We start from the raw sequence: 72,089 nt of genomic DNA, 5'->3' as shown, positions 1-72,089 counted from the left end.
TTAGAGGTTATAAAGTATGAAATAACACAGGACTTGTGGTAACACCCTTTTTTTTAAACACGTAATCATGAAGATAATAATAAAAGCAGTTATGATTCCATGAGAATAGATACAGCCGATTTCTAGTAGTTTTATGAGCAAAATAGGTGTAGTTTTGAGAGAACTACCTGCATCCAGATATTAGCCAGTTATACCACTCCTTGTAATAGAATCTCCTATAAGATTTTATCGCGTCTCTCTCTTCCGATATATTGAAAAAACAAATACCGTCTGCGTGCTGACATCAAGCATTATTACATATACACGTATACTCCATTGGAGCACGTGGCGAGTGTTTAAAGTCGCTTGCACAGATCTGTGTAAATTTTTGTAGATGAAAGGTAGAGTTTGAGTGCATATGCCACTACTTTTGAGTCGTATCATGAAATTTTTTCCCAGCAGGATAACACCAGTTGTATGATGTCTTCAATTTTTGAGCTGTATTGCGATTTTAGGACCGATCTGTATGGTTAATTAGGACCGATCCTTACTTCAGTTTACCAATCAAAATACCAGGTGATCAAAAAGTCACTATAAATTTGAAAACTGAATAAATCACGGAATAATGTAGATAGAGAGGTACAAATTGAGACACATGGTTGGAATGACATGGGGTTTTATTAGAACCAAAAAAATACAAAAGTTCGAAAAATGTCTGGCAGATGGCGCTTCATCTGATCAGAATAGCAATAATTAGCATAACAAAGTAAGACAAAGCAAAGATGATGTTTGTTACAGGAAATGCTCAATATGTCCACCATCATTCCTCAACAATAACTGTAGTTGAGGAATAATGTTGTGAACATCAGTGTAAAGCATGTCTGGAGTTATGGTGAGGCACTGGTGTCGAATGTTGCCTTTCAGCATTCCTAGAGATGTCCGTCAATCACGATACACTTGCGACTTCAGGTAACTCCAAAGACAATAATCGCACGGACTGAGGTTTGGGGACCTGGGAGGCCAAGCATGACGAAAGTGGCGGCTGAGCACATGATCATCACCAAACGACATGCATCTGTCGGACATTTTGTGAACTTTTTTTTTTTTTTTTTTTTGTTCTAATAAAACCCCATGTCATTCCAAGCGTGTGTGTCAATTTTTACCTCTCTATCTACATTATTCCATGGTTTATTAAGTTTTCAAATTTATACTGACTTTTTGATCACCTGGTAAATAAAATGCACTAACCTAACGTTCCTCTCCTGCATCTGGGCTGTTCCACCTGTTGCAGGGTGCACTTGGGCTTTCTGTCCAGAAGGGCCAGGTTTTGAGTCCCAAAGAGGGCACAGCCATTTTTAATTTCCCGTCAGTTTCAGGGTGGGGGGTGGGGTGGGACGTCAGCACAGCCCTTGGACAAAGAAATTCCCACCAAAGTTCGAAATTCCCGCAAAAATTTGAAATTCCCACAAAAATTCAATATTCTCACCAATGGGGTATGTGGGGTAGGGAGAGGAGAAAGGGATGAGGAAAGGAACTCACGTGCCAGCTGAAGAAAACATATGACTTCATCTGAGGGTGGGTGGTTGGGGGGGGGGGGGAGGAATCAATTGATCAATTTAATTAATTTGCATATCAATTCGATATCAAAATGCGCCAGGAGCCTCCATCTCCCTACTACTTACAACATCCTGTGTACACATTTTGCACAGGGAGGGGGGGGGGGGGCACCTCTGGCACTGGTCCCAGTTTTGTGTCCCTTTCACCTTGGCACCCCGAGTGAAATGGCCGCTTGCTTCGCTTTGGCCTTAAACCAAACCTGGGCAAATCTTAATAAAACGAATACAATGAAGGAAAAAATCATCACACCAAGGAGGAGTTGTGTGACATAAACGAAAGTTGGTAGGCGTGATTCTACATCTGAAAGATAAATCTATACAAATTTCGCTCATGTTGCTTAAGAGTGGGTCTAGTAGCGCAACTATCAGAAAACAAATCAGGTTTGCTTTAAATACATGCTATGACGGTCGTGAGCTTTAGCTGCCTTTGATTTTGGACATGGTGAGTTGACGTTAGTCATAAATGCCTGTAAGGTGACAAAGACACCATTATCAGTACCTCACTGAGTTTGAACAAGGTTGTGTAACAGGACTACGAGGAGATGGAAGTTCATTCTACGATACTGCAGAAAGACTTGGTAGGAATGTAGCCACTGTACACGACTGCTGGCAGCGGTGGTCATGAGAATGTACGGTTGCAACAAGACTGGGCTTTAGACGGCCACGTGGTACTACCGAGAGGGAAGACCATTGTGTCTGGTGTACGCCTCTGGCACTTCATACTGTATCTCTAGCAACAATCTGGGTAGCAGTTGGCACCACAGTGGCACAACAAACTCTTACAAATTGGTTACTTCAAGGACAGCTCCATACCAGACACCCATTCCACTGACCCCAAACAGCCGCCATTTGTAGCTTCAGTAGTGTCAAGCCAGAGCTCATTAGAGGGCTGGGTGGAGGTTTGTTGTGTTTTCTGATATAAGCTGTTCCTGCTCCAGTGCCAGTGATGGCCTTGTGTTGGTTAGGAAGAGGCCAGCTTAGGGGCTGCAACCAACCTGTCTGCATGCTAGACACACTGGACCTACACCTGGAGCTAGTGTCTGGGATACGATTTTGTACGACAGCAGGAGCACACTTAGGGTTATCCCATGCAGCCTGACTGAAAATTTGTTTGTCAATCTTGTGATTCGACATGCTGCACTGCAATTTATGAATAGCATTCCGAGGGCTGTTTTCCAACAGAATGACCACTGTTGTAACCCAACATGCTCTACAGAGTGTCGGCATGTTGCCTTGGCCTGCTTGATCACCAGATCTCTCTCCAACTGAGCACATATGGGACATCATTGAACGACATCTCCAGTGTCATCCGTACGCAGCATTAAACGTCCCTGTATTGACCAAACAAGTCCAACCGGCATGGAACTCCATCCTACAAGCTTACATCTACCACCTGTACAACACAATACATGCGCGTTTGCATGTTTGCATTCAACATTCTGCTGGCTACACCGATTATTAATGTATCAGCATTTCACATTTGCAATGGCTTATCTTGCATTTACATTAACTTGTGACCTTGCAATGTTAATCACTTACAGATGTTACCTAAACAAATGCATCAGGGAAATTTCACTACCCTACATTACTTATTTTTTTTGTGTTGTGGTACTTTTTCCATCAGTGTGGCTATCAAACTCCTCTCTGTGATTGTTAACAGAAGGTCTGATAAGTCAGTGTTAATTCTTATACATGCTGTATTTTAAAGTCAGTCTAATTTTGCCCAACCGTGACTGCCACGATATTCAGAGTGATTTGTTTCTCAGTTGCAAGGATACACACAAGTTGAGTAGACTGGAATTTCAGCAAGGTATCCTCTCATCATATCTGCGTGTCCAAACAGAAACGAGCTGTTACCATAAATGTCATCATTTCAGTGAACAAATACACCAAAGTGAAATTTCTCTAATGTGTCTAGGTGCCTGTATGAAGAGGTAATATCAGTAGCTCAAGCTATGAACAGACCAGTGCTCCTGACACCACTGAGAATAATTGCAGATCATTGTCCTCCTGCACACCATTTGCCTATGTATGCCAGTACAGCCTTCTTTTTATCTCCATTCTTCAGGATGCTCTATCTCAAATCACTTGATGTCCTATTTGTGGAATAAAGGTATCTTTCTCCCACTGTTTTTATGCAGAATAAGTAAGGCTTCTTGTCACAATCTGGCCAAAACTTTGTAGTCTGAATTTGTTGGAACTCTTATTGATATCATTTTACTTCAACACTCAGGTGTTCTAGTTATTAATGTAGATGTTTCCAGTAGCCCATTCAGCCTAAAGTAACAAGCATCTCATTTCCACAACATGAAATTTGTATTCAATTTTACTACACTCACAAATAAATATTATTACTGGAATATTGTCTTAAATTAATTCTCCAAGTAAGCTTATTGTTTAGGGGAGCAAGGAAATTACTTAGATTGTTATAGCAAGGTAGTGTGTCATCACATTAAAAAAATGAATCTTGTCCATTACCCTGGACTAGGAACTATGGCTACACTAAGGATTTGGTTGTCTTAAATCAGACTGTGAAATGGGACTGACACTACCTCAAATCAGCTGTTCCTTGCAGAATTATTTTCTACTGTCCATAATAAACAATAATAAATAAACTGATCATGCCTGCCTAACAATAGGGCTTCCATCCATATAACTGGTCTTATTATAACAACTGCCTTATGAATTGAGTGACAACCATATACCGCAGGACTTCTCTCCTCACTTTGTTAAATACTGTTCCAACTGCTTTTTTGGCTTGAGGTGAATTGGTATAAGATATTGCAATTGAGGATTTAGAAGTTTTGGAGTCGTAAGGACTCATTGCCAACATTTGCCCTTTTTTGGACACAAGGCCGTTCCAGTATATTACATCCAGATTAAGCCACTTGCTGAGGATTTGATCTCGTAATTCTATGAAATTGCAGACACGCTGATGTCGGTGTTTTACCTGCTGTTCCAATATGTCCTATTGGTTTCAAGTCATGTGATTTTGCAGGCCAATTGAGTTGTAACAGGATGAAGTAGCCACATATTTGACTTCCGTGGGGATCCACAGCCTCTAAGTGTTTAATAAAAGGCAACATTTTCCTTAGTAGACTTTATTGTGTTTTATTAATATTGTGCTGTGAACTAATTTTGGCTGGGAGCCATTATCAATCATATTTGCTATGTCATGTACTACGTATTGTGCTTATCACATTCTTTGATGTCACGTTCATAAAACTAGAAGATGTACTCCATCGTAACATACTCTCATGACAGCAAATTTGCTTGATAATGGCTCAAAGCTGAAATTAGCTAATAACACAATTTTAATAAAACACAATACAGTGTACAATGGACAATGTTTTCGTTTATCAGTCATGTATTCTCCAAGCCAGATGAACTTCGCTGTTGTCATCTTTATGTGTCTGCGTGACTAATGGCCTATTGTGAGGTGACTGACTCCAAATGCTCATTGCATGCAGTTCCTAGCCCAATGTTTTGCTAACAGGCTGAAATGGATCTTCATTTACTGCCTGAAGCATTTCCTGTGGGTTTCAGATGTGATTTTGATCCAAAAGCCATGAAATGTGTATCTGGTCCCTCTCAGTTAGAATCTTTTTCCAGCCACGATTCTGACATTGTGTTCCATGGCTATATGTGTTACACAAGTGCTTGTAGACCTGTTGAACAGCCCGCTGCGGAATACCAGCAAATGCAGCAACTTCATGCACCATATGGCCATGGGCATGGCCAAATGTGATTGCCCCTTCCTGCCACTCTATCATGTCCTTACATCTACCCACTTTTACATACAATGTCTGCTTGTAACATAAATGTCTCACTGATTGCTACTGCTTTATGCACATATAAAAGCATGCATGCACAGGTGAGCACAATTTGATCACAGTGCCATATGTTGAGGCTTAAAGATTCATCTGGGCTTGCACTCGGGCAACTAATTTTTTGTCCAGTGACTTTATTACTTCCCCTTTATGACATTTATAAATCAGCACTACCTTTAGCCCATTGTGCTCTCAAAATTGATATTTGTGATTGGTGGCTGAAATTTGTATTTGGGTAAATCAAATATATTGATATTTGTTTATTCATTTCAGTCCCAATACTTCCTGTCATCATTCAGAAGCATTGTTTGAATCTGGTGGCCAAATTTTTTATTCTGATGCTTGTTTCATTGTCAGGAAAGGAATGTAATGTGCATCCAAATTTTTACTTGGTTTGTGTTTAATAGTGCCCAAAACCATTTTTGCTTTACTCATTGAATTTATTATTTCCCATGTATAGTGTTACAATAAAATTATTTTACTTTAAAATTGATTAAAAAGGTACAAAAATCAAAATAAGTAGGCACTCATTACACATTTTTGCTACAGTATGAAATATTTCTCTTGATTTTTTTCTGCTTTTCTTTTCTGTTACACACAGCTGTGGAAACCAGTAATCTAAGGAGAGTGCCAAGGAAGCACAATACTGAGAATATGGGAAAAATTAATATGTAGTTTGAGTAAAAAGCTGTTTTTCTGGTACTTCTTGATGTTTCATTGTATTACATAGTATAGAATAATTATTCGTGCCTGAAAGAATGTATGCTTCTGCTCCTGGTTAACGGTTCTTATATTTTTATTACATACATTTTTCTTCTTCTTTATCTATAGAATGCATGTAAAAAATACATATATTTTTAAAAAATAAATAAACAAAACATGCCAAAACTTATAAAACATGATCCACCAGCAAATAATTAACAAAACTAGCACTACTATATGGCACACTAGTTTGTCGTGAGATCTAGCTACTACAAGTTGTAAAACAGCCAACAAAACTTGCCCACATTGCTATAGTTCAAGAACAGATCTTCCCAGTCACATCTCCCCACACGTTATTCCACTTCCATGCCAGGATAAGCTTTGCCAGTGAAACACTCTTAAAAATTTAAATATGGTAGTCATTGATCTATGAGCTGTGTATGACAGTAAGGTGATTATCAGTCCCATTTGTTTCAGGGTAGTCAGGGTTTTTGTAGTTCTGTCCTTATTTTGTTCAAAGGTTGTTCTGAACACCATTGTCTCAGATTTAACAATTATGAAATCATTCATCCTGAATTATATCTAAAAACAAAGATGATGTGACTTACCAAATGAAAGTGCTGGCAGGTCGACAGACACACAAACAAACACAAACATACACACAAAATTCAAGCTTTCGCAACAAACTGTTGCCTCATCAGGAAAGAGGGAAGGAGAGGGAAAGACGAAAGGATGTGGGTTTTAAGGGAGAGGGTAAGGAATCATTCCAATCCCGGGAGCGGAAAGATATGTCTGCTTGTGTCTGTATATGTGTGGATGGATATGTGTGTGTGTGCGAGTGTATACCCGTCCTTTTTTCCCCCTAAGGTAAGTCTTTCCGCTCCCGGGATTGGAATGACTCCTTACCCTCTCCCTTAAAACCCACATCCTTTCGTCTTTCCTTCCCTCTTTCCTGATGAGGCAACAGTTTGTTGCGAAAGCTTGAATTTTGAGTGTATGTTTGTGTTTGTTTGTGTGTCTGTCGACCTGCCAGCACTTTCATTTGGTAAGTCACATCATCTTTGTTTTTAGATATATTTCTCCTACGTGGAATGTTTCCCTCTATTATAATCATTTCATCCTGAATTAGATATTTATTTTGCCTCTATTGGTATATTTTATTATTAATTTTCATTAAGTTGGTGAAACTGTTTGATAAAAAGATTCTACTCTTAACCTCAATATGCACTTATATTGTTGTGTACAAGGCACACTGTGTGTCAATGGCATGTGTGTTATATTATCAGACTGTGTTGTGTGCTATGTAGTGTTATGTTATATTGTGTTAGTTAGGTTTAGTTGTTTTTTTTCTCCATCAATAACCATACCTCCTGGTAAGAAAGAATTTTTAAAAAATCACAAGTGCTCCTTCAATGAACAATTACAAACAGAATTTCCTTGCACAGTGGCTATAGTTCTTCAGACTCAAAAGGAAAAGTGAGATGCAACACCATGTGCTCCTAGTTTCTCAATAAGCCACAGTGGATGTGTAGGTGAGCCACTCCACCTAAAACAGGGGAAACATAAAGGAGCAGTCTGTACCACAGTGTCTAGGGCAACATTAAAGTCATTCTTTAAATCAGAGAAACTTTGTGGTCAGAAGGAGAGGTTAATCACAATTGAGTCTTCACATCTCATTCTGCTCAGCAGAGTCATAGTTTCAGATATATGGACTGTACAGTCAAGCTTCGTCAAGCAACATTAGGGTATAAACTTGCATGTGCTTGTACAAAAATGGAAGGAAAGAAAATTGGAGTCTTTTAGAGTAATTATAGGCGAAGAACAAGTTTGTATTATAAAAGGATGGAGAAAGAAATCAGCTGTGCCCATTTCAAAGAAACCATCTGGCAACTGCCTGGACTGATTTAAGGAAATCATAGAAAACCTAAGCCTGGATGGCTGAAAGAGGGATTTGAACCATTTGCCTCCAAAATGTAAGTCCAATGTGCTAACCACTACACCATCATGCTTGGTTACAAAAACATATGACAAAATCATGAATGTGTTAGCTCCTCATACTTTAGATATATTGCAATGTGATTTGGCAAAGGTGAAATCTACATCACTCCTGACTGATGCATCTAACCACAAATTAGATAAAGGTTTTTCCTCTCATTATTACATATTTTGATCACAAAACTGGTTTAAACTTAGGAGAAACATCTACCACTGCGGGTGACCATTTAACAGACAGTCTCACAGAAAAATATCTTGAAGATAAAATTTTTGAACTGCATGCTGATGATACTAATTTCAATTTTGGAGGTGCTGAAAGAAAAGGTTGAATAATGATTTTACCAAACTACAAGTGCATCTGAGCCATGGACTGACAGGGATTGGATGCATAATATATTTGAGCAACTTCCTATATTTTCCCTGTAGATGAAGAAATGGTAGTTTACAAATAGTTCTTACCTCAAACCATGCACTGTGAAAGTTGAAACATCGAAGGACTTTTGTAGCTTTGTGGAAACAGATTTTGCAATGATAAACAAATAATAAAAAATAAAATAAACAAATAATAAAATAAATAAGGTGGTTAGCACTATTGGCTGCTGTTAAACAAGTCATCAGAATGTTTAAACCATTAAAATCATGCTTTCAATCTGAAAATAAATCCATTGTTCCTTCAAAACTTCTTTTACACCCCCTTTTCTGAAGTATGTTCACACTGTGTACTTTGTTCACATCCAGGATTCATCATTTCATGAAGCAGTGAAAAAAGTTGAAGTACACACATTCATTTCAATATAAACTTTTTGACAGAAAATAAGAATAAAATAGACTTTGAGATTGTGATGACCTTACACAATCTGACTTCAGTAATAAACTTCCCAACAAGAATTACATCCGAGTGCCAAACTATGATAGACAACATTTTTTTAGATGTAAATAGACATCAGAATTATATTGTCAGGCAGGTTATAAGTGGGCTTTCAGATCATGATGGAAAAATTCTCACTATTTATGACGTTAATCTGTTCAAAAAAGAATTTCCTTGATGGAAATTCATAAGAGTAATTAATGAAGAGGCGAAAGGAACTTTCAACCACAGGTTGCAGCAAATGGATTGGTCTCTAGTATATAGCCATGATGATGTTGATACTAAATTTAACTGTTTTATAAATGAATTCTGTGCTCTTTTTGAAGAAATATTTCCCAAGAAATGGGTCAGAAACAGTGCTTCCAATTCTGTAAGCAAGCCTTGGATTACAAAAGGTATAAAACAGTCATTTAAATCCAAAAGGGAAACTTATGCTGCAATAAGATTCTGTAAAGATGTAGAAAAATGGGAACACTATAGAATATACTGTAAAATTTTGAAGAAACTAATACGGAAATCAAAAGCCCTTTATTATGAGAAGAAAATAGATAATTCTAATAATAAAATAAAAACAATTTGGAGCATTGTAAAAAAAGAAACAGGAAGAGATTCAACAAGTAAAGAAGATGTAAATTATATCAGATATGAAGGTATTCTAGTAGATAACCCCAAAATGGTGGCTGAGATTTTTAATAAACACTTCCTATCAGTAACTCAACAGATTGGTTGCAAGCCCGATGTTGTTGAAGCTGTAACTCTTTGTCAAGCTGTATATTCAAACACAATTTCAGAAATGCGCCTTAATCCTGTCACTGTAGAAGAAATTCAAAAAATCATCATGTCTCTAAAAAGTACGAATTCTGCAGGGGTTGATAATATATCTAGTAATTTATTTAAATATTCTTGTGTGTGGATAAGGGACATTCTCTGTCATATTCTCAATGCTTCCCTTCAGAAAGGTGTTGTTCCCAGTAGACTTAAGTATGCCATTGTGAAGCCCCTGTACAAAAAGGGCAATAAAGCTGAACCAACTAACTATCGACCTATCTCTTTGCTGACAGCTTTCTCCAAAATTCTAGAAAAGCTAATACATGTAAGAATTACTGATCATCTCATGAAGAATGAAGTTCTCAGCGAGAGCCAATTTGGCTTTCAAAAGGGCCGTTCAACAGAAGAAGCAGTCTACGCACTTGCAAATGAAGTCCTAGAACCCCTTAATGAAAAAATTCTAGCACTTGGTGTCTTCTGTGATTTATCCAAAGCGTTTGACTGTGTTCATCACCAGATTCTCTTGCAAAAAGCAAAATTAGTAGGAATAAGTGGTGTTGCAGGCAATTGGCTACAGTCGTACCTCCAAGACAGAAAACAAAAAGTTGTGTTGAATAGCTTGGGTGGAGTATGTGACACTTCCTCAGATTCTGAATGGAGTTCCATTACATGTGGAGTGCCCCAGGGCTCAATTCTTGGGCCACTATTATTCCTGATTTTTATAAATGATCTACCATCATGTACAAGCCTGCCGTGTAAATTTACATTATTTGCTGATGATACCACAATTTTTTATGAGCAGTAGAACAGACAACAATCTTGAGGAACTCATTAATCACATACTCTCAGATATGGTTAATTGGTTCAAGGTGAATGGTCTCATAAAATTCCAGTAAGACCAGCTTTATTCAATTCTGTACAAAAACAGAAAAAGAGAGAGAGATAAGTGTGACATGTGGTAATCAACCAATAGTTACAATGGAAACAACAAAATTTCTTGGAGTGCACATTGACAAGAAAATGAACTGGTCTTCACATATTATTGATCTCTGTTAGAGGCTTAGCTCTGCTACCTATGCTTTACGGGTTGTCACTACATGTGTTGAACCTAACACTGCAAAAGTGGCATACTATGGCTATTTTCATTCTCTCATTGAGTACGGAATTATTTTTTGGGGCAACCAGCCATTAGCAAGGAAAGTGTTCATTGCACAGAAGCAAGCTTTAAGAATTATATGTGGATTGCGCCCAAGAGACTCTTGTAGAAATAGTTTTCGTAATCTTAAAATATACACAACTACACGCCAATATATTTTTTCTCTCATGTGTTTTGTTTGTAAAAATATAGATATATTTCAACCAAACAGTAATTATCATGAGAATAACACATGGAGGAAGAATGACATACACAGTGAACTCAGAAATTTGAGCTTGACACAAAAGGGTGTCCACTACACTGGAGCAAAACTCTTCAATGCTCTTCCTCCCGAAATAAAGACAAAGATTCATAACAAGAGTGAGTTTAAGAAAGCACTAAAAATATTCCTGCTAGAAAAAGCTTTTTACAGTCTAGATGAATTTTTAACTAAATAAATTGTAATATTTTAATATTATATAATACAAGTGCACATAATGCCACTAAGAATTTTATTTAACCTGAGCTCTGTATCTGTGTGTGCTCCGTATCTGTTTTCTGTAGTGTTTTAATGATTCTAAGAAAATATGTATTTTCTTTTTCTGTATTGCTGCCCAAAGAATTTACTGTATAAATTTTTATATAATTATTTACTCAAATTTCTGTGTATGCTATAAGATTATCAGATTGTTATTTGTAAAACACTGACTCGTTCCACATCCTTGTGTATCCAACACAGTTGGACCTATGGAACACGAAATAAATCAAATCATATCATCAAATCACTCTGTTGGCAGTGATTGAATGTATTACTAAGTTGAAAATTACCTTGGAGTCCAAAACTGAAGACTAATTTCTTACCTCAAGATTTAAAACCATTCTTGAAAAGTTTCAAACAGAGGAAGATCTGTTTCCACCAGATGTAAAAAGGTTTCATGGTATTTCACTAGTTTCCTTTGGCATTTTTTATTTATTTTTTAATTTACATTTCTCTTTGCAGTTAGTTATCAAATGATGATTTTTGTGAACATCATATTGTTTATAAAGATACTGTAGATATCATGTTTCTGTAAAATACATAGCATATTTACCTAAAGCTCTATCCTGCCTAAAAAAAAGTGGATTGAAGTGGTTTTCAGAACTTGAAGTCCTACAATTGGCATACATCAAATCAAATACCTTTATGGGATAATGCTGGAGGAACTTCTTTTCTAGTTATGAAAACTGTGCCATGTGTTCAGTTTGCAGAAAATGAAATGTATGTGTATGTCTGTGCCAAACAGTTTGCAACCATTGGGAAAAGCAGTGAATGAACTGCTAAAGATCCTTTACCAACTCAAAGATGGGTTGAAATGATTTAAATATAGTTCACAAGTTCTGGTAGAAAGTCAGTAATTTAAGAGTAAAAGAGACCATTCACTGAATAGCAAAATCATTGAGCCTTTGACAACAGCTCATTACTTTGAATTATTACATTCATTTAAGTTTTCTTTTCTGCAATGGCTAGAGGCAGTGACCAGGTAGGATGTATGTATCAGTAGTGCTTGTGTGGATGTAAGAGTGTTTTCTATTTCTGAACAAGGACTTTTTTGTCCAAAAACTAAAATATTTGGCAGTCTTCTCATCTGCACCTGACTGCGACTCAGCGTCTTCTCTATGTGATGAGTAGCAGTTTATCGTTTCCATGGTACTGTTGTTATTCCATCATGAACTATCCACTGTTTTATTATGTACACACAGGTACATGAAATGCTCGCACCTATCATGACAATTGCAATTGTTATGTTTTGCATGATTCACTCAGTCATTCATTCTTTCAACAAGTTATGTACATCCCAGGACGAAAAAGAACTTGTGGGGTATGGGACAAGTGGAGTTTTACATCAACAACATAAAACAACTTTAGTAACAATTAACTGCCGATAAATTGCAACAGATTTTTGTACACGCTTACAATAAAACTATAAAGAAAGTTGCTACTTTCAAACTATCTGCTGCTTCCTCAGTTACATTAAATATCTGCTGCTTATCCCTTTCTGCTAACTTAATATTACACTACCACACTGATATCTGGCACAAAATTATAGTTAAATATATGCTGTAAGAACAGAGAGAAGCCTGTCTACAAGGAACATTACTACTTGTCATGTAACTAATAGCAACTGGACACTGATCACATTTCATTTCACAAAATTCATTAGAATTGGTAGCTATTCAGAGCAAAGTTTTTTAAGCTTGTAAGTGTCAGGCATATGAGGATAAGTCATTCTCTGAATGTTCTTATAATTAATTAATGATGTAATTTAAACACAGTGCTTTGGAAAATCCCCTACTGTTAATGTGGTTATTTACTTAATGGTGTGGCACAGCAGCAATGGGTAATAAGACCACATTCATTTTACTACTTAAATGTCTTCTCTCTAATAGAATTTTGTGATCCTAAGAGTAATCTCTGACAGTTGATAGGATAATATTCTGGAAAAGTTTAGAACTACAACTCTCTATGCAAGTAATCAAAACAAATCCTTCTCAGTCATTTTATGTTATCCACATCCATGGCAAGATATAAAATCAATTTCCCAAAGGAACCCCAATCTCATACAAAAGCACAAGTTTGCAACAACAAAATATTTCTCTCTCTCTCTCTCTCTCTCTCTCTCTCTCTCTCTCTCTCTCTCTCTCTCCCCTCCAAATTACATTAAAACATAGTGCTTATTGGCTAATGGCAAATCCTACACCCATAAACATTGCATACTTAATGGTTCCATCCATCAGTCCATAAGGTTCTAAGGAAGCCATCATGAAGGTATGGTATTGTGGAATCAGTAATGTTAAAAACAAATTATCACTATGTTGCTATATATCATTTGTACTTAGCCAGTCTAAATGTAATTACTATTTTGAAACAAGCTAGTGCATCCCCATTTACATTAAATAACTGCTCCTTATCTTCTACAGTTAACTTATAGACTGATTTTTAATTACAGTAAAATCCATTGCACCCAGCTTATTACACACAGTTGTGTTCGTGCTGGCATTCAACTTTTCTTCCAGAATGTGTGGCACAATTGGTAATGCTGAAGGTGCTAGGTATTTATTGTTTACATTCAGTAGACACCAGTGATCTAATGAAGCTCGTTTCCTGCACTTACTTTCATTTCTCAATGTCATATTTAGTTATTTTAGCCATCAGTAGAAAGATTGGTTTTTTGTAGCTTTTCACACTAGTCTATCCATGGCAAGTGTCTTCTGTTAGTATAACTATGACAACATACATTCATTTTAACCTACTAATAGTATTCAAGTCTTGGTCTCTCTCTCCAAATTTTATCTCCTATCCTACCTTCCTTTTAGATTAACTATTCCTTCATGCCTCTGCATTCATAATCTGAATTATCCACCAAATCTTTGGTGTTCCTCCATGATATAACATTTCAAACACTTATATTATCTTGTTGTCTGTATTGTGTACCATGTCTCACTTTCACATGATCCTAATACTTACAGTTATGGTTGATGTTCCCATGTCTCTCTTTATCAAAAACCTTTTCTTACTGTTACCTTTATTTTTAGTCTGGCAATTAGCAGTTATTTTGCTGTCCAAACAGCAAAGCTCATCTACTAGTTTCAGTACCAGTATCTAATTTCTTACTCATTACCTGACTCTCAAATACACTATTTCTGGTACCCTTCTTTCACTTTCATTGATAGTCATTTTTAACACAATTCAAAACATTATCCATTCCAATAACAGATCTTCCAAATGCTTTGGAATTTTAGACATAATTTCAGTCTCATCAGCAGAACTTAAAGTTTTACTTTCTTCTTCCCAAACTTTAACACATTTTTTAAAATTTTTCCTGAGTTGCTTTTACTGCTTTTTCAGTGCACAGATAGATTAATATGAGAGATCACCTAAAACCCTTCCTCACTTTTTACCTTTCATGTCATCTGAATCTCATGACTGCTGCCTGGTTTATGTACATTGTCTTTGACAACGTCAGAATGTAAAAGAATATATTTCAGTCAGCATTATGAAAAGATTTGTATAAAACTTAAAATGCTATAAATGTGGGTTTTGTCTTTCTTCTACCCATCTTTTAAAGTCTGCCTCTCCCACTCTGCCCTTTGCCTTTTAACAGTCATTTCATTCTTCTATAGATAACTTCTACTAGAATTTTGCAACTATGGTCAACTGAACAGACAGTTCACTAATATTCATTCCTGTCAGCACATGATTTCATTTGTGTTTGTATTATTACATTTATCCCGAAGTCTGGGGTATTTTGCCTTTCTTATGTATCCAGCATAACAGGTGGAACAGTTTTACATCCTTGATTCTCCCAAGGGTCTTCATAGTTGAACAGAATGTTGTAATGTTGCCTTACTGCACTTATCCTTGAATGTTCTGTTAAATTCTTATTGGAGTATTGCATCATCCAGTTCACTTACAGCCGGCCACTGTGGCCGAGCGGCTCTAGGCGCTTCAGACCAGAACCGCGCTGCTGCTACGGTCACAGGTTCAAATCCTTCCTCGGGCATGGATTTGTGTGATGTCCTTACGTTAGTTAGGTTTAAGTAGTTCTAAATCTAGAGGACTGATGACTTCAGATGTTAAGTCCCATAGTCTTTAGAGCCATTTGAACCATTTAGTTCATCTACACCCATTTCCTCTTTCCTTGACATAAAACTGTATCTGAGGTTCTTTTCTTTATACAGCCCTTCCATTCATTCATTTCTACTTTCACCCTTCTATTCTTTGCTTAGTAATGGACCTTAATAGTTCAACAGAATATTCTTCTTGGAATATAACATCATCCACCTCATCTACATCCACTTCTTCTTTCGTTTACTCAAAGTTGTCTTCTAATTTCTTTTCTTTATACAGCCCTTCCATTCATTCCTTCCTACTTTCAGCCTTATATTCTTTGCTTAATATGGTTTGCCATCAGAGCTGCTCTCTTTCATCCAAAGATTTCTTTAAAGTTTTCCTTCTCTGCCTTTGTCATTTCATCTTTCAGAGTTGCCCATTCATCTTTTATTGTATTTCTTTCTCCAATTTCAATCAGCAATTACCTAATATACCATTTGAAACTATCAAAAATCTCTGGTTGATTCAACTTATCCAAGTATCATCTCCTTAATTTCCTAGATTTCTGCAATTTCATCATCTTTAATCTGCATTGCACAATTAATAAATTGTGATCAAAGTCAACATCCAATCCTGGGAATATTTTGTAGTTTAAAAAATGGTTTCTAAATCTCTGTTTTACCCATTACACAATTTATCTGAAACCCTCTTGTGTCTCCAGTTCCCTCACACCTATATAATATGAATTGTGCTCTGTGTAAATCATACCAGACAGCTTTCATTTTCATTGCTTACTCACAGCCATTTCTCCTACAACTTTTCCTTTCCTTCCTTTCCTCACTGTCAAAATGTAGCCCCCATCCAAATTAAATTTTCTTCTCCCTTTCCACATTAAATAATTTTTTGTCTCTCAGCACAATTATTTTCTTTCTCCATTATCTGCAGAAATGGTAAGCATCTGTGCTACTACTAATGTGGTGAATTGTGGCCTTACCCCAACCTGTGCTGTTGCTACTGTAATATGATAATCAATTCACAGTACTGTTCAGAATAGTTCACTTGCATTACTCCCATTTGATACTGTGGCTATACCAGTGTACCAACCTGAACAGCGGTCCTAGTGTTTCTGCCACTATACTTCACTAACTTCCACCATATCTAACCCCATGGCTATCCACCCCCTTTTCAAATTCTCTAACCTACCAATGTGATGAAGGGATCTAACATCCCACACTCTAATCCATGGCATGCCAGATTTGTCCTTCCTATCAAAAGTAGACATTATATGAGAAAATTAAAATTTTGTAGTGGCAGAATGGCTTGCCAGTACTTTCCTTCATGAGGCAACATTCCAGTACTGCCAATAAACAGTCTCCCCATGTCCTCAGAACAGGTGGGTCCATCCCAAGCTGGGGACCAAGTTACCTGCACCTCCTTTCCAAGCCTAGACACCTTTTTTCTCCATGAGGAGAGGAGGGAAATAACCATTCCAAAAAGCAGGATCCCTCCAAAGGTAACTACCAGCAGTACTGTGATTTCGCCTCCTCAATGTAAGGGTTGGATAGTGGACAGTCATTCCCTTTCTTTGTAATTTTACATTTGTTTTTTCTTCTTACCTGATACAGAAATATTGATTTTCCGTAGTTTTCCTGAATAACTTTAGTAAGGTGCCAGGATAGTTCTTATGATTCTTGCTAACAAGATACAGCTGACACCTTCACCCTTGTCTATATTTTCCATGTTATTGGCAGAAAGTAAATCATTTTTAACAATAAAGCTCACACACTCAAGTGTTTACATAAATTCTTTAATGGCTAGACCAGTTTCAACTAATAACTCATTTCCAACATCTCGTAGATGCGTCTTGGCCAATGGGTATGTCAGATAAATGTTCTGATGCAGTCAACAACCAAGAATTATCTATGGACGATTGACAATGACTTATTAATCAAAACTGGTTTAGCCAATAAAACCTCCCCTATATGTATCTTCTTTCCTTGCACTGTACTAAGATTATTCTTATTCTTTTATCAATGTTCTTTTGATGCTGGTATTTTATACGTCTGAAGGGATGGATGATCACAGTTTGGCCACATAAAACAACAATCATTTCATAGTGATATGTCTTATTACACTCTTTTATCTTCTTCCAAAAACTTTACTTTTGCACAGGAAAGAGTAAAATACGTAACTATAAAAATATTTGACTGTCCCCCCTTGTGAATTGTGGGTGTTGACAGATAATGAAAGTTTCAAAGATAAACCGAAATTGTATCTTCTTCACAGCTACCACTCTACAGATACATTTGTGAATGGGTAGTATGTAGTTGGATTACATTTATCAAATTTTGTTGTAGATTAAAGATTTAAAAAAAATCTAGTTATGTAAATAGCCAGCATGTAGCCATGTTTTCATAGAGAAAACTTATCTTATTTGTAAACATACTGACAATTTCCACATAATATTAAATTGTCACAAATATAATCCACGAACATGGAAAAAACTATACTCAAGACAATGTCAAAAATTTGGTCAAGTTAAAATACTAGACATACAAATCACTTATTTGTATCTCTAGAGCATACAAACTTTGTGCCTATTTTGTGAAAGGAAACTGGAGATCATACACTGAAGCAATTATTTTTAGCTAGAGTTCACACCTTGCCATTCTCTAAAAAGAGTGCAAGAATTTGGAAGTTGTACTCCATTGATTGTATTACTTTAGATCTCAAACTTTTAACTGAGAATCCACTGTAATGCCATACATAAATGCTATAAATGTAGATTAGGAAAACTTTCTGGATTTAAAGCAGTTATATTTAAAGCAGCATTTAATGGTCATGCTCATGCCTAGTGAAATAGCTTTCAAGATTTTTTATACGACATTGAACTAAGCTGATACTGATACATAGCTTGTGATGTTAGAAAAAGCATGGTTAAGGAATCATGGTAGAGAAATTTCATGTTAATTTCTTCACCTTCAGGGAACAATCTGCTTGGACGTTTGCATAGCACTTGTTTGTCTAATTATCCACAGAAACAGACAGCCACTAAATTTACTTTCATCTTTGCAAGTGTTTAGTATGCCCAATGTATCAGATGTGAAATTGTGTAGCATCAGGGTCTCAAATACCTTATTCTGTAGTGAAAACGAGAAAAAGGTAGAAGCACAATGGCACTATTGAGTATGACATTTCCATCCAGCTGAATGGGAAGAGAAGATTAGGGTATAACGTCTCATCAGTATTGGTGTCATTAGAAATGGAACACAAGTTCAGAATGTTTCAGGAACGGGAAAAGGAAATGGTCGTACTCTTTCAAATAAACCATCCCACCATTTGACTAAATCTCTTTAGGGAAATGATGAACAACCCAAATCTGAATGGCTAGATGTGGATTTGAACCATCTTCATCCTGAATGCGAGCCCAGAGTGCTACCATTCCATTACTTTCCTCAGTCCATATGGCTCACAAACAACTATCAACAGTGGCTTCATGCGCCCTCACTCCAAAATGAGGTTTGAACTTTAGCTCACACAAGTGCAAAACTTTTTCATTTGATGTTAGAATCTGCCACTACTTCTAGCATTGTCAACCAAATTCTGACAATTGAGATACCTTCACAACAAGAAACCTAATAGGCTGCCCCCATGACGAGCAGAAGACAAGCAGACACTAGACACGGAGGCAGCATACAAATAACTATTTGTGAACCAGTAGCGAGTCCATGATCTTGGTCCGGGAGGAGAGGGGGTCCACACACAACTACGTCTGTACCGACTACAATAGCGAGAAAACTTTGGAAACTGTTAAGTCTGAAAGTTATGTTGCAATTTTCATTTTTTTTACAGATGATTATTAAAAGCAGGTGTAGCTCTGGGGTGACAATGGCCGTAATTCTCTCATAATTGTCTGTATTTAAAGTCAAAGTTAAATCTAATCTTTTAAATGGAGGTTTAGCATCATTGAACTTCTATTTTCGAATAATGCAAGGAACAGGACAGCGCAAACAATGTAAAATTTAAACAAGGCTGGGGAAAATTTTTAAAACGAAATGATGCGTCAAAATAAATGATTGTGATTATGCTGGGAAGCGAAATTTAATTTTGACTTTCGATCTTCTCAACAGAAAATCACCAGAACTTTACTCAAGACCAATAATAATCTTTTAGATAAGGTTCGAATAATAATAGACCAATATCTCTTGCTAACTAATAATACAAAGATATTTCCCTTGCGTCTCAGATTACGAGATGTGAATTGAGCGCAGTCTAGCGACAATGCTACACACTATCGTAGTGGATAAATAATTGCTGCTTCGGTACGGTTAGGTGATGTATCCGTGAGTGCCAGTGAGTTATTACAAATGAATATTTTTTAACGTTCATTTTTAATGTGTTACGTACAGATCTTTTCACTTTGTATTATTTTGAATAGGTTGCTACGCTAATATACTCAATATCTACGATCAACAACTTTTATCAGAAGGTATGACTCCTATGTTTGAGAATAAGTTTTCGAGGCTGTTACCTCTCGTAGTCTGGGAGAGAAGCAACGGCTGGTACCAATATGTCAAAATTCTGAAGAACATGTCCATATGGGATTTCAAAGTAGGCAAGATATTTATCTCCAGCCTCTTCCACGGAGTGAATTGTGTCGGAAACTCCTCCATTTTGAGAGAGTCTCCAGAGAAGGTAAGCAATGAAAGTGCCTACGTAAAGCGAAAAGATGTCTATAGTGTTAACGTTAGACACTAAACGACGGAAAATTTTGCAGGTACTCGATGTGTTAAAGCTTTATGTTGCTCTTAAACTTGGAAGTGGTATGGTTATTACTTGCTCGCTAGCGTCCGACTTCAAAAGCCGGATTATGTCGATGTACGAATCATTCTACACTGTAGTGGATAAAGAAGATATGGTGATGGAACCATGCCCTCAGCTTTCTTACCGAGGCCTTCCCTGTAATTCCGGTAGCGTGAAACAAACTGGGATGATCAAAACTGAATACATTGATAAAGTATAACTTGTTTAAAATTGCTTTACATGGTTTGTACTTCTAATGAGGAGCATATGCACTCAATTTGCAGGTTTACCAGGGGTGCCCAGACAGCAAGAACATAGGTACAAAGACGAGGACTCGCCTTCTACTAGTAGTGCTGGAACAGCCTTGGTACGTCGCCCAGTGGCTTACCGTATCATTCAAGGCGCCGCGCAGATGTGTGATAAATTCCTAGACTACGTGCCACTTATCGGAAATGATACGTTTCCCTGGATGTCTACAGCAGAGAGACAGTAAGATTCTGTGTAAAATATTTGCAGAAGGGCAGTTATTTGAATTTCATAGCTGCCAGTAGCGTTTAGTAATTGTAAAGCAGCTAGGTCCGAATATGAAACAATAAATTAATAAACGGTACCAAATATGTCGAATATCTGAAGATAACAAAAATATTTCGAACGACAGTAACTTAATGTCTTAATAAAAAGCAAGTTTTGAGACTAAAAGTTTGTACTTACTAATGTCTAAATTCTTTAATACCATTGTTTTCCTTTCGAACAGAACGAACCGGAAAAAAAACTAGCAGGTACCATAATGGTTTTTTTTCCTATGAATACTGTCTGTTTTATGCTGAAATAATTTCCGCGAAAATACAATAATTCATTGTGAAGAACGTTTGCTACTTAGATACCAACAAACGTATGGTTCCTTGTATGAACATGTGAGGCTGAATAAGATGACAAACTAGAATATTACTAGTTACTCGTTAAATTTTTATTACGCACCACATGTCATAATTCAGTGATGGTTTCCAAACCATTCGGTTATCAAAGGAAAGAATAGGGTTAGCCAACATAAACATAGACTTAACTGGTGTCTGTCATCATTCAGTCAAAGCAGTTTGTGTGACATGGATTGATGTTGAAAAGGTATTTCGCAGATGCAGAATGCTACACGTAAAGTACAAATGGGACATTCCAGCCAGATTTCTACAGCAATAATTACATGGAATATTTTAATACTAATGATCAGCTAGTCCGTTAATGACAGTTGCAGACTTGTACTCAGCAGTATGCAGACTTACACCATAGTATATAGCCAGTACCTAAAGGATGTGACACTAAGTGGTTCATTAAATCATGTGTACAAGCGCGTGGTTTAATGCTTAACCGGAGTACTGTGTCACTGATACTTCATATCTTATAAAGCATTACATGACGCCAAAAAAAGATAATTGTGCATCGAGTAAAACTTCGACAAAATATATTTTCTCATCTGGGCATGTCGCTACTAACACTTGCTTAAGGTGATAGGGCATGGTATATGTTGATGGTTAAGGTAATCCTTTGATACCAGGTTGAGTTCATCTGTGCGTTATCTGCTAATGGTATGCAATGTTCAGTGCTTTCCTGACATTAGTAACAGAAATTGTGGCAGTTGCGAATTAAATAAGATAATTATTTGAATGCTATTGCTGATCAAAGATTAGCATATCTTCTGCGGGCTTAAATTTTGTTCATTTTCATCAAAACAACAAATTTCAAAATCATTTTTAAGGCAATTACTCATATAAGAATACAGCAGCATGGCTACTGAAGTCAATAAGCTACATATTAAAAAAAAAAAAAAAAAAAAAGGAAAATGCATACTCGTAAAAGAAACATCTCCAATGGATCGTTCCTATGCCTTTCCAAATCGGATAGAGTGCAACAGGATAAATTTCCCTTTGAACATGTTTACATGCAATCTGCCTTACAACATATTTCCTATGGTACTGGTCAAACCCGATGCTCGTATCCCACCGTCATCTATATCCAAAATACTTATAAAATTTATCCAGAAATTATTCTTAAATAGCACTGTATCTAACCAAACTTTATAACTGTAACTATTTTACAGTAATAGATTAGTCTGTTGAAGAAATCTGTTTCTTATAAGACGATCACACGTCAATCGGATTTTTTTTTAATTTTTCATATTATTGTACGTACGTAAAATTCGGACCTCAAATATCACTCCTACAGAAGTTTTATGCAGCACTCAGAAATTCTCGAGAAAATAGACTTTGAAGTTCTGCGAACGCCTTTAATATCCCAAAGCAAGGCCGATATTTCCGCAGATAGCTTGACTGGTAGCGTGCTTGCCGGTAATTTGGGTCCCGGGTTCGATCCCTAGCTGTGGTAAATTTTTAAACAAGAGTAAAATTCACAAAGATGAAATCGGATAAATTTGAAAAAATTTATTCATTTATCTTTAACAATCCTTTTAAGGCCGGTAATTAAGAATTTATACATACATTGAAAATTGGATTTTTGTGGACGATATGTAATTAGAAATAAGATGTGCATTTTTCGTAAACAGACGTTTACATTTGAGTTAATTAACACGTACTGATAAAATTTATATTTTATGTGGCGCATGTTCGAAGTGAACAAAAAAAAAAAAAACGAAAAAATTACCGTAACAGTTACCCAGCGTTTACCAGTATAGAGCGCTCCCGATTATTAGCTGTGTTTATGCGTTTTGCGTTTCACGGAAATTCTCGTAGAACACGCATCTTCCTTTAAAAATCTGCATCGGTCAGGAATCGAACACAAGGTGCCTACTTGGTAGGTACGCACTCCACCACAGAGCCACGTCGCCTGTCGAAAGATAGACTGTACTTCAGGATATTAAAGACGCTCCGAAAAAACTTCGAAGTCGATTTTCACGAGAATATTTGACAGTTCAGTCTAATTTCTATGAGTTATTTGAGTTCTGAATTACAACACATTCGATTTCAATACTTCATGGTTGTTCAGAGGATTATGGTTGGTTGCCTTTGGCATTCCTGCTGAAAGTTTCTGCACTTACTGTATAAGGCGTAAGCACGTCCTATTCTTGCTTGCATAGCATTGCATGTATAGCATTTCGCGTCTCATATTAACTTCAGAATTAATGTAGCACGTAAACTAATCAGGAAAAGAACCACGTTTTATTTTATATATATTTTATTTCTAGCGATTTCAGTTTACAGGTATCACTAATCTGGAAAAGCTTGGAAATGAATGCGCCTGTAGTACTATTGACCCCCCCCCCTCCCCCCATGTCAGTGTCGTGCAACTATTGTAGTGAAATGGAAGACTTCACTGGCACTCCGAAGTATCGATGAATGCTTTAACTAAACCTACAGAGGGAATTCTTGAACTTCTACAATGCTTAAACGCTCCACTAAGAACGTTTCTTACGGAAATCTTTGTAGAAAAAGAATTATACCTAAATGATTACCACTCAAAAATTATGGGTGCGCATATTGTTACCATATATTCGGTTGTGGAAAGGACGTTCTTGCACGAACTAAAATATTCTTGCCTGAATTTCATTGCTTACGCGTATGTAACAGCATTGTCCATAAGCTCATACACTCCTGTGAGGCAATATATACAGCTAATAAGGGCCCTTTCACACGGGAGGCACTGCATCCAGCTGCAGAGTGCTGAAGCGACTCGCGTTATATTGGACCTTATGCGTCCCTCCACACGGGAGATTCAGAGCTTCGATCGACTTCAGCTCACTGTGCCGCAGTGTAGCTTGTTAAGCGAATCGCTTTCTACTGTACACAGAGCCTTATGAGAGCTTTCACGCGGGATACAATCAGTCGCTCGTCGCCCTCCGCGCGCTGCTACGGTACACATTGTTGACTCGGCCAGATGCTAAGTACCCGTAAGAAGAACAGTTTTACATAAATGTATTAATGAAACCACCATGTTTTTAGGAAGTAATATACAGAAGTAGTGGAAGAATCTGCTGTTATCACGCGTGAGGGATATTAACCCGGCAGTGCACGCACCTGGAAACGGGACGCACAAACGTCAAACACGTAGCTGTTCTTTCAGACCGTTACAGATTACATCGATTTTTAATTACCATCAGACGACTCTTATTGTTATCTTTTATTATGTGCCGACAAGATGGCTTCTTTTAACCAATTTTCAGACATTGTATTAATGTGAAGATTTCTCCGTGGTCTGACAGACCAGCTGAGTTTACTGCCGGGTTAAAAGATCTAGAGGAATGCAACTGACAAAACTAAATAGGTATATTTATTCTGACCTGCCATTTTTATCACCTATTATACGGTACTCGTATATTATCACATTCAATATAACTGAACGCATTCAAATTCCTTTCTCTTTTGAATGCAGTCACATTGCACGATTCATTTCACAACATGTTCTAACTTACGTGAAGAAAGTGACACGATTATAAATGACCAAGCTGAATGCGATAGCGTCGAATTGCGAGTTAGTATTAGTGAGGGAGGGCAGATCCCTTCAAAAACGAGAATATAGAAGCAACGTTCAAAATTAGACATAAATGTTTTACACCGAAGCATTGAACGTAGAGAAGAGAAAGGACAGCATTATCTGAGGAAGATAAACTTCGGCAAAAGACTTGATAGCTATTCCAGAACACAGCAAGCTTCAGGCAAAACGTGAAATAATGGAAGTACAAAATTGTTGAGGCTTTCGGGGCCACTTGTTGACAAACTGCCTATTGGCTTCTGTCTCGGGTTCTTCGGCCGACGTTCATCTAATGATTTTTCTGACGTTTCGCCAGCACGAGTGGCTGGCATTGTCAAAGCTTCACCCTCCATTGCCGGTGGTGAACTGGAGCCGAGCTCGCGGGCGCAGACTATATGTACCTGGCGCGCCAACGTCCGAGGGCTTCTCCGCGGTCATTTCCGGTGCGGTTCTCCTCTTGCTACCTGCGACGGTCGTTCGCTGCAGTACGGGAAGCCAGGATCCGTTGACCTTAAGGCTTTCCTCTTTCTTGTTCAAACTGTTCGCGTGTTTTTGTATTTCTACAGCTTCTCTGAACAAGCGCGTGTGATAGTGGTTCTCTACAGCCAGAACTTCCGTGTCGGCGAATTTTATTACGTGGTCGGTCTCATTCAGTGCGTGTTCTGCCACGGCCGATTTCTCCACCTGCCCCAACCTGCAATGTCGCTTATGCTCCTTGATCCTGGTGTTAATGGATCGTCCAGTCATCCCGACATAAACTTTTCCGCATGTGCATGGTATGCGGTATATTCCCGACATTGAAAGTGGGTCTCTTTTCTCCTTCGCCGATCTAAGACACTCTTTGATCTTCCTTGTCGGTTTGAAAACCGTCTTTACGCCATGTTTGCGCAATATACGGCCGATTCTGTCCGTCACTCTGGGAATGTATGGCAGAAAGGCCGTACCCGACATTTCTTTTTTTGGTTCCTTACTTCGCCGAGTGTTTGGCTCAGTTACACTTCTAATATAATTTGTGGAGTACCCATTGCTCCTCACGACAGTTTCCAGGTGTTGCATTTCTCGTTTGAGGTGTTGCGGCTCACATATTCGTTCTGCTCTCGTACGAGAGCAGAACGAATATGTGAGCCGCAACACCTCAAACGAGAAATGCAACACCTGGAAACTGTCGTGAGGAGCAATGGGTACTCCACAAATTATATTAGAAGTGTAACTGAGCCAAACACTCGGCGAAGTAAGGAACCAAAAAAAGAAATGTCGGGTACGGCCTTTCTGCCATACATTCCCAGAGTGACGGACAGAATCGGCCGTATATTGCGCAAACATGGCGTAAAGACGGTTTTCAAACCGACAAGGAAGATCAAAGAGTGTCTTAGATCGGCGAAGGAGAAAAGAGACCCACTTTCAATGTCGGGAATATACCGCATACCATGCACATGCGGAAAAGTTTATGTCGGGATGACTGGACGATCCATTAACACCAGGATCAAGGAGCATAAGCGACATTGCAGGTTGGGGCAGGTGGAGAAATCGGCCGTGGCAGAACACGCACTGAATGAGACCGACCACGTAATAAAATTCGCCGACACGGAAGTTCTGGCTGTAGAGAACCACTATCACACGCGCTTGTTCAGAGAAGCTGTAGAAATACAAAAACACGCGAACAGTTTGAACAAGAAAGAGGAAAGCCTTAAGGTCAACGGATCCTGGCTTCCCGTACTGCAGCGAACGACCGTCGCAGGTAGCAAGAGGAGAACCGCACCGGAAATGACCGCGGAGAAGCCCTCGGACGTTGGCGCGCCAGGTACATATAGTCTGCGCCCGCGAGCTCGGCTCCAGTTCACCACCGGCAATGGAGGGTGAAGCTTTGACAATGCCAGCCACTCGTGCTGGCGAAACGTCAGAAAAATCATTAGATGAACGTCGGCCGAAGAACCCGAGACAGAAGCCAATAGGCAGTTTGTCAATAATGGAAGTGATCGCTAAATATGTTACAGACTTCTACGGCTATGCATCAGCCAAGTTATGCAAACTTCGCAGCACACATGGCACACCAATGTGATGTTCACCCAGTTGCTTTTAACCCCCCCCCCCCTCCACCACCACCCTAGCAGTTTTCCACATACGCCTTTGTCCGCATCCCGTGGTCGTGCGGTAGCGTTCTCGCTTCCCACGCCCGGGTTCCCGGGTTCGATTCCCGGCGGGGTCAGGGAGTTTCTCTGCCTCGTGATGACTGGGTGTTGTGTGACGTTCTTAGGTTAGTTAGGTTTAAGTAGTTCTAAGTTCTAGGGGACTGATGACCATAGACGTTAAGTCCCATAGTGCTCAGAGCCATTTGAACCACATACGCCTTTCAAATAAATGAAATAACCCCCCACCCCCGCAATCCGTCCGTCCTCTGCCCTGCCGTCGTAAATAACACAATCATCGAAAAACAATCTGACAATCCGTCAGTTCTGAGCCTTTTAAATAACTTCTCCCTTTGTTAATATATACTTCAGTAGTCATACATTTCGGAAAAACTTCCATGACATTAGATTCTATTTTGTTGAGATATTTGTACCCATGACTGATAACTTGTTAAAATTATGTTAAATGTCCCCCCCCCTTCTCTCTCTCTCTCTCTCTCTCTCTCTCTCTCTCTCTCTCTCTCTCTCTCAACAATGAAGTTTTGCATCCACACCGGAGCAACAACCACCTTCTCATCCACTATTATATGCTTTCTCGAGTTTGTGTTAACCAACCGCAAGAATGGTTCCAATGCAGCACACAGTCCATTGAATGATTAAAACTGAAAAACTTCCCAGGATCTGCTCTAAGTGTCCTGTGAAGTCAATGAAAAGTTCCCACGCTCAATCAAGAATTAGTATTGGATGACACCAGTGCTTTCTCTTCTGAACTTTACGTTTCTTCATAACAACAATAACAAGAAGTTACTACTACATCTACGTGATTACTCTGCTATTCACAATAAAGTGCCTGGCAGAGGGATCAATGAACCACCTTCAAGATATCTCTCTCTCTCTACAGTTCCACTTTCGAACGGCACGCGGAAAAAACGAGCACTAAATTTTTTCTGCGCGAGCCCTGATTTCTTTTATCTTGATGATCATTTCTCCCTATGTAGGTGGGTGCCAACAGAATATTTTCGCAATCGGAGGAGAAAACTGGTGATTGAAATTTCATGGGAAAATCCCGTTGCAACGAAAAACGCCTTTGTTTTAATGATTGCCACTCCAATTCAAGTATCATGTCTGTGACACTGTCTCTGCTATTTTGTGATAATACAAAACGAACTGCCTTCTTTGTACTGTTTCGATGTCATCCGTCAGTCCCACCTGATACGGATCCCACACCGCACAGCAATACTCCAGAATAGGGCGGACAAGCGTAGTGTAAGCAGCCTCTTTGGTAGACCTGTGCACCTTCTAAGTGATCTGCGAATGAATCGTAGTCTTTGGTTTGTTCTACCCTCAATATTATCTATGTGATCGTTCCAATTTAGGTTATTTATAATTGAAGTCCCTAAGCATTTAGTTGAATTTACAGCCTTCGGATTTGTGTTTCTTATCGCGTGATCGAAATTTAGCTGATTTCTTTTAGTACTCATGTGAATAACTTCACATTTTTCCTTATTCAGGGTCAATTGTCACTTTTCGCACCATACACATATCGTATCTAAATCATTTTGCAAGTCGTTTTGATCATCTGATGATTTTACAAGACTGTAAATGACAGCATCATCTGCAAACAATGTAAGACGGCAACTCAGATTGTCTCCTATGTCGTTTATATAGATCAGAAACATTAGATGGCGTATAAACACTTCCTTGGGGAACGCCGGATATTATTTCTGTTCACTCGATGACTTTCCGTCTATTACTACGAACTGTGACCTTCCTGACAGGATATCACGAATCCAGTCTTACAACTGAGGCGATACTCCGTAGGCACGCAGTTTGGTTAGAAGACGCTTGTGAGGAACGGTGACGAAAGCCTTCTGGAAATCTAAAAATATGGAATCAATTTGACATCCCCTGTCGATAGCACTTATTACTTCATGAGTACAAAGAGCTAGTTGTGTTTCACAAGAATGATATTTTCTGAAACCGTGCTGACTATGTGTCAATAAGTCGTTTTCTTAGAGGTACTTCATAATATTCGAATACAGTATATGTTCCAAACCCTACTGCAAATCGACGTTATGGATATAGGCCTGTAATTCAGCGGATTACTCCTACTTCCCTTTTTGGGTATTGGTGTGACTTGAGCAATTTTCCAGTCTTTAGGTACGGATCTTTCTGTGAGCGAGTGGTTGTATATAATTGCTAAATATGAAGTTATTTTATCAGCATACTCTGAGAGGAACCTGACTGGTATACGGTCTGGACCGGAGGCCTTGCCTTTATTAAGTGATTTAAGCTGCTTCGTTATTCCGAAGATATCTACTTCTGTGTTTCTCATCTTGGCAGTTGTTCTTGATTGCAATTCAAGAATATTTACTTCGTCATCTTTGTTGACGGAGTTTCGGAAAACCGTGTTTAATAACTCTGCTTTAGTGGCAGTCATCAGTGACTTCACCGTTGTTATCGTGAAGTGAAGGTATTGATTTGCTTGCCACCGGTGTGCTATATGTATGACCAGAATCTCTTTGGGTTTTCTGCCAGATTTCGAGACAGAATTTCGTTGTGGAAATTATTAAAAGCATCTCGCATTGAAGTACGCGCCATATTTCGAACATCTGTAAAACTTTGCCAATCTTGGGGATTTTGCGTTCTTTTAAATTTGGCATGCTTTTTTCGTTGCTTCTGCAACAACGATCTGACCCGTTTTGTATATCATGGGGGATCAGTACCATCACTTATTAATTTATTTGGTATATATCTTTCAATTGCTGTCGATACTATCTTTTTGAAAACATTCCACAACTTTTCTACACTTACATGATCAGATCGGAAGAAGTGAAGACTGTCTCTTAAAAAGGCGCTAAGAGCATTTTTATCAGTTTTTTTAAATAGATATACTTTGCGTTCCTTTTTGATGGTTACAGGTGTTACGGTATTCAGCCTAGTAGCAACTGTCTTGTGGTCGCTAATCCCTGTATTCGTCACGATACTCACTATTTGTCCAGCATTATTTGTTGCTAGGAGGCGAAGTATGCTTTCGCAACCAATTACGCTTCGAGTGGGCTCATGAACTAATTGTTCAAAATAATTTTCTGAGAAAGCATTCAGTACAATTTCTGATGACGTTTTTTTGCCTCCCGCCGGATTTAAAGTATAATTTTTCCAGCATATCGAGGGTATATTAAAGTCACCACCGACTATAATTGTATGAGCGGAGTACTTATTTGAAATGAGACTCAAGTTTTCTTTGAACTGTTCAGCAACTATATCTTCTGAGTCGGGTGGTCGGTAAAACTATCCAATTAATAGTTTAGTCCGATTGTCAGGTATAACCTCTACCCATACTATTTCACAAGAACTATCTACTTCAATTTCGCTACAAGGCAAACTACCTCTGACAGCAATAAATACTCCACAACCAACTGTATTTAATCTATCCTTTCTGAACGCTGTTAGATCGTTTGAAAAAATTTCGGCTGAACTTATTTCCGGCTTTAGCCAGCTCTCTGTACCTACAACTGTTTTACCTGCCCACTTTTAGACGGACGTCCCTTCTGTGGTTCCCTGAGACCCTCTAACCTATAAAACCGCCCAGTCCCTTCCACACAGCCCCCGCTACCCGTGTAGCCGCCTCCTGTGTGTAGTGGACTCCTGACCTATTAAGCGGAACCCGGAAACCCACCACCCGATGGCCCAAGTCAAGGAATCTGCAGCCTACACGGTCACAGAACCGCCTGAGCCTCTGATCTGCTACAAGAAACATGTTGTTGTTGACTGGTTGTGGAAACAACACGCTAATAGCCAGCAGTTCCTTTGAGGTTTCACGTGACGGCTGCAGTGGACGGGAGTTCCGCTCTGAACACCGAGGACAAGCTGCAGTGGACGGGACTTACTGTCTGTGCGCCGAAATCTGTGGAAAAGCGGCTCACTACATCCAGATGCCCGGCCACCCGTGTGAAAGAGCCGTAAAAACCAAGCCATTCATTCAATACCGCTCATACCAGACTCCGTCTGGAAACATCCCCCAGGCTGTGGCTAAGCCATGTCTCTGCAATATCCTTTATTCCAGGAGTGCTAGTTCTGCAAGGTTCGCAGAAGAGCTTCTGTGAAGTCTGGAAGGTAGGAGATGAGGTACTGGCAGAATTCAAGCAGTGAGGACGGGTCGCGAGCCATGCTTGGTTAGCTCAGTTGGTAGAGCACTTGCCCGCGAACGACAGAGGTCCCGAGTTCGAGTCTCGGTCCGGCACGCAGTTTTAATCTGTCAGGAAGTTTCAGTTTAGGAGATGTTGAACACTCACAGAGTGAGTCAGAAGGCTTTGAAGGCTGCAGTATTAGTGATCCTGAACAAAAAGAACTTCGTATAGATATATGTCAGATTCTGGATGGTTTCCGAAATACTGTGAAACACATTAAATATCACTTTTGTACGTTTTTATCGAATAATTCGGAAAGTACACCCTACAACGAAAACAGGACGCGGTACAAAATTAACTAAAGCAAATTGCCTACAAAAGAAGGTCTATTGATTTTTTTTTGTCCAGGACTAATAGGTTACGCAAATAAAACACGAGAAAATAGAAAATCTCGCGCGACGCGCATCCGCTATAGCTTAGATAGATTTTGTAGATCAATTTGAGGTTGTGTCTCGACTTCATAAACCACAAGTGTCGTCTCAACTTCACTACTGTGGTACGTTTGCAAACAATGACAAGGTTTGAGTAATACGTAATTTTTTTTTTTTTTAATTCAGTAGTACTGTCACCCCACAGTGCCTGTACCTTTCTTTCCTCCTGACTCACCCTGTACATACATAAATTTTTGTAATGTGTGGAGAGGCTAATAAACGCTGCCACAGAGGTGTTCGTTTGTTTGAAGAATTGGTTTCCTGCAACTCTCAATGCAATTAGTTTGCAAATCTTCCAGTACCTCCTTAAGTATTTCACACTGCATAATGTTATTGTAATAACCTACAGCCTTTAAGTTCATTTCAGCCTTGGTGTTAGCATGTATCTGCAGCCTTAAAAAAAAGTAGTAGTCGTACAGGTGGTATTATTATACGATATTGTAAATTATGTATTACCAAAAACTGAATTACAGGAGGAGGATATTGTCTATTACTTCCATGTGAGAGTCGTGAAAAATCATTCCAAAATATAGGTTCCGTAAGCCCGCATCTCGTGGTCGTGCGGTAGCGTTCTCGCTTCCCACGCCCGGGTTCCCGGGTTCGATTCCCGGCGGGGTCAGGGATTTTCTCTGCCTCGTGATGGCTGGGTGTTGTGTGTTGTCCTTAGGTTAGTTAGGTTTAAGTAGTTCTAAGTTCTAGGGGACTGATGACCATAGATGTTAAGTCCCATAGTGCTCAGAGCCATTTATAGGTTCAGTAAGTCAAACACTAAGAGATTTGAAATTTAAGCATGTGTTTGATTCCAGTCTAATTTCGGAAGTTCTTCTACGGTGAGAATTTTTAACATACATTTCATGTCTTCTGTCCACATTCCATAGTTTCTGTGGTTGGGAGAATATGGATAACATCGCCGCTTACACACTCACGCATGCACGCACGGCTTCCCAACCAACTCTTAGACCAAAAACGTTTATGTTCTCCGCTTTACAGCAAATACTGAACACAAAATCGAAAACATGAACAGAATGCGAACCAAAAATGCAGGCTCTTCAGAATCAAGGAAAGTAAGGAAAAGCCGGCCGGTGTGGCCGTGCGGTTCTAGGCGCTACAGTCTGGAACCGCGTGACCGCTACGGTCGTAGGATCGAATCCTGCCTCGGGAATGGATGTGTGTGATGTCCTTAGGTTAGTTAGGTTTAAGTAGTTCTAATTTCTAGGGGACTGATGACCACAGATGTTAAGTCCCATAGTGCTCAGAGCCATTTGAACCGAAGTAAGAAAAATACAAACGTACAGCATTTATTTCGGTTGCCACTGCTACGAATGTTCCATTTTTCACTTTGACTGTTAAGCAGTAATTGTCATTTTTATTACACGATCAGCTGATTTAGGCAACGTGCCATTTTAGTCTTACTATTATCGAAACTTTAACCATCTCCCTTTGTGGGTGTATACAAACGTGCGTCTGTCATTTGGATATTTAACCGCTGCCGTAGTAGACTAGAGCGAGAACGATGTTCCATACTTAAAGATTTTGAATAACATTTCTGCCTTAATGGCATACGTCGTAAGAATCGAAACTTAGAATACTAGTGAAATCGGACTGACAATGCCCTGCCTGTGTAATTTATTTACCTCTCCGAGTAAAAAAAAAGGATGATCTGTATTAATCTATAATTTGCTGTAGAAAAAGTGGAAAATGATAGTTCTTATTGATGGGATTCCATCATTTTTATTGGCATAAAGTGATGAACTATGTATATATTTTTATTAATAAATTGTGCAAATGAACAATGTTTAACTATTCCATTCACTACATAGTTCAACTTAAAGCAGTTTAAAGTAGTTCTGTTGTTTAGCGTAACACGAGTGGATAAACGATACTTTCGGTTTTCTACTTTAATGTATAGAAGTACAGTGTTTCCACAGTTCCTTCTCTGGAGCAAATGACACATAGTTCACCGTGGGAAAAACATGGATTTTTTCTAAATTTAATCCAGTTACTAGCAGTGATTGCCCTTGAACTTCGTTGATTGTCATCACAAAATCAAACGCACAGAAAATTGTAGTCGACTGAATGTGAAGAGCAAATCCGTGCGAACAATTGGAATGCACGGAATCAGCACGTCATCTCCTTTACATTTTCGGTGAATTATTGTTGCTTCAATCACATTCGGCATCAGTTTTTTCCCGGAATGTTTGGATCTATTGCATAGCGTTGGTGTTTTGAAATTTCGAATTATTAGTATTGGTGAGCCAGCTTTAAATGTCAGTATGTGCAGTGCCATACCCGCAGGCTCCAATGAATTGAGAAATTCTATTGGAAAATTAACAGCTTGACCTTCTATTGTAGCTGTGATTTGTATTTCATACCGCACTAAGAATTTTCAATAGTGTCTTCTTATTGATTCGATTGAAGTCATCGTTCTCCATTGGCTGACGTTGCAGTGCATGTCTGGTTGATTTTCATACTTTTTGGATGGCATTTAAAATAATTTCCAGTCCTCAACGTTTAGTGACAGATGACGACCCAAAGATAAGTTTAGTTGTGTGTGACACGAACATGGACACAAATTTATCTCGCCTGTAAACAAAAGTATGGAATGTCATTCTCCTATAAACAAAAGAGTAGTTATTCATATCGACGTCCAAGTACTGAACACGCCGAAAGTGGCATTCCATTTCAAACTCTATCACCAGTTACTAGTAATATTCACAATCACTATTTCTTATTATTGAGGACAGAGGCATCTATATGATTATATTATAATATTATTAATCTCGATCAGTTTTACCAATGTTCATTTTTACTCTGATGAAAAACAAAAAACAAAAAAATAGCTGCACCAAGAAGGATTGTTCGACATAAATGAAATTTGGTAGTCGTGTTTCTACACCTGAAAGATGTCTGTTCAGATTTCGTGCCAGTCGCATAAGAGTGGTGCTAGTAGCGCCACTATGAGGATACAAATAAGATTTGCTTTAAATGCGCGCCATAACGGACATGGGCGTTATTTGTCTTTGAGTTATTACATGGTGAATTGACGTTAGTCAAGGTTGCCTTTAAGGCGGTAAAGACGCCTTTTTCAACACCTGAGTTTGAACGAGGCCGTGTGACAGGGCTACGAGAAGCTGGCTGCTCCTTCTGCGATACTGCAGAAAGGTTTCGCAGAAACATAGCCGCTATACATGACTGCTGCTAGCGGCCAGAATGTACGGTCGCAAGACAACCAGGTTCTGGACAGTCACGTGGCATTACCGGGATGAAAGACTATCGCGATCGGCGTACGGTTCTGGAGCATCGTACCGCATCTGGAGCAGCAACTTGAGGATCAACTGGCACCACAGTGAAACAACGAACTGTTACAAATCAGTTCCGACATACACGCCATGTAGCGTGGTTTCCACTGACCCCAAATCACCGCCGTTTGAGACTTCAGTGTTGTCAAGCGAGAGCTGATCGGAAGGCAGGGTGGAGGCGTTTTCTGATGAAAGCTGGTTCTACCACGGTTATGCCCGTGTGCAAGTTAGGTCAGTTGAGGGCCTGCAACCAACCTGTCTGCGTGCTGGACACACTGTACCTACTCCTGGAGTTATGGTCTGGGATACGATTTCGTATGACAGCAGGAGCACTTTTGTACTCGTAGTTATCCCACGCACATTGATTACAAATTTGTTCCTCAATATGGTGATTCGACCTTTCGCGCTACCATTCATGAACAGCATTCCAGGGTGTGCTTTCCAACACGATAATTCTCACCCACATATCGCTGTTGAAAACCCAACATGCTCTACAGTGTGTTGACATGTTGCCTTGGCCTGCTCCATTACCAGATCTGTCTGCAGTCGAGCACATATGGAACATCATCGAACGACAACTCCATCGTTATCTGTAAACAGCATTAATTGGCCCTGTATTCAACAGACATGGAGCTCCATCCCACAAACTGAAATTCGGCAGCTGTACAACACAATACCATGCATGCACGTTTTCATGGTTGGATTCAATATTCTGGTAGTTACGCCAGTTATTAATGTACCAGCATCACATTTGCAGTGACTTAACTCGCACTTGCATTATCCTGCGATTTTGCATTGTTAATTACTTAAATATGTTTCCCAAAGACAGATGTATCCTGGAAATTACATTACATTAATTATTTTTTGGTGTTGCGGTTTTTTCAGTATGTATAAAATATTGCGCAGATCATTGCTTTATACGGATTGATTTGATGCAACACAAACTGATTTGATGCAACACACATTTGCAAGATATGTTCAGTGCAGCGTTTGGATACGGTTGACCATTCTATAGCTCCAATAAAATAACTTTATGATTTACAGATTGCTGTGGCGGGGAACAGTGTTGATGGCGTGCAACTAGCCATGCAATTTATGTGTGTACAAAAAATTGGCAAAATAGTGAGGATGTGGGGCTTGAGAAAGAACTAGACATGTTTGATTACGTCAGCACAAAGTTATTTTAATCTTAGTGCAAGTAATATTCAACGCATTCACATGACATGTGAAATGAGTAGAAACAAAACTTCGAACGTTGTCCTCAACTCGGATATGGCAAGACAACAGTTTCGTAACCACGCCAGTACTGTTCCAAACTAGTTCATACATAGAGTTAAATTTAATAAAAGTCTTTTTCTGACACATGGTTATGTACCTCTTACTGGCCATTATTCAAACAATTGTGCATTGTTTCATTTTTCACACATGATACAAACACGAGGTCCCTGTAAGAAATAGAGATTTTTCACTTTATCACAAGCAAGAGACAGCTTAGAATATCTGATGATTTATAAATTTCTTGATATCAGCCACCTTGTAGTCATTTCCTTCCCACTATATTTTGATGACATGCCTAGTCGATAATAATCACAGCAAGCAAAAATTTCTGCGCTCGACACCTGATGGAGACAAGGAAAGTAGAGGAAATGTCGTGCAAGGAAAACATCAACTAGACTTAAAGTGGAAACTTGGAATCATTAATTCCGCAGTGAAACTCAGGACGATTATTAAGGCCATATTCAGCGCAGTGCAGAGTAGTAGTAAGGTAAGGGTGGTGCTAGGACACTTTTAATATCAAATTGATATGCAAATTAATTAAATTGATCAATTAATTAACAGTACACTGCTACACTATACTCTATGACTAATGTGCTGTTTTATCTTGTACATAAGAATCATACTCACAAAGCACTGTCTCCATCCTTCCAGTGGACATATAACACACAAAATAGTGGAGCTGGGATGATCGTGTGCCGTCATCGTGGGTTTTGAAGAGTATAAAAGGATGTGTGATACACAGAGCAGGATGCCTTGGTTTGTTGTTATTACTGGAGAATCTAGACAATATTGTTACGAAATATTGGCAATGCAACTTGCATCGATGATGTTATGCTCTTCAGCAGGATGAATTTAAATATGCTTATATCGCCTACAGAATCGTTTTGCGAACGGTTTGTCGCTATTTGCGGGGCTGTAGCACTGTCGAAAATAACGTATAGGTAGTTGAAATCGAGACTTCGTGATTAGTAATACGCATGCATAGTCTCTATGTATCTGTATAGAGCTGTCAGCAGCAGACAGTTGCAGTTCGAATGCATAACTTGCTGTTTGTCCATAAATTACATTGCCGGGGGTGTGCACTCTGTAAATACAGAGAAGGGAAACTCGCGCGTTTCAGGATGCTAAGTGCACCCGACACTCTGTCAACTAACGAATAACTTATTACTAGGGTAAAAGAAATACCCGAAATCTACAGTTTGTAGATGTCCTGACATGGTTGTGGGGACATATCAGAGTTGGAAGGTGTAAACAGAAATAGCGAAGCTCATCTGGTAAGCAATAAGAGCGTATACTTACAGGAAAAAATATCGAAACAGCAGCAGAAATAAACTCTCTACACGGTAGAGTGGAAGTCAAATGAAAGTGTAGAACTGCGCCAGACTTCGAGTTTCCATCAAGTGTATCGCTACATGAATATGTTGACAAGCTGTCTGATGTGTTGTAGCAGTACACGGATTTGTTTTCAAACTGCACCACTCCCTGAGCCTCATTTAGGCACAAGACGGGTGTTACTATATCTTTCGTTATCTTTCTATCCGAGATGCATGCATGTAGATCATTGGGAAGAGGGGAATTCTTAGGATTTTTTATTAGGCTGGTGTAAGGAACATGCAAATATCCTAGTATAAAATCAAACAACGCATGGGTATGTCAGCAATTTAACCGTATACACACAGAAAACTATTGAGAAAATATGAAAAAATTACACAAAATCGAGGAAAACCTAGTATAATTACGACAAATTGATGGGAAATAATTAAACTTGAGGGAAATACGACGAAATATGAGGCCATCAGCACAATAGTGGCATAACCCACATTTTTTTAAAAAATGAGATATTCACACAGAACATCACTTTACACCCTACAATTACGTCCTACAATCGCCAGACATGTATTCGGACACCATGGACAATGTGGCAGCGTCAGATGTTGTTTATGCACCTTGCAGTGCCATACGAAATGGGGTGCGATAGTGGCTATGCCACATAGGCCACTATTGCGCCATGTATGCATAGCAAGTAGGTCGGTGGGACAGCGTACCATAGGTCATACAGCACGTGACGGCCTACGGAGGACACAGCTGCAGTATAGACTCACAGTAGTGTGGTCGACACACTGCTGAACGGTCATTACTGTGTGTGTGTGTACTACAAAACGATATGTGCAGTAGCCCTAGTGACGATGTCGAAACCGCATTGCGAGGTAAGGATGGTGTTATGTTCCCTTGTTGGACTCATATGGTTTGATATGGACACCGGTGAAGATAAGGAACATTTCCATTTCAGACCTATTTTGATCGGACACTACTACCGATGCCTCAGACGTGGGATGTGCACCTGGCAGATTCAGCCAGCGTGCAAGTGGTAGAGCGGATGAGTTACGTGCCATGTTAACAGAGCCCAATCTACCCGGCACATCGAAGGATACCACACCCACTACGTCAAGCATGGACGTATCGGAGGAGGATCGTAGTACTTGTACCGTAATTGCACCGCAACGAGGAAGGAAACAGGTCCGGAATGCACACCTGTGGGCACGGAACATTCGAAAAGAAAAGCGATCGAGAGGGGAAGAATACATTAAGTTGAAGGGAAATATAGTGCCAAAGAAATGTCCCACCCTCGGAGCATGCGCATGTCAGAAGGAATGTGGTCGACATTTTTCAACTGAACACCAGCAACATCTATTTGGCTATGCATTAGGTAGTTTCGACTTTCAGTCGGCATACATTTTTGCTATGGTGAGGGTAGTCCCTACGGCACGCGCGTATTCCTCTGGTACTACAGAGTCGCGACGAGTAACAAAACGCCTGTACCATTTCCAGAACGAAGAGGGAGTGGGCGTGAAGATGTGTAAAACATTCTTTAAGAACATTTTGCAGATATAAGACGGTAGGATTACAAGGGTTCTTTCGCACATAGTGCAGCACCAGACCCCACCCATCGATAAAAGAGGCGCATGTCCTGATAGAAACAAAACACCAATAGCAGTCTGTTACGGTAGATAACTTCATAAAACGGTTTCCAGAATATTGGAGCCATTATGCACGAATGAATAAACAGTTGATAGGAAGTATTTGTCACCAGACCTGAGCATTGGGAAGTTATACCTTTTACGAGGTGCATTCAAGTTCTAAGGCCTCCGACTTTTTTTCTCCGGATTCGAAAGAGATAGAAACATGCGCATTGTTTTAAAATGAGGCTGCGTTCATTGTCAATACGTCCCAGAGATGGCAGCACCGTACGGCAGATGGAATTTTACCGCCAGCGGCGAGAATGAGAACTGTTTTAAATACTTAAAATGGCGACGTTTCCCTTACTTTAACAGCGTGCAATCATTCGTTTTCTGAATTTGCGTGGTGTGAAACCAATTGAAATTCATCGACAGTTGAAGGAGACATGTGGTGATGGAGTTATGGATGTGTCGAAAGTGCGTTCGAGGGTGCGACAGTTTAATGAAGGCAGAACATCGTGTGACAACAAACCGAAACAACCTCGGGCTCGCACAAGCCGGTCTGACGACATGATCGAGAAAGTGGAGAGAACTGTTTTGGGGGATCGCCGAATGACTGTTGAACAGATCGCCTCCAGAGTTGGCATTTCTGTGGGTTCTGTGCACACAATCCTGCATGACGACCTGAAAATGCGCCACGAATGCTGACGGACGACCACATGGCTGCCCGTGTGGCATGCTGCCAAGCAATGTTGACGCGCAACGACAGCATGAATGGGACTTTCCTTTCGTCGGTGGTGACAATGGATAAGACGTGGATGCCATTTTTCAATCCAGAAACAAAGCGCCAGTCAGCTCAATGGAAGCACACAGATTCACCGCCACCAAAAAAATTTCGGGTAACCGCCAGTGCTGAAAAAATGATGGTGTCCATGTTCTGGGACAGCGAGGGCGTAATCCTTACCCATTGCGTTCCAAAGGGCACTACGGTAACAGGTGCATCCTACGAAAATGTTTTGAAGAACAAATTCCTTCCTGCACTGCAACTTTACGTCCGGGAAGGGCTGCGCGTGTGCTGTTTCACCAAGACAACGCACTCGCACATCGAGCTAACGTTACGCAACAGTTTCTTCGTGATAACAACTTCGAAGTGATTCCTCATGCTCCCTACTCACCTGACCTGGCTCCTAGTTACTTTTGGCTTTTTCCAACAATGAAAGACACTCTGTGGCCGCACATTCACCAGCCGTGCTGCTATTACCTCAGCGATTTTCCAGTGGTCAAAACAGACTCCTAAAGAAGCCTTCGCCGCTGCCATGGAATCATGGCGTCAGCGTTGTGAAAAATGTGTACGTCTGCAGGGCGATTACGTCGAGAAGTAACACCAGTTTCATCGATTTCGGGTGAGTAGTTAAGTAGAAAAAAAATCGGAGGCCTTAGAACTTGAATGCACCTCGTATATAAAGCCGAGCATGATGATCCAGTCTCGTACTACATGTTTGGTCAGATATTTAATACGAGATTTAATCTGTCCTTTCATCCCCCTGTAAATGATTCCTGCCGGAAATGTGACCTCTATAACACAAACATGCTGCAGCTGACACCGCAGAAGAGAAGGGTAAATGGGAACGTGAAAGAGAGTTACATCAACGATAGGCCGACAGCGCGCGGACGGGAATGCATCGCGATGCAGCAGATGGGAGGCACCAGGACAACGATATGTCCGTGATTGCCTTTGATTTGATGAGGACGTTACCGAAACCGGTACTTCCGACAGGTATCTGTTACTAAAAGCGGCAATTGTGGGCATACTGCCTTGGGATACACGACCTATGTACGAAGAAAGCTACCATGTATGTATGGAGTGTGGGCGAAGCATCCCGAGGGCCCAAGAAATTGGATCGTGTCTCATGCAATACGTTAAGCATAAGGTCCAAACAAAGCGACTGAACATGTACTCGGATCAACGTGGCGGGCAAAATCGGAATATAAAAAAATGGCCTTACTGTGTCAATTCATGGTTCTGCATGCAGACTTCACACCGGAAGTAATCTAACACAAATTCGTAGTCAGTGAGCATTCCTACCATGTGACCAGGACTGCAGTATCACCACGAAGAACAGGAAATTTCACCCGAACATATACACATCCTCTGATTGCATGAATGTCATTATCACTGCACGAAAACAACAACCCTTCACCGCTATACCGATGACAAGGAATGATTTCCTGTCCACATTATGTTTAAAGAGAAACATACGTAAATGTAAAGTGTCGACACGAAATACCAGGGTGAAATGGTTCCATATTCAGTGGCTTCAGAAAAAAACATCCTCTCCCCATATCATGTTTTATAAGTACTCAAACGAGCCAGATGTCCCGTTTGCATTGTCAGTTTTGCTAGAGGGTCGAAAGTAATTGAGACTCTGCACGTACTATATCCCAATGGACACGCTATTAGCCTGTTGAAAAAGACCGATTTAATGACCTTGCTACAATTCGAACCCCCAGTGTACCTTGGTTATTACCGCAACTTGAAGACATCTGCACAGCCGTGTGGCGACTCCATCCCTGTAAATGATGATACGGATGATGAGCATTAACGCCTCATGTGTATCTTGTCCAGTGTTTGACTACAGTGTGTAAAGCAATAACGGCCTATCCCACATGTTTCATGTATTATGGCCAAGTGCGCCGGAACAATAGTAGCCTAACCCGCAGAAAATAAACGGTCTAAAACACTATTACGGTTAACTCCACGCATAGCCGATTACCGGACACCATACCACGTTATGTATACCACAATCACTGCTATACGCCGTAATCACTACCTTACACATCAATTCGGCAAACGTCAATATCTTCCAGTAGTCATTCTCAAAAACCAGTGTGCTGTGGTTCAAAATGGCTCTGAGCACTATAGGACTTAACATCTGAGGTCATCAGTCCCCTAGACCTTAGAAATACTTAAACCTAACTAACCTAAGGACATTACACACATCCATGCCCGAGGCAGGACTCGAACCTGCGACCGTAGCAGTCGCGCGGTTCCGGAATGAAGCGCCTAGAACCGCTCGGCCACCGCGGCCGGCAGCGCTCGGCCACCGCGGCCGGCAGTGTGCTGTGAGTTAGGCCACTATAGCGCTGATAGCCTCATACGTAAAGTTGGGGAAAACTTGGAAAATTACGTAAATTGACTGAGAATACATAAAATTAGAGAGAAAGTACCATGAAATGAGAGGAATTGAGATGGGTAGGGGGTACCCAGGCACTCAGGCCCGAGAAAAGCTGAAATACAATGCTCTGTTTACATTCAGTTTTAACCCCCCCCCCCCCTCACCCCATCTCTGTATACTAAATGGATTTTCATAAGACATACGTCAACTAAAGCGATATAAGTATCACACAGAGGCGCTATATTAAAACAGGCAAAACATATGTATCCCAGTCCAGAACTATGTTCTCACACAGTCAGTCAAATATAGATGTTACCGAAGTGCTGTTGGTGCTCACAAGCAATGTTATTCCATACTGTAATTATTAGGGAGAAGAATCAATGTTGAATAAAATGTTCTCGGGTTTCCAACTGCGCCAATTGCTTAAAACTACACGAGCTTTCGGCCAAGCACTCCTTGGCCATTGTCAAACGTTAAGACTGCCAGTGGGCTGTTAGTGCGCCCTTATATACGCTGCGACGTCACTGGTGCCCATGACATTGCCATACAGGGTGTTACAAAAAGGTACGGCCAAACAATCAGGGAACATTCCTCACACACAAATAAAGAAAACGGCTGTGATACAATACGCCATTCTCCAGGGCTGCATCAGCGCATCAGGGATTCCATGCGACGGAGGGTGGATGCATGTATCCTCGCTAACGGAGGACATTTTGAACATTTCCTGTGTGTTTGAAGTCACGCTGGTACGTTCTGTTGCTGTGTGTTTCCATTCCATGATTAATGTGATTTGAAGAGAAGTGATAAAATGAGCTCTAACATGGAAAGTAAGCGTTTCCGGACACATGTCCACATAACATATTTTCTTTCTTTGTGTGTGAGGAATGTTTCCTGAAAGTTTGGCCGTACCTTTTTGTAACACCCTGTATATGGGTATGTTTTGAGTCGGCGTTCGATGTGCCCTCTTCAACCGCGCGACCGCTGGATCCCACGCAGCGCTGAGCTGCAACCCACCGTCTCTATTTAGGGTGTTTGCGGTAATTTTTATTTCAATAGCTTCCTTTATTAAACTGTCCCAGAAGCCGTTAGTGAGAGCCACGACAGAGGTATCGTCAAATTTTATGTGGTGACCGTTTTCTAACGCATGCTCAGCTAAAGCAGATTTGGGATCCAGCGATCGCGCGGTTGAAGAGGGCACATCGAACGCCGACTCAAAACATGCCCATATATGGCAATTTCACGGGCACCAGTGACGTCACAGCCGGCAGCTAGCTTATATAAGGGCGCACCAACAGCCCACTGGCAGTCACAACACTTGACAATGGCCAAGGAGTGCTTGGCCGAAAGCTCGTGTAGTTTTACGCAATTGACGCGGTTGGAAACCCGAGAACATTTTATTCAATGTTATCGCCGCGAGACTCGGCATTCATACATAAGAATCAATGTGTTTCACAGACTTAAGCCATTCCTTAGAGTGTTCTGCAGGAGAGTGGACAGATGTAGCGTATATCACCTTTAATAGTGTGAGGAGGGTGTACTCAAGAGACGAGGCGTTAGGACGAAATTGTTGTATTATCCTACACATGAGCAAAACTATCCAACATCAGACCAGGACTTCTCTGTGCAGGAGGAATGTTACTAGACCTGTGATTGCCACGTCTACTTTGGCCGCTGATCGTGGTACTTACTCCCTCCCTAGAAGTTGCTGCTTCTTCATGTCCATTTTCGTGTGGCAGGGCGTGGGTGGTAAATGAACGTATCGACTATCAAAAATATTCATGTCGTTTTCTCCTTGCTCTGTTTCCTAGTGAGACATAGCTACATCCTTAAAAACCGCTACTACTTCTAATAATAATGAGCATGACTGATGCGGTAAGTGTGATTGAGGCTACATACGATTCTGACTTAAAAAGACGTATTTTCTAAGAGACAGAACAGCAGTCTTCTGACTACATTCTATTTGGTTTATAAGCAGTTCGAGTGGCAGATATACATTAATGATGCCTTCCTAGGACCCCAGAACAGTGTAGAAAGTATTAGTTTTTATCATTTTAAAGTTTGTCACCATTGTGAGAAGGGTAGGAAACTCGCAGGGTAGCTGTATGTCTGTTGTTGGACAAATACACCCTGCATTAGAGTATTGAGAGCGTTGCATCCCACACAATTAATATTTCAGAAGCTATATGGCTTTAACAGCATAGCATTTTTAGCTGCAGAACTGTGTAGCCAAAGGAGAGTGTGTTTGCGCCCTTCTATCATTTCTCTCATGCCAGTACCTTCCTGGTACTGACTCCAGACAGAGGAATAATACTTCATAATTGCTAGCACAGTTGATTTACATGAAATGGTTCAAAGCCATCTGTCTTGAGCTGCATTGTGTATAAACCACACATTTCTTCTTAACCGTCTGTTATATCACACTCACATGTCTGCTATACTCCGATAAGGGGTGCTACCCTCCACAACATGCATGCATCTGGAGAGATCTTGTGCACTTAGCTGCTGTGGGTAAGTAACAGTCCTCGGTGAACAGTAGTTATGGATGCAGCTCGCTCTGTTCCTTCCTACTTCTGGTCAGCTGCAGATTAAATTGGCGACCGTGTTGCAGGGAGGACTGGTCTTGGAAATTTGGCGGGATCTGTCAATCTCTGATTTTATCCTACGAATGCGAGAATGCTCTGTGAGGCCCATCCATACAGGCAAAGACGGGCAGCTGTAATCGTAAATTCTGCACTATGGTCAATTTGCTGGAAATATGTAGATAACCTAATTCTACATCTACATCTACATCCATACTCCGCAAGCCACCTGACGGTGTGTGGCGGAGGATACTTTGAGTACCTCTATCCGTTCTCCCTTCTATTCCAGTCTCGTATTGTTCGTGGAAAGAAAGATTGTCGGTATGCCCCTGTGTGGGCTCTAATCTCTCTGATTTTATCCTCATGGTCTCTTCGCGAGGTATACGTAGGAGGGAGCAATATACTGCTTGACTCCTCGGTGAAGGTATGTTCTCGAAACTTCAACAAAAGCCCATACCGAGCTAATGAGCGTCTCTCCTGCAGTCTTCCACTGGAGTTTATCTTTCATCTCCGTAACGCTTTCGCGATTACCAAATGTTCCTGTAACGAAGCGCGCTGCTCTCCGTTGGATCTTCTCTATCTCTTCTATCAACCCCATCTGGTAGGGATCCCACACTGGTGAGCAATATTCAAACAGTGGGCGATCAAGTGTACTGTAACCTACTTCCTTCGTTTTCGGATTGCATTTCCTTAGGATTCTTCCAATGAATCTCAGTTTGGCATCTGCTTTACCAACGATCAACTTTATATGATATTCCATTTTAAATCACTCCTAATGCCTACCCCCAGATAATTTATGTTTAATTAATTACTTCCAGTTGCTGGCCTGCTATACTATAGCTAAATAATAAGGGATCTTTCTTTCTATGTATCCGCAGCACATTACACTTGTCTACATTGAGATTCAATTGCCATTCCATGCACCATGCGTCAATTCGTTGCAGATCCTCCTAGATTTCAGTACAATTTTCCATTGTTACAACCTCTCGATATACTACAGCATCATCCGCAAAAAGGCTCAGTGAACTTCCGATGTTATCCACAAGGTCATTTATGTATATTGTGAATAGCAACGGTCCTACGACACTCCCCTGCGGCACACCTGAAATCACTCTTACTTCGGAAGACTTCTCTCCATTCAGAATGACATGCTGCGTTCTGTTATCTAGGAACTCTTCAATCCAATCACACAATTGGTCTGATAGTCCATATGCTCTTACTTTGTTCATTAAACGACTGTGGGGAACTGTATCGACCGCCTTGCGGAAGTCAAGAAACACGGCATCTACCTGGGAACCCGTGTCTATGGCCCTCTGAGTCTCGTGGACGAATAGCGCGAGCTGGGTTTCGCACGATCGTCTTTTTCGAAATCCATGCTGATTCCTACAGAGTAGATTTCTAGTCTCCAGAAAAGTCATTACACTCGAACATAATACGTGTTGGTTGGTTGGTTGGTTCGTTTGGGGAAGGAGACCAGACAGCAAGGTCATCGGTCTCATCGGATTAGGGAAGGATGGGGAAGGAAGTCGGCCGTGCCCTTTGAAAGGAACCATCCCGGCATTTGCCTGGAGCGATTTAGGGAAATCACGGAAAACCTAAATCAGGATGGCCGGACGCGGGATTGAACCGTCGTCCTCCCGATAATACGTGTTCCAAAATTCTACAACTGATCGACGTTAGAGATATAGGTCTATAGTTCCGCACATCTGTTCGACCTTCCTTCTTGCAAACGGGGATGACTTGTGCCCTTTTCCAATCCTTTGGAACGCTACGCTCTTCTAGAGACCTACGGTACACCGCTGCAAGAAGGGGGGCAAGTTCCTTCGCGTACTCTGTGTAAAATCGAACTGGTATCCCATCAGGTCCAGCGGCCTTTCCTCTTTTGAACGATTTTAATTGTTTTCCTATTCCTCTGTCATCTATTTCGATATCTACCATTTTGTCATCTGTACGACAATCTAGGGAAGGAACTACAGTGCAGTCTTCCTCTGTGAAACAGATTTGGAAAAAGACATTTAGTACTTCGGCCTTTAGTCTGTCATCCTCTGTTTCAGTACCATTTTCGTCACAGAGTGTCTGGACATTTTGTTTTGATCCACCTACCGTTTTGACATAAGACCAAAATTTCTTAGGATTTTCTGCCAAGTCAGTACATAGAACTTTACTTTTGAATTAATTGAACGCCTCTCGCATAGCCCTCCTCACACTACATTTCGCTTCACGTAATTTTTGTTTGTCTGCAAGGCTTTGGCTTTGTTTATGTTTGCTGTAAAGTTCCCTTTGCTTCCGCAGCAGTTTTCTAATCTGTTGTTGTACCACGGTGGCTCTTTTCCATCTCTTACGATCTTGCTTGGCACGTGCTCATCTAATGCATATTGTACGATGGTTTTGAACTTTGGCCACTGATCCTCAACACTATCTGTACTTGAGACAAAACTTTTGTATTGAGCCGTCAAGTATCTGAAATCTGCTTTTTGTCACTTTTTGCCGGCCGCGGTGGTCTCGCGGTTCTAGGCGCGCAGTCCGGAACCGTGCGACTGCTACGGTCGCAGGTTCGAATCCTGCCTCGGGCATGGATGTGTGTGATGTCCTTAGGTTAGTTAGGTTTAAATAGTTCTAAGTTCTAGGGGACTGATAACCACAGCAGTTGAGTCCCATAGTGCTCAGAGCCATTTTTTTGTCACTTTTGCTAAACAGAAAAACCTTCCTACCTTTTTTAATATTTCTATTTACGGCTGAAATCATCGATGCAGTAACTGCTTTATGATCGCTGGTTCCTTTTCTGCGTTAACTGTTTCAAATAGATCGGGTCTGTTTGTCACCAGAAGGTCTAATATGTTATCGCCACGAGTCGGTTCTCTGTTTAACTGTTCAAGGTAGTTTTCAGATGATGCACTTAAAAAAATTTCACTGGATTCTTTGTCCCTGCCACTCGTTATAAACGTTTGAGTCTCCCAGTCTATATCTCCTAAATTAAAATTTCCACCCAGAGCTATAACATGGTTGGGAAATCTACTCGAAATATTTTCCAAATTTTGCTTCAGGTGCTCTGCCACAACAGCTGCTGAGCCAGAGGGCCTATAGAGACATCCAATTACCATGTTGAGCCTGCTTTAACCGTGACCTTCACCCAAATTATTTCACATTTCGGATCTCCGTCAATATCCTTCGATACTATCGCACTTTTTATCGCTATAAACACGCCTCCCCCTTCACTGTCCAGCCTGTCTCTGCGGTATACATTCTGAGTTCAGAATTTCATTACTGTTTACATCTGGTTTCAGCCAATTTTCTGTCCCTAGTACTATGTAGGCATTGTGACCGTTTATTAATGACAGCAGTTCTGGGACCTTTCTATAGACGCTCCTGCAGTTTCATATTACCACATTAATATTGTTATTCTCTGTTGCGTTTTGCCTACTACTACCTTGTCGCATCTCAGGAGACGTCTTGTCGGGCCTAGGAAGGGAATTCTCTAACCCAAAAAACCCACATGTGCACTCCACACGTACTCCGCTTCCTTTGTAGCCGATTCCTGCGTGTAGTGCACGCCTGACCTATTCAGGGGGACCCAACATTTTTCCACCCGATAGCGGAGATCGAGAAATTTGCACCCCAGTTCTCCCCAGAATCGTCTGAGCCTCTGGTTTAAGCCTTCCACTCGGCTCCAAACCAGATGACGGCGATCGGTTCTGGGAACGATACTACAAAAGTTAGCTCAGATTCCACCCTGCGAGCGAGGCTTTCCGCCTTCACCAACTCCGCCAAACGCCTGTATGAACTGAGGATGACCTCTGAACCCAGACGGCAGGAGACATTGGTGCCGACATGAGCAACAATTTGCAGTCGGGTGCACCCAGTGCTCTCTATCGCCGCCGGCAGGGCCTCCTCCACATCTCGGATGAGACCCCCCGGCAAGCAGACAGAGTGAACACTGGCCTTCTTCCCCGACCTTTCCGCTATTTCCCTAAGGGGCTCCATCACCCGCCCAACGTTGGAGCTCCCAATCACCAATAAACTCCTCCTCCCGTGTGCCTGCTCGGACCTTGCTGAAGGAGCGGCCACATGTCCACTCACAGGCAGAGTGGGCGATGCCACACGGCCAGCCTCCACATTGACCCTCCGCCTCGTGCGCCCCGAACGCCGCTGAACCCGCCACTCTCCTTGGGGAGAGGAAGGTCCAACAGCGCCCGGTACCCGCGAAGATGTCTCGACAGCAGGGACCGTGGGTGAAGCATGTAACACTTGGGGTGTACCATGCGACGCACCAGACTCCCCACTGCCGCTACACTCCGAGGCAGCAGCCTGAAGACGGCTTACCGCGGCCATCAGCACGTTCAGCTGTTCGCGAACAGTGGCCAGCTCCTCCTGCGTCCGTACACAGCAGTCACACATCCTATCCATAATTCCATCAGTGTAGGACGCTGCCTGGTATATTTTGGTGTATATGACCATTTGGGCGTACCGCACAGTCATCTATCTGCATTCGCAATCTAGTGAATGGTACTTGCAAAGTAGTGGACGGGTGATTTAGCAATGATACAGAAATTGGGAAGCATTCTGCTATGTCTTTGACTGGTGTTGAAATTACGGAACAACTGGTAGAATTGCTAAAATTGATTACTTTATCAACTGTGATGCATATTATAGTACATCATCCCATACAAACGGTGTATTTCCCATCCCATCTGTACACTGGTATGCCTTGGCAGAGTACTGGGTATCTGCTACTTGTCATTGTGGGGCACTGGATTAAATGGTTCAAGTCCATTTTTGTTCATATTGAGATACAGAGTCCTAAAGTCAAATGAGCGCTGAAAAATCTGCACTTGAGATACCAGAAATATTCAAGCATATGGCTTCTCGCTAGAGATTTACCTTTCTTTCTGTTTGTTTGGCTCATTATTTCAGAAGCATAATAGACAGAAAAGTGGAGGTAATAGACTTGCACCACTATTGAAATAAGCCCTTCGGATGTAGAGGTCATCGCCTTCAGACAATTGTTTGAATGCGTTCCTCAATGGTGCAGACTCATCCCATTTCCATATGCTGCGATGCCATAAACATTTTTTCTCCAATATAACAACAGTACATCTTCTTATTTTTACTACCTTCACCAGCACCTTCAGGCGATGGTCAACACCAGAACAGTAATCATATATATGACTACAAAATGAGAAAACATTGCTCTTCAAAAGAGAACTGAGACATCCGCTACACCACCACTGTGGAAGATTAAGGTCATCACCTTCGAATACCTATTTTGAAACGTACTACAATACCGCAATCTCTTCCAGTTTCCGTGTGTTGTGATGTCTTCCACATTTTTGTCAATGAGAAACATCGTCTTTGTGTTTTTTTTTCTACCATACTGTGTGTTGTGGGAGCTGCATAGTTTACACCATGCAATGTTCAGCTTTCTGTGAGAACCAATGCATCGAAACGTGTTAATGTTATTTTAGCACCAGACACAGGCCTTGAAGTCATGATAGAAAAATAAAGTGTATGGTGGTGTACAAAGCTGTTGTGATACACTGCTTGTATGTGTTACAGAAGAAAAAGCAATGTATTAAAATGCTTATGAAACAGCAATACAAGAACCCCCTCTTGTGATTAATAGTCTGTTGGGTATGGTCTTCCTCCGCTACTATCAACAAAATTTCACACATGTCAGTGCAAGTGACTGGCCACCTGCTCCAATGGAGCCATACATGAGTATATAATACACTTGATGTTAACATGCAGATGGTATTTGTTTTTCTCTTCCTATATATCGAAAGAGAGAGATGTGGTAAAATCTTATAGGCGTTCTGTCACAAGGACTGGTATAACTGGTTAAGTTTGGATGCTGATAGTATCTGTTCTCGTGGAATCATGACTGTTTTTATTATTGTATTCACGATTTTGTGCTTAAAAATAGGTGTTGCCAAAAGTCCTGCTTTATTTCATAATTCATAACCTCTAATTATGAAGTAGACACTACTTGAATTATAACTCATTGTGGAACCAACAAATGATATTGTTCTCCACAACATTTGAGTAGATTGCATGAAACAGGCTGTGATGATCAAATTGCTTACAAAAGTAGAATTCAAGATTCTATTGCTATTGAAAATGATTGCTGGATGACAGAAACTTTACAGGCAGGTCAGCTGAGGTGAGTTATGGAGCAAAAATGTCAAATGTGAGCAGATGGTATTTCGTTTCGAGGTATCGGGAGACAGAGACGCGGTACCATCTTATAGGAGGTTCAATTACAAGGCAGGCTGTCACGATTTGTTTCGTAAAGGCCAGTGTAATATAGCATCGCATTCATAAAACGGGACCTGCAATAATGTACAAAACAGCAATGTCGTCTTGAATTGCTTCTTGCTGTCGAACATAAAATGATTGTGTTTTCTCTGACGTGAGAAAATGGCGTGAAAGCCTGTATTCTGTAACGTTATTTCACGTGTCTGAAATGTTTTAATACACACATGCATCACAATTTATTTACAGAGGCTGATTTGAACGTGAGGGACGCTCTCAGGTCGTCTGATTTGTCCATCAAGCTGAAAGAAATTGCTTTACAGAGATGTTTTTTCATCAGTTTAAACTCTCATTTTGTTTACTCCAATGACGGTTTCGAAATAATGAGGACATTCTGCAGTGATCGGTAGTTTTCGCAGTATAATAGTGGAACTTTTTTTTTTCAATTTTAACCAGGGTGGACTTGTATTGGGGGTGTGTAGCCCGACCTCTGCAGTTTGGTCATATGTAGTCAGTGGTGGTGCTGTAGTTTTTTTCACTTCGTTGGATGTCGCAAAATAATGGCGGTGGGGAGGGGGGGGGGTGGGAGAGGAGAGAGATACGAATTGCATCCTGCAGTCGATCGTAAAAACTATACCGATTTTGCTTATTAAATAAAAGAAAACTGACTTCGACTATTTTTATGGTAAGAGTTTATTTATTACCGTCGCGATTCTGGTTTCCTTTCTAATAGGTGCTTGTTTATAAGAGGTGCATTGACATTATATACAATTGTTACAGTGAAGTGTTTTCCTTACAGAACAAAGGACGTACTGGAGGCGTGTGGGTACATTCAACAGGAGGTCGCAGCTGTCCTTTTAGACAAACAAGCCTCAGTCAGGATAACTGTCATTTATCTCGCTTTTATTGTGAGGGACGCTGGCGTCACGGTCTGTTGTGTATGTGTATGTTTCGTCGGTATCGGTAGACCTCACCACCCAGCCAAATGCTCTTTGGGGTGCGTTGTACTAAAGACTCCACCACCCGATCGGCATGAGGCAGTTCCAGGGGCTGAAGTCAACCTGTTCTCCAAGTAGCATTCATTTGAAAAGTGACCTGGAGAGTTCTCTGGAATTTCATTGTTGTTCCAGGGAAATGCAATCTGTCTGACAAATATGTTTAACATATTGCATGAAGCGTCCTGTTCTTGTCTTTTGTCTATCTGTGACTGATTTCTGCAGACTGGAGACAGTACATCAATGCCACCAGAAAGATCTCTCTGTGGACCATCAGCGACAAGATAGAACAGGCCTCTATCCCTACCTACGGTGAGGAGAGAGAGGGATGAGGGGTGTAAGGAGAGAGGGTAAGACTGTCTCTAAATTGGTTAATTCGTGATCGCGCAGCTGCAACTGCCGCCCCTCACTCTTGACGTAATCTGTTGGTGTCGGTTTTTGCAGTAGTTGGTGTTATTACGAAGATTTTTCCCAATCCCCAGTACATGTGTTGCATTATGGCACATTGTTTACAAGTGCTGGTGTTTTCCGCGACAATTTTGGTCGACTAGAACAGTGAAGAATTTTCCATCAGCTGTGGTAGCGTGTGTTGACCTTGCTGAATTTCGACACCTGGCTTGTGGGGTGACTGTCGAGCAGTGCAGTAGGAGAGGTCTGTAGCGAACTCAGAGATGAAACAGCGATGGACACAGTCCTCAGCTGTATGCTTGCAAGTAATACACTTATTAAACTCTTCCCTGTCCAACACAAGCATCTCGTCAGTTGAACACAATTCCCGCCAAAAATATAGTACCCTCCACTCCATCAATTTTCCCACCAACTTGTAGATGAAGGATAGAGTTTGAGTATGTTTGCCACTAGTTTCGAGCGTTATTGTGAAATTTTTCCCAGCAGGATAACACCAGTTGTATGGCATCGTCAATTTTTGAGCTGTATTGCGATTTTAAGCACTCCTTGTGTATCACTATGTATATAGTTGTGTAATTAGGACCGATCTTTATGATTAATTGCGTAATTAGGACTGATCTTTACTTCAGTTTCCCAACCAAAATAAATAACGTACACTAACCTAACCTGGACAGTTACCATATTACCATACCCTGGGGTATCCATTCAAAAGGAGCAGGGTTCAATTCCCAGAAAGGGTACCCCCATTTTTAATTTCCCACCATTTCCCAGGTGAAGGGGTGTGTGTGTGTGTGTGTGTGTGTGTGTGTGTGTGTGTGTGTGTTTGTGGAGGGGGGAGGCCCATCAGCTCAGCTCTGGAACAAATAAATTCCCATAAAATTGGAAATTCTTGTCAAAATTCGAAATTCCCACCAAAATTCGAGATTCCCGTCAGTGGGGTAGATTGGGAAGGGGGATGGGTGGGGAGCGGGCGGGGACCCATGTGCCAGCTGAGGAAAATACATGACGTTATACATGGGTGGGCAGAGGTTTGGGGGTATTTAATTGATTAATTTAACTAATTTTCATAACAATTTGGTAGAAAAAGTGTCCTAGCGTCCCCTTACCCCACCACCACTCGGGTTGGGTTGCTGCCCCCCCCCCCCAACACTACCCTCCCTACTAAATACTGATGTATCAAACCCCTATCACTTTCAACAAAACTAAATGATGTATGTAATGCGTATTGAGTAGTATCAATTGCACCCGGAAGCATTGGTTGAGATATCTCAGAACTATTTAGTCATTCACTGCTGAATTAACGTTGAGTTCCCTCTCATGCCCCCTTCCCTCCCCCATGAGACCAGTTCCTGAGTACGTTCTTAAAGAGCAAATCTTTGAATATCTGTAGCTAGTGTCTCTGTTGGGACTTCGTCCAGCAATACTGTTCTACTGTTACTGTGGGCGGAGGAATTTCCCCCCCCCCCCCACCCTCCACCTACAGTAACAGTATAACAGTATAACGATATTGCTGGATTGCTGGACAGATTCCCCACAGTGCGCTCCGTGACGGTTACCGCAGCTGGAAAAGGTATGCGAATATACCCGGACACGGAAATTTACGAACAGAACAAGTGCATGAAAGGATTGGTCCCTTGCCTCTCGGCCGGTACTTTGCACACACCCCCATTCCTTGAAGAGTTCTGTAAGTGTCGCGTTGTTGTTAACACAAATCTCTGTGATTACTTTGCTTGCGAAGGAAGTACAAGAGAAAACTCTCCGCCCGAACAGGCCTCGAAAGGTCCCACGGCACCGATCGACCGCCGTGTCATCCTTAATGGATAGATGTTACTGGATGTCGATGTGGAGAGGAATATAGTCATCAGACTGCTCTCCCAGCCGTTGCCAGTTTTTGTGGCGGGAGCAGCTACTCCTCAGTTACGTAGCTTCTCAGTTGATTCAAAAGGGCTGAGTGCTTCTCACTTGCCAACAGTGCTCAATAGACCCAAACGGTCACCAATTCAAGTGCTAGCCAAGCCCGACAGTGCTTAACTTCGGTGATCTCACGTTAACCGGTGTTACCACTGCGGTAAGGCCTATGTATAATATTAAACACAATGAAAAATAAAAAACAAAAATATTACTATTAAGCATTATTGAATATTTATATGAAGACACATTTTTGTACAATATAATACGACTGCTTTATTAGAAATGTCTGTGCTTATCTGAATTTTTCTTGGCTATCGGACCTCGCTTACATTTCAATTCTAGTTGCAGGCAGCGGACTCCGAGAACACCGGCGCTTGTCATAATCACGAAAATCCTCCTTATATAGTTTCCACTTCACATCAATAGATGAAAAATACTTGATACTGTTGTTCAACATACTATTATTCATGTACACGTATGATACATAGAACTCGTAATACTTTATATTTAAAATAGCACACTTTCATCGTCCTTCTCCATACGAGAGAGAGTGAGTAAAAAACAAAAAAAACTGTTGCAGTAAGTACTGGGAGATGAAGAAGCTTGCACAGGATAGAGTAGCATGGAGAGCTGCATCAAACCAGTCTCAGGACTGAAGACCACAACAACAACAACAACAACATGTTCGATCGGTGTTTCATTTTTTGTTTTTTAATAAATATTAACTTTACGATATCCTGGAGGTCTTTCATTATGTAACCACACAGGCCGTTGGCATAAGAACAGCACAAGGTGGCTTTTAACATAAAAAGAGGAATTGTTCAAAAAATAGTCCTTGTTCTCTACCATATAAACAAGCACAAAGGATTGTCATCCGATCCAGCGGCCATATAACTGATCATTCAAAGGCTTTAATGACGTTAGCCGCGTTTGGGCACTGAAATGTATCAATGGTAACATGTGTAAATTTGCGCCGGGCCGAAACTCGAAACCGGATTTCCCGCTTTACGTGAACGGACGCCGTAACGGCCTCTTCCATTCGAACGTGCTCCCCTTGCGACTCAAATTTCCAACTTGTTACTCTCTACTGACGTAGCGACACGTACCCATGAACCCGTTACTTGCAGTCCCTGATTCCCTTTAGACGCTGGGTGTGGTGTGCGTGCTCACTGAAAGACAGGATCATTGTTATGACCACTGCCCACTGCGACGTTGGATGGCGCCTGGTGGCGTTGGGAGCACGTGACGCAGTAACAGAGGTACATCAGTGGAGCAAACATGGATGGGGGATGACCCTAACGAAGATACGGGCACCAAATAGGGAAATCCTTTGAGATAAGCGACTTGGACAAAGGGCAGATTATTATTGTAAAGGTCCTGTGAACGATTGTCTCGGAAACGGTGAAGCTGGTCGAGCGTCCAAGTGTCAATGTCATGAGCATCTACGGAATGAGGTAGAAGGACAGTGAAACTCCCACTAGGCGCTAAATGGCTGGACGTCCACAACTAATCATAGAACGTGGGGTTCTGAGGCTTGTCTACTCTGTCAAGTAGGATAGATGGTTATTTGTAGTATCTCTGACGGAAGAGCACCGCAGCAGATCACCCGTACGTTTTCACATGTTGAACCAAACGACATCGTCAGTTACGATTGCAGTAGACACGGGACCATCGGGATTCGACCGCCGATCAATGGAAACGTGTCAGCTCTTCGGGCGAGTCACGTTTTTGCTGCACTGGGTCGATGGCCGTCTCAACAAACGCCGTCATCGAGATGAACGGCGGCTCGAAACGTGCAACCCGCCACGGACGCAGGCTGGTGGAAGCAATATTATGCTACAGGAGACATTCTCCTGCCCTTGCATGGGACCTGTGGTAGTACTCGAAGACACGCTAACAGCTGCGAACCACTTGCATCCCTTCATTCTTGATGTCTTGCCGCTACGGTCGCAGGTTCGAATCCTGCCTCGGGCATGAATGTGTGTGATGTCCCTAGGTTAGTTAAGTTTAAGTAGTTCTAACTCTAGGGCACTGATGACCTCATATGTTACGTCCCATAGTGCTTAGAGCCATTTGAACCAATTGATGTCTTGCCCGACGGCGATGTCATATTTCGGGTGCATAATTGTCCGTGTCTCGGAGCCAAAATCGTGCTACAGTGGTTTGCGGAGCATTATTGTGAACTCACGCTGATGTTTCGGCGACCAAATTCGCCTGATCTAAATCCTACGGAATCCATCTGGGTCCCAATCTGGTGCCATCACCGGTACGTAAATCAGCGGCCCGTTGTTTACGCGAATTATGTGGCCTGTACGTAGACATCTAAAGCCACATAATTCCACAAACCTACCAACAAATTGTCGGATCCCAGATACGCAGAATCAGTGCTGTATTTCGTTCCAAAGGCGAACAAACAAGCTATTAAGCAAGTGGTCATATTGTTTTGACTCATCAGTATATACGCGGATTCGAATACAGATCAGTGTTCAAATGCGGCTAGTGTCATTAAAGCTTTTCAACGAGCAATGTATGTATCCATGCAGGAGTTTGTACTACACCTGTAAAACAAAACAAAAACCTAGTTCCTCAGATGAAATTTCTTAAATAGTATTCTAATGCAAAATTCTTAGGCAGGCCAAGTGTATGCAATAGTAATAATATTATCTCTTTCGAATGAGGTTTACAAATGATTCTCTGAAACACTGCTTTCATTTTAAATATTAAAACGCACTTTTACCTTATAAAATTAAATCACAGCGGTATTGCACATTGCAACCACAGGTAACGGCTTCCACTTCGAATACTTATCCAATAACTGGTAGTCTTTAAAGTGCACGACACACGTCGAAAATGAATAGAGAATCTGGGCATCCAGCTGTAGCAATACTTCGTCTGTATATATTTAAGACACAAAGGAATTATAGACATTGGCGGGGAGTGGGCACTGGCTGAAACCAATGGGGAAGTTGAAAATTTGTATTGGATCGGGATTCGAACCCAGGTCGCTAGCTAATGTGGCAGAGGCTCTGACCACTGAGCCATCGTGACACAGTGGTGATTGCAACTGCACGGATTACCCTCTGAGAGAGCAGCCACCACGAATATGTATATATTTAAGATATTTACCCCTATTTGTTCACATACGCATGTTGCTCTTTAGTAGCATTTCTCTTCTTGACATACGAAATAACGGTCACGAAACACAAAAATGATTTCTTTGCTTTTATTTAATTAACTAAAAACATTCTTGCATTACAGATATAAACGCTTTGCAGGTTTTCGTGATAATCATATTGCTAGCTTTTGCTGATATTGCAACACTAAACATGACTCAATTTGACGTAGGATATCGTGAAATATTCGCACTTCAGCACCTATAGTTTCATGAAGTTCGGATAGGTGGAGGCGCTATGCGTAGCCTTCAAAATGGTGTCTGTAACTGAGATGCATTCCAAGCCGAGAGCTGTCATTGAGTTTCTTTTGGCAGAATACTGGAGCTTCGCAAATATTCACAGAACGCTTGCAGAAAGTCTACGCACACCTGACAGAGAACAAAAGCACGGTGAGTCGTTGGACGAGACGTTTTTCATCATCACAGCACTTCGCGCAATCCTGTCGGATCTCCCTCGTGCTGGACACCAGCACACAGCTGTGACTCTTGCAGTGTTGGAAAGTGCGGACTCTCATTCTGCGTGATCGACAGGTCACAGGCTCACGGGTCGACGGGTAACACTTCGCTGCACAACTGGACGTCCCTGTTGATAGTGCTGACACATCAGTCCACCAGCTGGGGTACTCAAAGGAGTGTGCCCTCTGAGTTCCTCGCCCCCTTACAGAACATAAAGAGCAACGAAGGACCATCTGTGCGGAATTGTTGTACGTTACGAGGCTGATCGTGACATTTTATGTCGAACATCGTCACAGTTCATGAAGCAAAGGTTCATTACCTCTAAACGGAAACAAAGCAACAATCCGTGGAGTGATGCCACACCACCTCTCTTCCGAAGAAAAAGTTCAAAGCCGCACCGCCAGCCTGTAAAGTCATGACAACGATCTTCTGCTAGTCTAAACCGGTTATTCTGTTTGATATCCTCGCTCATGGTGGAACGATTAACTCTGAGGTGTATTGTGCTACCCTCAGGAAACTGAAGAATCAACTTCAACATGTTCGTCCTCTCGAAATCTCCACAAGGCCTCACCCAAGCCTGCGCACCCGAGAGAAGCTCCCAAAACTTCATTGAGCTGATCTTCCTCATCAGCCCTACAGCCTGGATCTCGCGCCTTACGACTTTCGTCTTTTTGGCCCAATGAAAGGTGCAATTTGCGAGAAGCAATACGTGGATGATGGGCAGGTTATTGAGAAGTAGGACGTTGGCTCCAACGTCAACCAGTAGAGTGGTACCACACAGGCATAAAGGGCCCTCCCGTAAGGTGGTGTAAGGCCGTTGCATTGAACGGAGATTATGTTGAATAATAGGGTTTTGTAGCCAAAGGAGTGGAGAACAATACGGTGTATTGGAATACTAAATAAAACCAACCTGCTTTCAGAAAAAAAATGTGATGCATTACTTATTGAACGTCTCTCGTAAGGCGGCCACATTTTTTTTGCGTCTGCTATAATCTTCTGACTTCTAAAACTGAATGTAGTCTCAGGATAAGATGCAAACTACCGTTGTGATTGAGATGTGCACAGTTGGTGGTAGAGGTAGACAAAGGACGGTAACGTTCAATAGTTATTTTCTGTACGACATAGTTCGAAACGTTAAACAACACACATTCCATAGTCGCATTGTTTGCAACAACATTATTCTTTTTGCTACGTTTCAGTACAACTCAACGGTCGCAGGTTCGAATCCTGCCTCGGGCATGGATGTGTGTGATGTCCTTAGGTTATTTAGGTTTAAGTAGTTCTAAGTTCTAGGGGACTGATGACCTCAGCAGTTAAGTCCCATAGTGCTCAGAGCCATTTGAACCATTTTTGAAGTACAACTCAGTGAAAAGGAGTAACAAACAAAAAAAATGTATTCCAACTAGTAACTGAAAGAAAAGTAAGTATCACTGTACCAGGTTAAGACAGGTCGTACGGAACTGTTACTCAACACAATCGTATACTGATCTCCTTACGACTCCCTTTCATACGTGTCCGTCCTCTTCCCACTATAAAGCCCTTCAATCAGTTCCTTTCTACTTCTTCTTCTTCTTCCCTCTTCATCGTACTCCCTTCTCCCGCTTTTCTTTCGCTCTTCCTGTACTTACGCCACCTGTCACAAAACTGCGCCCCAGATGCACCCAGGACACGCGACCCGCCTGCCGTACCATAGTTAAGCTACTGCTTAAGGGTTTGCTTGTTGGAATTTGGGATAGATATCCGACTGGTATATTGCAATCATAATGGAGGAGAAGAATGTCCTGGGAATTGGTGATGGAATTCTTATGCCAGAGTATTGAACCAGTCAGCTCTCGATTGATCAAATAGTATCAAACAGTATCCACATTTCAAATACTACTTTATTTATTTAATCGTATAGCTGGGGCCCCCCACTGGGCAGACCGTTCGCCGGGTGACGGTCTTTCAAGTTAACGCCACTTCGGCGACCTGCAGTCAATGATGATGATAGGATGATGATGAGGACAGCACATCACCCAGTCCCTGGGCGGAGAAAATTCCCCGATCCAGCCGGGAATCGAACCCGGGCCCAGATGATTAACAGTCCGTCACGCTGACCATCCAGCTACCAGGGGCGGACTCACATAGTACTATACAGTAACAACAACGGAAACAGATACGCGAAATTTTTCATTTTCACTGAAGTCTTTGCTATCATTTTCATCAACAAGAACCCGACTCGAAAAAATGGTACAGGCAAAAGATAATTCGTGGAATTAATTGAGGACTGTTCTTTCGTTGTGTACCAGGAAACCTGTTCGTATTCGTCAAATTCATAAGGCGGTGCACAACCGGGAAGTAAGTTACTGAAATAGTTAACTTGCACGTACTTCCCTTAACACAACGATGGATGGTCATTACGATCGTTTTTTTCCAGTCCACACAAATAAATCTTGCGCCCAATAAAGAAAATACCGAAATTTTATTTTTTGATGCTTTTTCGTTCCTTTACGAATTTAAATACTCCTCCCAACAATATATAAAAATAAGTTTCTAGTTCGTCAAAACATGTCAAACTCTCCGCCGTGATTAAAGAAATTCGCAGTACAAAATTGTTGATACTTTGGACGACGTTTCACTAGCACGAGTGGCTGGCATTTTCAAAGGTTCCCTCTCCATTCCGCCAACAGCAACGGAGAGCGAACCTGACAATGTCAGCCAGTTGTGCTGGCGAAACGTCAGAAAAACCATTGATTAAACGCTACCGAAGCTCCTGAGACGAAATCCAGTAGGTAATACGTCCGATTTCCAATAGTCCAGCAAGGTTGTCTTTTTTTTCTTTATTGTTATTTCAACACCTTACACAAAAGGTGGGCCTGCAGTGGCAATATTACGCCGCTCTTCGGCCACAAATAGACACACGGAAGACACAGAAAAACAAAACAAAATAACGTTCAGCACTTGTACACGGACACTGATGACTGAAACGACACACGTGAACGACGGAGTGTGGGCGGTGGAAACACTAAAGCACTAACACGACGGCACACACAAAGAACCGATGGCGATGATCTCCGGCGCGCGAAAGTTCACTTGACGTGTGCGAGTCCGGGGACCTGTCAAAAGGGGAAAAGGTGGGGGAGGAGGGAGAGGGGAGGGTGTAGATGCCAGTGGCAGAGGAGATGGGAGGGGGAGGAAAGAAGGTACGGGGGTAGGGGAAGCCCTGGGGGAGGAGGGAGTGAGGAAGGGAGGAGGGATAGAACGGAGAGATGGTGCCCTGAGGAAACACAGGATGTGGAAGGGGAGGATCAAAGTTGATAGGAGGGGTAGATGGAGGGGATGAGGGCATCATCAGGGAGGGGGAGTTGGTGGAAGTCACCTTGGGCGAGGGTATAGAGAGTGAAGAAATGGAGAGCAGGTGGGACATGGAATACACGTGCGGCAGCAGACGGGGGTGGGAGAGGATGGGAGAGACAAGCAGGTGAGAGGGATCAAGTTTACGGGAGGTGTAGAGGATCCGTATCAATTCGAGGAAAATGAGGAGGCGCGGGAACAGAATAAGGTCATACAGGATCCGCGTGGGGGAGGGGAGACGGATGCGATAGGCGAGGTGGAGAGCATGGCGTTCTAGGATTTGAAAGAATTTGTAAAAGGTAGAAGAGGCGGAGATCCAGGCAGGGTGGGCGCAGCGGAGGATAGGGCGGATGAGGGATTTATAGGTGTGGAGGATGGTGGAGGGGTCCAGATCCGCCGGCCGGAGTGGCAGAGAGGTTCTAGACGCTACAGTCTGGAACCGCGCGACCGCTACTGTCGCAGGTTCGAATCCTGCCTCGGGCATGGATGTGTGTGATGTCCTTAGGTTAGTTAAGTTTAAGTAGTTCTAAGTTCTAGGGGACTGATGACCTCAGCAGTTAAGTCCCATAATGCTCAGAGCCACGTGAACCATTTTTTTTGGTCCAGACCCCATGTGCGGCCAGAAAGGAGCCTGAGGAGATAGAGGTGGGAGTGTGCCTTGGCTTGGATTGTCCGGAGATGGGGGGTCCAGGAGAGGCGACGGTCAAGGGTGACGCCGAGGTACTTGAGGGTGGGGGTGAGGGTTATAGGACGGCCATAAATGGTGATATAGAAATCGCGGAGATGGAAGGAAGTGATGGTTTTGCCTACAATGATCGGGTGGTCGTTTCCAATGTTCACCTTATATTCCGGAGGTTGTCGTATGATACATCGTGTAAAACACAAAACTAATAACCTAATTGAACACCCGGGAATATTTACAAATGTAGGTTTTATATCATGTGAAAGTTTCTGTCAAAGTGCGAGAAGAAATTTTGAAAGTAATTTTTTCCGTGTCCTTCCTCGTAGTCGCAAATGCGTACGCAAAGGCCACGAGGAGTCCGCCGTCTCCTTGGCCGACGCGGCGCCGCTTTGCATGTGGCGTCACCTTTAGGTAGTCTGGTGTTACGCGTCACCTGCCGCTAAATTCGCACCACGATTACACAGCCGCCCTGTTGTTGTGATGTGTTTGTCTTCAGTTCATTATGTTTATGTTCTACGAGATCCCGCTGGTTTTCCAGAGAAACAAGGACGGGGGGGTTGCCTTGGCTTTTTTGAAAGGTAACAGAACAAAAAACCGAATTGCAAGTTTGTTCCCGTGTAGGAGATAGGCTTCACAAGGAAAGACGCAAAAAATCTCAAAATTTTCGCATTTCTTTAACTTTTTCGCTTTCATCTCGAAAACGATGCGTTTATCGAAGATGACCAATCAGCACAAAATGCACAGTCAGCTATTATTTTCTGACGAGCGTAAGCGGTGCTACAGTGCGCTGAAAAGTATTGATTTTTTGGCCCTTCTGCGGAAACGACAAAAAACACCCACTCCCACATCCACAATTCGAAAAACATACATGTTATCAACAAAGCCTCTACACCACGTAAATGTGCATAAAATTTTCTACAAGAGTCATGGGTAATATTCAATTTTCTCATCAGCAAAGCAAAAATTACGAAAAATACCTTCTGTGCCCTACAGTCAAACTACCCCTCCCAGCTGGCCATCTCTCGTCGACGCTTTACTTTCGGTGTATTAAAATTAAAAGAGGTTGTTTTGAGTGAATTAGTGGGATATCATGTTTGATCAAAACATTAAAAAAATTGTATTTACAGCATATTAGTGACAGAATATGGATACAAAAGACGGATGAGTTGAATAGTGAACTTTCGATGTATGAAGGAAAGCCTGCACTGATGTCACGTGCGCGGTTTTTTTGTCGTCTCCGCTTGGCTGTTGGTGGCCCGGGCAGTGTTTCTTGGGCAGCAGAAGGTCCAGATGAAGTGTCTTGAGCAACGGAAGGTCCAGGCAGTATGTGACTGACGGGGACTTTTTGTCGCATTACACAGCTCCGAAGAGGATTCTCAAGCTTATGTCTTGCAGATGCAAGACAGGTTGCCAAAATCGGTGCGGTTGTAAGTAAGCAGGACTGTTCTGCATGAAATTGTGCTAGAAATGTTAAAGATCATGTTCTATCATCAACGACAATTTTGATACAGAAGACGATGACGTGGACGAGTCCCTTGCACTACCACTGTCTCTATCTGCTGAGGCGACAGGAGGTATTAATTCATGTCATTTTTTCCAGCATTATCCACCTTGACTAATCAATTTTTCTCTCTCATAACCATAATCATTCGATTACAGTTTTTCCATCTGAAGAACAGCAACAACTCACTGTTCAGTCTGGACATTCCACAGCGACTGAAGTTTTTCTGTTGCTCAAGACCCCTTCACACGGACCTTCTACTGCCGAAGAAACATCGCTCGGGCCACCAACAGCCAAACGGAGACGACTAAAAAGACTGCGAACGTGACATCAGTACAGATATTTCTTCATGCATCGAAAGTTCACTATTCATCTTATCCGTCTTTTGTATCCATATTCTATCAGTAAATGCCTCCTTCCTTTTCCAGAAGGAGAATCTACTCGAAGTGATGACACAGTACTGAGCTCGTCATTCACTCATTTCATGACTCATGAACATTGCTACATGCTGATTTCATATTCATCTTTGTGTTCGGTGTCATGTAACTAATACGCTGTAAATACATTTTTTAAATATTTTCATCAAACATGCTTTCCCATCAATTTACTCGAAACAACCTCTTTTACATCGAAAGTAAAGCGTCGATGAGAGATAGACAGTTGAGAGGGGCTTTTGGCTGTAGTGAAAAGAAGGTATTTTTTGTAATTTTTGCTCTGCTGATCAGAAAATTGAATGTTACCGATGACTCTTGCAGGAAATTTAATACACTTTCACGTGGTCTAGAGGCTTTGTTGATAACAAGTATATTTTATGAATCGTGGCGGGTGGGAGTGGATGTTTTCGTCGTTTCCGCAGAAGGCCAAAAAAACCGCTACCTTTCAGCGCGCTCCAGCGCCCATAACGCTCATCAGAAAATAAAACTAGATTTGTAGGTTTTGTCGGAAATTTTTTCCACTTTAGTTTTGTGCTGAGTCATTACCTTCGAAGAAAGCATAGTTTTCGAGATAAAAGTGAAAAACTGAGAAAAGTATGAAAATTTTGAAATTTTTTGCGTTTTTCGTTGTGAAGTCGAAAGGCAGCACATTTGAAATTCTGATTCACCACCACAAGACACATACAGAAACTTTGAGAAAAATGCTTCGGCAATATTGTTAGGAAAATTGCTGTTGTTAACACCAATTGACTGGGCTAGAACGCAAGGAAAGAAATTCGCTCACATTCTCTTGCTGAAGCAGCTGGGAGTTGATGATTTTCGTGATTATTTAAAAATGGGTGAACATTCATTTCGGAGCTGCTGAACATCTCATCAAACCATTTTAAAGAAGAAGATGGTAATGGGAGAAGTGGGAGAAGCTGTAAGCTGTGAGAAGACACTGTTAGCTACATCACGATGTCTAGCCCCTGGCAGAAATTAATGGGACCATAGATTCATTGCTGGTGTACCCACACAGCTATTAACTAAAATGGTCCATGAAAGCTTCTACGTGATTTATAGTTGACTGAGGAAATACGTCATGGTAAAGCAAAATAATATACAAAAGACGTTCATGTAAAGGTTATTAATTTATTTATGTATGTAGCATAAAAGATGACCTGTAAGTTTAAGAAACTCATTTCGGATTCGAAGAAGAGACACTACACATGGCTATGGTGTACATCGTCTGATAAATGCAACAACAGATCCATAAGAAATGAAGCATATAGCCGCTGTTATGACTTCAAAAATTATTCCACATTTTGCTCTTAGCAGAGGGCTTGGATGTTGGCAGGACTTTTTTAAGACATGAAGCAAGTATATATTATGAATTTACGTCCATTGAATGTTGATATTTCGATTTTTAGTTTTCATTTCGTATAAGTATCGGAAGTAAGGGATTTGGAAGAGCAGTTGAACGGAATGGACAGTATCTTGGAAGGAGGATATAAGATGAACATCAACAAAAGCAAAATGAGGATAATGGAATGTAGTCGAATTAAATCCGGTGATGCTGATGGGATTAGATTAGAAAATGAGACACTGAAAGTAGTAAATGAGTTTTGCTATTTGGCAAGCAAAATAACTGATGATGGTCGAAGTTGGGAGGGTATAAAATGTAGAGCCGCAATGGCAAGGAAGGCGTTTCTAAAGATGAGAAATTTGTTAACATCTAGTATAGATTTAAGTGTCAGGAAGTCCTTTCTGAAAGTATTTGTATGGAGTGTAGCCTCTAAGGAAATGAAACATGGACGATAAACAGTTTTTTTTAAATGTGGGGCTACAGAAGAATGCTGAAGATGTGTGGGTACTGAATAGAATTGGAGAGAAAAGAAATTTGTGATACAACCTGACTAAAAGATGGGATCAGTTGAAAGCACACATTCTGAGGCATCAAGGGATCACCAATTTAGTACTGGAGGGAAGCGTGGGGGAGGGGGACACCAAGAGATGAATACAGTAAGAAGATTCAGAAGGTTGAAGGTTGCAGTAGTTACTCGGAGATGAAAGGGCTTACACAGGATAGAGTAGTATGGAGAGCTGTATCAAACCTCTCTTTGGACTGAAGACCACAACAACACCAAAGTATCGGAAATACAACCCAAGAACTGAAATACAGAAGGTCGACGTACTTTCATTTTCTCTGTGTCACACGAAACAATTATGGATTCATTAAAAAAATGAAAAAAATGCATCTGTATTGCTGCATTTCTCGCACAAACTGTGACTAAAGGCGAACTTTCGTCGGGCGGTTTGCACGACAGCGGTACACTCCACACAATTTATTGGGAGAAGTGGTGGGGGATCGGCTGACGGGTGGTCCTACCCGCCCAACACCCGGACAAGGAACGTTTGTCGGTCGGTCGGTATTATCGGCTGCACACGCCCAACTTGTCGGTCGGTCTTTTGGCCTATGTATAGGGGCCTTTATTATTCTAAAAAAAATAATACTGAAAGAAATACGGAATTCAGAAAGTAGCAGATCAACAGAGTGATTGGTGACTAAGACTTCACTTTTAACAGATGCATTTGTTAATTTTTCAAAGTTTCTTGTGGACTGCAAATCGACACTAGCGCTGCAGCGGCCGTGAGAGACATTTAGGAAGTTCTGTTCATACAAAATCGTATGCACCGCACCACAACTGGTGACTGTAGTGTTGGCTACCTATAAGTGAACTTTCTGTCAGTAACAGGTAATAACTTAAGAAAAAGTAGGAAGATTGAGTTTGAAGTACAGCAGTCACGTTATAACTACAATTCTTATCTTTATTTCAGTGTTTGTGATCTGGACTAATTTGGAACTACTGTGGTTGAAATGACTCCAGACTCGCAAACAGATCAATCAATGGCAACATCTACGCCACCTGCTTCCGAATTGCCATATGATGGCGAGCAAGGGAAGGTTCCCTCGCTTCTCACTGTATGCCTGTTAATTGATATTCCGGTTATTCAAGCGATATTAGAGAAATCTAAGCTCGCCTGGCGCGGAGTAAAGGAGAGAAGTCCTGCAGCTAAGTGGTCGCTAAGTGCTGTCGAACTTACAGCAAGAAGTGCTGCCAAACCCGGTCGTATCTTAGGGTGGCTTTTCAGGATTCCGATCGGCATCGCAGATCGCGCTATAAGTGGACGCATTATAGAAGCAGAGAGGAGGTGGCCGATTTTGAAGGAATCGCCGAACAAAGTAAGGATATCTTCGTATTTATTTTTAGGAACTTAGATCTTATTTTGAAAAGTTTAAATTGATTTCCATCGGATTTAATATTTTCGTTAGTGATTAATTTCTAACATTTTCGTTCACTGTCACATATCTGCAACAGAAGCAACAACGTTATAAGATGTATCTTCATGTAGGCACGGGTACCTTGAAGTTCCTGACCGGGCACTTAATTAAGCGACGTATTGAAAAGTTAATACAGTTATTTCCTTATTAGCCTCATTTGATGCCTTCATCGCATTTTCATTGATTCTCGCTGGCCCTGTGCACTGTACAGCGTATGAGCGGAGAAGTATGTCACTGGAAGTATTATCCTCCATTTAGTTACACTCAAAGGCAGCCTTAAGATTTAACGCTAGCGACTAAAAATTTGAAATTGCACAGTCTGTATCTCGAAAAGTTAAAACTTATTTAGCAGTCTGCGCCGTTACCCTTTAAGAGAAATCGATCTGTACAGGGATCAAAGATTTCCTACTCAGATTCCACCAATCTCGTATATGGTGAGTGTACTGGTGGCCAGCTATATTCAGTTCTCGAATACTTCAATTAAGTAGTTACCTGTGGATATGCTACGTCAATACAGTTCAGTGCCCACTTTCCTTAGCATCATGGATCTGTGATATGTTTCTAGCGGAGGTGGCGTAATAAAGTCGGCTACTCTAGAAGACGAGAAGCGTAGCTTACCCTCAATCAAGCCGTTAAAATTTCTGGTATTTGTCAGTTCGTTGAGGACATAAATGTTCCTCAAATCTGCATTGGGTTTTGTACGAACACAGTAATACTGAAACAATCACGGATATACAAAACAATGGTACTATGCACTGTTGAACAGATAATTGGCTTTTCCAAATAGTTTATTCCTTTAACAAATCTCTTATATTTCTAACCACAAAAATTGAAACTTTCGGTGATGTTCAACGGTTCTTTTAGCACAGGATTTTTCATTATTCATGTTTGGCAAGAACAGTAGCAGTTAAGTTATAGTTAAAATACTATGGTTGACAACTTCTGAAATTCACGTACTGAAATCCAAGAATCTTGGTGATAATGGGATACATAAATACTTCCATTTGCAGGTTGTCGAAGTCACAATGGAAAGATTAAGAGGTCGACTGTGGTCTTGTTACACTGCCTCTGGGGTCGTCGCCGCAGACGGGAAACGCGCGGTCTCAGCTTTAGCGGACTTCACACGGAAGGTGGTGAGCTCCATACAGACCTCAGTACAACAGTCTCTGACGAACTTCGAAGATCTCGTGGACGAGATGGCAGCGAGGGCTGCAGGTGAATCGCGAGTTGTGGAAGGTAAGTAAAAAGTTGAAACTCGCTCTCAATAAGATTGGGCATTATTTCCTTCTGAGGTGATGCAGATCTCTAAGGCTCTGGCTTTCTCAACGTGTCTTATTATAGCTTTCCTTACATAGTCATGAAATGTATGGTAGTGACAGTGCATGAAATTTGAGCATATTTGGATTCCGCTGACTTATTTGCTTAAGATTAGCATGATCAGCGGAACTGACAGTGAAGCAAGAACATCTTCTGAAAAACATCGTAAAGGTACATAAACTACGTAAAGCTTCCTTGACAATTGGTAGATCCAGGCTTTAAGAATTTTACACTTGGGTAAATGCTACAGTGGACGGGAGATTGCGATTGAAAGGAAAAGTTAGTCAACTGACTGGATGTCTGTATGAATGGATCTTGTGCAGATTTCTATCTCTCAAAAGTTTGAAGATACCTCTTTGTAGTCTTTCGCGTGGTGTCTGGTTTATTCAGCGTTACCACACTCCAGTGGTACACAATTGCGTTCCCGATCATGTCTGCCATGACCTGACTTCCTCTCTTCAATAAACCTTTCTCACTATAGATATTCTGATGCATAAAGCTCTTGAAATTAGTCCGTAAGTAATGAGTTTGTCTTCAGGCCACAAAAAATTTCTGTACTTCGATCTAAAATCTCACATTAAGACAAGCTTTTCAGTGTCACAAGTTAGCCATTGCTACTTCAGAGTAAATTGGCAGTTATAAACAGGAATGTGTACTGAATCCTATGAAAAAATATTAGATATTCCCTGATACTACACGCGCCAACGGCGCCATGGCCAGACTTTCACAAATTCACTCGGCTGACTAGCTATTTGGTCGCCTTTTTAGCAGACGCTAAAAGATTAATCAAATGTATAGCTAAAGGGTATCCCTGCACCATCTGATTTTCGGGCCAGCGGCATTGAGTTCTGAAACAGCAATTCCCAGACTTGTATGGAATATCTGGAGTTAGAATTTTACAAAGGCTTCTCGAAAATCGATCTAGCTACAGTGATAAGTTAACGTAATTTGGCTCACGATTTTCTTGTTACGAAAAACTAGACCTGATATGCCCTTAATTTTCCGCTCTTCAAGCTATAACGCAGTCCATTATTTACTCATACGTAGAGTTCTATTACGGGATACTTGAAGTCTAATCCAGATCACTTGATAAAATTACCGTACAGGAGCACTAACTGTTCTAAAACTTCGTAATTTTTTCAAATTTCGTGCTTTCAGCCGTGGAAGGCTCTATTTCCCTGTTACAGGAAATAGAGCATGAGTAAGTGGAGGCTGAATTGACAACTTTGTTTTTCGTGATTAAATCACTGCACGCGAATTCCACTATAGTTCCTGCAATGCCTTGACAACTTAAACTTCCATTCTGGCGGAAGTGGAAGCGCACCCTCTTGTGTCGAAGGGATTTTTGAAATCCTGTCCCTAGACCCTTGTGGCATACAAAGCACTACACGATCACGGTACTTCAATGCTACAACTTTTTAAAGTGTTCTTCCCGTTCTTTTCGCATATGGAGAGCGGAAAGGATTGTCTCAACTCTCATAGACTGGCGCGCTGTATAACGTAAGTAGGAATATCTGTAGTCTTTAGTTTCCCAACTACGCAGGCCTACACGTTCTGTTATAGTGACAAAGCAAACTGACACACTTTAATTTGGTAAGCAGTTAGGTCATTCCATGCAAAGTCGTTCAGAGGTTTCCGCATGATAGTCACGGATTTTGATACTTCGCATGAACAACCGCACATGTTACTAATGAAAATTAGTAAAGTTTCACAATTATTAATTCAATAATTCCGTAGATAGTCATGTTTAACCTCATAGCAGCGCTATAAACAGTGCACGCTTGAGTTTTCGGCAACTTGGAGACATCTCTAGCGATATGTTCTTGATAGAAACCAAACTGGGCCATCGTGTACCACTTTTTGCGCTCTTAGGCGAAATAAGATTTCGTGAGCGATTTGCGTACGGATGATCTGAGGCAAAGCCGGCAGAAAAAATATGCTCCAAAAATGTAAAAATGTGAAGTTTAGCTTTCATGTTTTTGGAAGGAATTGTGGGATACATCTGAAACTTGGCACATAGTAACTTACCAACGCGGGGTCTTACACCTGCTTTCCAGTAGCTCACAAATTCAGGCCGAAGTTGATTTGACTAAAGAAGTCAGAGATGGCTTTTTCACCCATTTTTACAAAATTCAGCAAACTGTTTTATTTGGAAGACCATGTCTTAAATAAACTTAAACTTTGGTATTGCAATGCAAGCATATAAGGCCCTAAAAGTGTCCTGAAAATGGGGCACGTATCCCGCTGGTACTCACTCCAAAAACTCGAAGGATGTCTTTTTGTCACTACTCATGCTAGCATATTTCAGTCTTTCTGCCATGACAAACTGTGTATTGCCAAGGCAGAAGAGGTCATGGTAATAAAAATATTGCGTAAGAGCTGCGGCATCATATACCCTACCGGTCTTACACTTGTCACATTTTGTAACTTTTGATCTGGTTCGCAGCAGTCTTCCCGACGCTTTTTTTGAACATTCACGTTACAAAGAATTATTAGTGCGCCTTTTTGTCTAATGGGATTGAATGCTTCTTAAAATCTGGTTTAAGGTATAGTGTACTGTGTGTTAGCATGATAGTGTATAAATGTGTTGGTACGGTCCATGGTGGCTTAACCACCGCTGGTCCCTTTTTAAATGAGAAATCCACAGCATCCTCATCACCACAGGGGCCATGCCAAATAGCTGTGAAACAGTAGCTACTGTTTCCTTACCACAGGTTCCCAAACCTGACAACTTTCATTATACAGGATTCTAAGCTGATGATAAATTTTTGTAGGTATGAGGTTAGTTACAAAACGTTTCTTTTAGGATCTTGAATTTACTTCAAGCTACTTGAATTTTCTACACGTTTCATTAAAATTTGCTGTAAAATGTCACGAGGAAAGCTATATTCCCAGCCAGATGTCACAGGTGGAATGGTTTTGTAAGAAATTTTGGTAAGACAGAGCCCGAAAAATGTTTTGGCCGTGATAAACTCAAATTATTAAAGCCACAAAATGAACGATTTTTATGGAATTCTTTATCCCATTTCATTTTTCATAAAAATTATGTAGAGCTGAATGCTGTCTTCTTATACTTACAGCTTTTCTGATTCACTTCGTAGTCATCAGGACTTTAGACATTCTTTGACAAATAGTAATAAACAGTTAAACAGAAGACGTTAGAATACCAACGGTATATGGACCAGTTTTCAGTGCACCTCAACTTTGTTTTTTGGGGCCTTAAATGCTCACATTGCAAAACAAAATACCGTTTGTAGGTGGTTTAGAACGTCTTCCTAATGAAAACGGATTGAGTTTGCAGGAGAACTAATAAGTGGGCCATAAAATAGCCAGTTTTGGCCTGTTCAGCGGAATAAATTTTGCCCTCAATTTGTAAGCTTTTCGATAGCAAGACTGAAATTTTTAAATTCTAAGACCTTGTATTGGTAATATTATGTGCAAAGTTTCAAGCATATCCCAAGAATTACTTCCGGAAATATAAAAAGCTAACGTCACATTTTTCGAGCATCA

General features: G+C 41.2%; 1 protein-coding gene across 3 annotated transcripts; it reads left to right on the top strand.

Moving 5' to 3' along the window:
* Positions 1-19,758: 19,758 nt before the first annotated feature.
* Positions 19,759-20,956, top strand: LOC126248954 (uncharacterized). 3 transcript variants are annotated; one of them, XM_049950491.1, is made up of 4 exons: positions 19,759-19,827; positions 19,923-20,179; positions 20,262-20,454; positions 20,572-20,956. In XM_049950491.1, the coding sequence occupies exons 2-4, from the start codon at positions 19,976-19,978 to the stop codon at positions 20,778-20,780; spliced, it is 606 nt and encodes a 201-aa protein (XP_049806448.1). In that variant the 5' UTR covers positions 19,759-19,827; positions 19,923-19,975; the 3' UTR covers positions 20,781-20,956. The 3 variants fall into 3 exon arrangements, with proteins under 3 accessions (XP_049806448.1, XP_049806458.1, XP_049806468.1); XM_049950501.1 differs by having other exon boundaries at positions 19,778-19,837; XM_049950511.1 differs by having other exon boundaries at positions 19,789-19,816.
* The last annotated feature ends 51,133 nt before the right edge of the window (positions 20,957-72,089 follow it).

The sequence above is a fragment of the Schistocerca nitens genome, chromosome 1, assembly GCF_023898315.1.
Source record: "Schistocerca nitens isolate TAMUIC-IGC-003100 chromosome 1, iqSchNite1.1, whole genome shotgun sequence".
NCBI classification, from domain to species: Eukaryota; Metazoa; Arthropoda; class Insecta; order Orthoptera; family Acrididae; genus Schistocerca; species Schistocerca nitens.
Note: the sequence above shows the minus strand (reverse complement) of the source record. Positions and strands in the feature narration are given on the sequence as shown.

What these genes read in the sequence shown, in the direction of transcription:
- LOC126248954 (XM_049950491.1), top strand. Translation starts at nt 19,976, where the DNA reads ATGACTCCTATGTTTGAGAATAAGTTTTCGAGGCTGTTACCTCTCGTA. An exon ending in TGAGAGAGTCTCCAGAGAAG is followed by an intron (nt 20,180 to 20,261) that starts GTAAGCAATGAA and finishes AAAATTTTGCAG; the next exon opens with GTACTCGATGTGTTAAAGCT. An exon ending in AGGCCTTCCCTGTAATTCCG is followed by an intron (nt 20,455 to 20,571) that starts GTAGCGTGAAAC and finishes CTCAATTTGCAG; the next exon opens with GTTTACCAGGGGTGCCCAGA.